Genomic DNA, 72,089 nt, shown 5'->3' on the forward strand with positions numbered 1-72,089 from the left:
TTTACAAACTGGAACATCATATGATCACATCATATGATTGCTCGGTTTTTCTCTGTATGTATTATTGTAAGGTCCACCTTACAATATACAGCACCTTGAGGTAACTGTTGTTGTGATTAGGTGCTGTATAAACAAAATTGAATTGAACTGAATTGAATGGTCCTCTTGTCCAAGGAACCCGTCACTTAAATGGCTGTCAATGTGGTGCAACCAAGTCCAACACAAACGGCAGTTACTCCTGTGCAGGACTTAAAATCAACTTTTCATCACAGCTGTAGTAGCAGCAAAATGAAGACCTGCAATATCTGTGGTACAAAGATAGCCATGCGGACACAAAGTACACACATAAGGTGCAGACAGAAGAAAAACAGAATTCAGTTATTTCCAAATGTTATAAGCTCATATTTTCTTCACAATACAACATAGAAAATATTTTAAAACAAAAAAAAAAGATCATTTTGATTTCTTTTGGGAGAGAAATGTTGAAACATTCTTGTATGAAGACAGAAAAGGATCCAGGAGAACCGGACCATCTGCAACTCCTAAGGGTGCACATAACCACACATCTTGGTGACATCTGCCCAGAGGGTAGAGTCCCAGAGGACCAGTGGTGACAAGCAGCCAACCTCGCTAGAGGCCAGCCATGGAATGTCCTTGACTGAATTTAATGTAGGGCTTTGTATGGAGGGCTTGTTTTTTTCTGCTGTGCTGCCACATGTCATGTTGGCTGATATATATTTTTATGGACAATGCTGGGCATCCTCTGCACACGGCCATAAACAACCAGAGGAGTCTGTTCAGTGACAGGTTGCTTCTCCCAAAGACAAGAACCAACAGACTTAAAAACTCCTTTGTCCCACACGCCATCAAACTGTTTAACTCCTCTCTGGAGGAGAGAGGGAGGGGAAACAGGAGGACAAAGGAGGGGGGAACAACTGAGCTGTAGGTGCTTTTCTACACTGTGCAATACTTTTTGTTAATAACCAACGGTGCAATAGACTTCAATACTTGAAATGTGCAATTCCCTTGTATTCTTATTCCTATTTATTCTACTTATCCCTTTTGTATACTCTTTATTTATATATGTCTCTGTATTTTTATATGTGTATATATGGTATTCTGCTCACATTCTGTAACTTCTATTGGTGCTGTGCTATTTGGAAACCGAATTTCCCAGAGGAACCCACCCGAGGGATTAATAAAGTTCTATCTTATCTTATCTTCTTATCTCTTTTTTTAAAATGCACATATTAATGTGATGATGTTAGTATTTTCGGTGGTACCCAATCATCTTTAGTAACACAAGAACTCTTCAGGATATGGAATAAAGAGTGTTCAAAGCCAACCAGCCCAGAGTAATTCATAATTACTAATTGCTAATATTACCATATATATAGCTGCTTTGGGAGGAAAATACATGGGTAAAACCAGAGTTTTTGGGGTTGGTTTTTTTTTTTTTTTTGGTAGGTTGATGTTTGTTCATGTCTGCCTGTTCAAGGGCCAGTGTCCTTGGAATCTGTGTGGCTTTTCTATCCTGTTGCTCTATGCACTATGCAGTCTTAATGCATGCTTCACTTCTGTACATGCTCTGTGACTCTTCTCCCTCTGACTGCCCTCACCTCCCATCTTTTATGTGTGAGTGTGTGAGCAATTGTGGAGAGTTGCTTTGATCAAGGTGTGGGAAGGAAGTAAAAAAAAACAATAACTTCAAAATAAAAGCATGCAAACTATATACAAAGATCCATAAAACCAAACCAATGAAAGACAGCATAAAGCATTAAAACAAGTTATACCCCGTAACACATAAAGTAGCGCATTGTTTGTAGATCAACTGAATAACTTTACCCTCCCATTTAGCATTTTTGTGATTGCTGCCTCATGCAAATGTATCTAACTTACTACCACTTGGTAAATCTGGCTGTGAGAGCCGTACCTGCAGCTTGAATTCTCCGTGGTTCTGAATGTGTTTGCTGGTCAATGTGACAGATCATAACACGCCAAAACGATCCGCAAGCCACCGGGAAATTTCGGCGTACCCCCCATGCCCAGTTTTTCTCTGCAGACATCATTTCTGCTTATCCAGCTCGGATAATCATCATGAAAAATCGTTGTAACTCTTTAAATTTGATTTTACGCTATTGATAATGATATTGGGCGTTTTGAAGCCTCGTTCTTCATTGTGTCTTCACAGGTTGCATAGCTAGATAGATAGATAGACTGCGTTTCTTGCACTTTTTATGTCTACTTCCACTCGTTTGCAATTTGCTATAGAGGTTTTTGAGGCTCTTTAACTAAGCACCCACGAAATAAGATATTGTAGTTTGATTTCTAAATGGTGTTAACGATGACGATATCTTCACCAGAAAACCACTTCAAAGTCCCATAAGTACTAGAAAATTTGCTTCACTAAAATTTTTAACAAACTAATTTTCAATTGTGCCCTGAGGACGAGCAAAACGAGAAAAGCACAAATCTGTCGACAAAGATATTAACTGAAACTGGACAACGTGGAATGGAGATTCTGTTTCTTTTAACGATGTGTTTATGCTGTTCGTTTGTTTTTAAGCTATTTAATATATTCTCTTAGGAGAGGCAGAGCGGTCGGAGGACTGCAGGTGGGAACAAGCTCTTGTCGGCAAAATATGGACCATATTTGTATGGCATGTTAACTATAAGAGATCTCCTTCACAAACACTTTCCAAAAAATGTCAAGCTAACTCCCACGGGTGTCTTAAGGGCAACATCAAGAATAATATATAAATAAATAACATATATGGGGGGTGGCTGTAGCTCAGGTGGCAGAGCAGGTCAGCCACTAATCAGAGTCGGTGGTTCGATCCTCCTGGCTGCATGCCAAATATCCTTGGGCAAGATACTAACCCCATGTTTGCCTACTGGTGGTGGTCAGAGGGCCCGGTGGCGCCAGTGTCCGGCAGCCTCGCCTCTGTCAGTGGGCCCCGGGGCAGCTGTGGCTACAATGTAGCTTGCCATCACCAATGTGTGTGTGAATGGGTGGATGACTGAATGTAGTGTAAAGCGCTTTGGGGTCCTTAGGGACTGAGTAAAGCGCTATACAAATGCAGGCCATTTACCATTTACCATAATATATAAAGTTCATCATCATATGTGAACGCCATGAAAACAGAACCCAACAATAAGAAAGGATAATCAAGCTTGCGCTTGAAAAACATCGTCAACTATTTCAGGTAAGGGAAAAGTCAGTGCTGGAACCAGTTTTGAAATCTGGTGATCCAGTTTTAAATTCTTTTTAAGTTTCACCTGAGCAAAAATATTAAAGTCACGGTGGCGTGTCTATCGTACACCTCTTGCTGACGAAGCGCTTGTTGGGTGTAAACGTGTTGGGCAAGCACGCTGATTGTGTCTTTATACATGTCATATTTTTAGACTATATCACGTGGGGGTGTGGCTTTAAAACAGCTTAAATTCTTCAGTTTTTTCCCTGCTTGAATTTCATTCTCATATTCAGGCACTCAGATTCTACTAAAAGGCTTCCAAATGTTTCCTCTTTGGGGTCTAGGATTTGGTAGGTTGAAATCGTTTACAAAATGACTTTAGGATTATTTGAGATAAATTCTATTCATTTGATTCTCTACTTACATATATATACTTTTAATAATGCTTATATGTCCATTTCAGCCTGGCTGATTTTTGGCTTAACCACTAATTCTGGTGAGTTTTTCTTTCTTTTTTTCTTGTTTTTCATGTGTGTGTGTGTGTGTGTGTGTGTGTGTGTGTGTGTGTGTGTGTGTGAGAGAGAGAGAGAGAGTTTGATTGAAGGGTCACTTGATCCCTATTTCCACACAGCTGATATAGATTTTTTTTTTTTTTTTAATTTCCGGGACTGCTTTGTTGTACGTCTGTGCATATATATGTTTGTGTTTAAAAGGCAGAAGGTAGATGGAGTTATGTAAATACTGTATATGAGTTATAGGTTCTAAGGCTGTATGTATTTATACATAATGCGCCATGTCAATTTGGCATCATTGTTTTTAAGAGCAGATAAGTGGTTTTAAGTCTCATGTGTTGACTGTTCTTCCCACTCTATGTAAGGCCACGTGGGTTGGCTGGTAGACTATTTACTTAGCCTGATAGGGCGAAGGACACTGTCTCAGCTGAACTATGGACACACACACACATACACTTAGACTGATAAGCACTCACACATCCCCCCTCCCCTTCCAATGCCCTCGATGCTTGTTGCCTCCTGGGAACACGAGGCGGGTCTGGACCCGCGCAGGACAGTCGGCGCAGTGGCAGGATGGCTGCTGTGTTGCCTGGGATTACTCCTTATCCCCTACCCAACCCTGTTGCTGGTCACGTGCTCTATAATGTTGTACTGTGGACATTTATGTGCTTTCTGTGCAGAGGAGTTTTTTTGTTTCCTGTTCTCATGCTGTCCTTCTATAGCCCAGCATGAGTAGAGGTCTCTTTTTTTCCTCTTGTACTTTCCCATTGTAATGTACATTTTAGTGGTTTTTCTGTAATGCAACCATTCTCTGACTTGTATCCCCATGTGATGTCTGTGTTGTGTGTACTTTTATCTACTAATTTATTGAAGAACAACTCCAAGTTCGTGGAAACTGTGCCTTTGGTATTCTTTTCTCCTCTTGCCTGAAACCCTCCTCCTAATGTCTCTGGTGTGCATTTTGCCCTGACGTAGAATTTTACAGTGATGATGCTTTGGGAAAGAAAAAGGGCAATCCGTTTGTTAGGGTGACATGTGGGTGGAGGCGCTTGGCTGATACTCGCATTTGAAGAAACCCCAGCTCACTCTTGTGCTGTTCATTAAAGCACAGTGAATCATCTGTAACCAATGTAATTATTGAATGATTGATAGCTTTAGAAGCAACTGAACTATACAATATTTAAGCAATCCCAGTGTTACTTTCATATGGAGATTAACAAAATTACTATCAATCTAGATGATTGTTGAAATATGAAATATGATTGTTGAAATATGAACAGAGTTTACTCTAATTATATTTACCAGTGACTCACACTTTTGATCTTGTGCTTGCTGACAGAGCCTGCAGTGGGAGCTAATGCAACCTCCAGAAAGGACTGTAATCGGTAGGTCACTCCCTCTTCACTCACTGTGTGTATGTGCACAGGTGTTCTCCTTTTATAATGGGGAAAAATGCCTGAGCCCTGAAGAAAAAAGGAACTTCCCATTGAAAGTGTTTTGGGATTTCCTGCCTTTTTGGAGCTAAAAGAAGCCACCCAGACACACGGGATATCAATGGAAAGCCCAGGATGTCCTCTATTTAGTACAACAGGACTTAGTAGGGTAGCTCAAATAAGTCAAAAGACATTGACTAAAAACAAATGTCCATTACATAGAAATGTATAGGCTGGTTCTCAGTAAGATATTTTTTTCTTTTTTGGAATGCTCAATTCAGTTTCACTAGCCACACACAACCTGTTTAATGTCAGACTTGTTGAATCAAGAAATCACTTAAATAGATCCTGTCTGACAACGTGAAGCAGTCTAAAAGATCTTGGAAAATAACACACTTTGTGCCACAACTTAAAGAAACTCAAGAACAGAGGCAAAATAAAGCAACTGAGTAATCTATCAGTCTGGAGAGGTTTAAAAAGCAATTTCTCAGGTTTTGGGACTCTGCCAAACTATGGTGAGAGCCATTATGCGCAAAAGGACAAAACAGTGGTGTACCTTCCCAGGAGTGGCTGGCCTACCAAAATGATTCCTAGAGCATATCTGGTGGTCACAACAAATAAAAGACAACATTTAAAGACCCACAGGATTCACTTGACTCACTTAAGTTTGGTGCTCATGATCCAACAATAAGAAAGAAATTGGGCGAAAAAGTGGCATCATGGTGGAGCTCCAAAGACAAAACCGCTGCTCCAAATAAACCTGTAGTGGCAAATTTTTCTCCCAAGATTTGAAAAAATAATTCTTCCACTTGTTAATGTGATCTGTCCAGGTTTATTTCTGACTTGTACATACAACAAAGCTATCATATCGCAATATCACGTGATTGCAAACTGTTTGCTGCTACAGTGCACATTTCCTATGATACAATTAGGTCCATATATATTTGGACATTGAAACAAGTTTTTTTTTTTTTTTGCAAATATTTTTATTGACAAAAGAAAACAACACAGTACTTGCAGTTGCTGAAATACAATTAACCTTTCCTTGGCTGTGCAACCTCTCAACGTATATTTAATTTTTTCAAGTTTAAAAAAAAACATGACATCTTTAAGCCACCGGGAAATAGTAGGATACTTAACAGACTTCCAATGCAACAATATTAGACATCTCGCTAATAGGGATGTGAAGGCTATAGTATCCTTTTGTGTAGAATCAAGTGTAAGTGAGCAATCATGAATCCCGAATACAGCAATCAGAGGACAAGGATGAAGAGTTACCCCAAGAACAGTTGACATAATAGCAAAATACCCTGTCCAGAAACCTTCTAGCTCAGGACACAGAAAGAACATGTGGCTAAGGTGACAAGGAGAGCCGTGGCATTTATCACATTTATTTTCCACTTCTGGATACAATTCAGAAAGTCTAGACTTAGAGAAATGTGCCCTGTGTATGACCTTAAATTGAATAAATCCAAGACGAGCACAGGAGGTGGAAGATCGTACCCTCGCAATAGCCTGTTCCCAAGACTCCTCATGTATTTGAATTCCTAGTTCTCCTTCCCATGTACACTTAAGCTTAACATTAGAGTGGTTACTAAAAGACTGGATAATATCATAGAGATTCGAAATGGTTCCTTTGTGATGAGGAACAAATGATAACGTAGTTTCCCACTGCTGTTCTGGAGGTAAAGAGGGGAAATTTGGGAAACACTTGGCAACAAAATTTCGAATTTTAAAATAGTGAAACAAATGGGTAATGGGGAAATCATAATGAGAAGACAAATTGGGAAAACTATCAAAAACACCATCCACATATAAATGTTTGAACTGTTTTATACCCTTGTCACACCACACTGAGAATGTTGAGTCAAAAAGTGAAGGGGGAAACAAATGGTTGTCGCTTAGAGGACCCGAGGAAGATGGCATTACAAAATTAAAGTGACATCTAAACTGAAACCAGATTTTGAGCGTGTTAAGAACCACCTGATTATCAGTATACAGAGAGGGTTTTACGGGTAAAGAGGAATAGAGCAAAGCTGGTAAAGAAGAGCCCTTACATGATGATGATAGCTCCAATTTACACCACGAGGAACCAGAAGATTTTAGCCAGTAGCAAAGTTTATGGATGTGAGCGGCCCAGTAGTAGGCTAGAAAATTAGGTAATGCAAGTCCTCCACTGCATTGCTGGAGCAAAGTTTTAGAAACCCTAGGTGGCTTCCCTCCCCAAATGAAAGAACAAATAATGTTTGTAACAAAAAATGTAACAAAAACTGTTTTGGCAAAAATAAGGGAATTGACTGAAATAAAAAGAAACATTTTGGTAAGACGTTCATTTTAACAACATCAATCTTACCGATTAAAGAAATGGGGCGATTACCCCATCTTTGAATATCAGATATAATCCTTGATATAACAGGAGACAAATTTGCTGATTTAAGGCCAGATAGAGAGCGAGTCACGTTAATCCCTAAGTACTTAAACCCAGATGGACTGAGACGAAAGGGTAGATCCGACTGTTGAAGTTGACGTGCTGCCGTATTAACAGGAAAACACTCACTTTTCCCTAAATTAAATTTATAACCTGAAAACGAACTGAAGTTCTCCAGAATACTTAAAACAGCAGGGATGGAGCGTGCAGGGTCAGTCATATATAATAACAAGTCATCCGCATGCAATGATACTTTATGTGCAATTCCATTTCGGTTGATTCCCCTGAATGCAGAAGAAGATCTCAATGTAATAGACAGAGGCTCGATGGCAATGGCAAAGAGTAAAAGTGACAGAGGGCAACCTTGACGACAACCACGACCCAGCACAAAATAATCAGAGTAAACATCGTTAGTATGAACACTTGCTTTAGGGGACGAATAAAGAAGCCGAATCCAGGAAATAAATTTATCGCCAAAACCAAATTTCTCTAAAACTGCAAACAAGTACTCCCACTCCACCCTATTGAAAGTCTTTTCAGCATCTAAAGAAATCACAAGTTCAGGAAATTCAGATAGATGCTTTGAGTAAATAACATTAAAGAGTGTACGGGTATTAAAAAACAATTGCCGTCCCTTTATAAAGCCATTCTGCTCTTCAGATATAATTTGAGGAAGCACATCCTCTAGGCGAGATGCAATTACTTTAGCCAATACCTTTGCATCAGCATTAAGCAGAGATAATGGCCTGTAGGAACCACAGGAGGTTGGGTCCTTGTCATTTTTGAGAAGGAGTGCTATGGTGGCTTGTGTGAAAGTAGGTGGTAATGAACCCATTTCCAAGGATTCATTAAACACAGACAAAAGCAATGGTGCCAATTTACCAATAAATGTTTTATAAAATTCAATTGGAAACCCATCCAGGCCTGGGGCTTTATTAGACTGCATAACTGTAATAGCTTTTAATACTTCTTCAACTGATAGTGGGGAGTCCAATTGCCCGGCAATATTAGTACCAATAACAGGGGTTGAAAGATTATGGAGAAATTCATTCATTTTAGCTTCATCCGTGGGAAATTTGGACTTGTACAACGAAGAGTAAAATGTTTTAAAGGTAGAATTAATTTCCAAGGGATCTGTAGTGATATTGTCATAAGAGTTTTTAATACTGGGTATCACACGCGAGGAGGCCTGACGTTGTAACTGATGTGCCAACAAGCGACTAGCCTTGTCACCGTATTCATAATATGAGCCACGACTGCATAGTAATAAGTGCTCATCCTCTTTGGTTGACATAAGATCAAATTCTGCTTGCAAATCAAGGCGCTGCTTCAGTAATTCTGGAGAAGGGTTCAGTGTATAACTTTGATCAAGGTTACTAATTGCAGCTATAAGTTCTTTAAGCCTGGCATTAATCTTTTTATTAGCATGAACAGAGTAAGAAATAATTTGACCTCTCAGGTAGCATTTAAGAGTCTCTCATAGCAGAGAATATGAAACAGAATCATCTGATTGAAGGATAAGAACTCCTCAATAGAGCTTGAAATAAATTCACAACATTCTTTATCCGCCAGAAGGAGAGAGTTAAATCACCAAAGTGGAGGACTACGTTTATAGGTAGAAAGTTGAACATCCAATAGCAGAGGTGAATGATCAGATATTACAATACCAGAATAGTCGGAAGAATTAACACACAAATTAAGAGTTCTGTCGATGAAAAAATAATCAATCCTGGAATAAGAATGGTGGACCTGGGAGAAAAATGAAAATTTTTTGATTGAAGGGTTGCGAAATCTCCATGGATCAACAAGATCATTCTGTTTCATAAAATCTGAGAATGTTTTAGACATAGATGATGGAGTCAAATTACGAGGACTAGATCGATCCAAGATTGGATCAAAAACACAATTCAGATCTCCACCAAGGATAAGCAAATGAGTATTCATATGCATTTACCAACAAAACCTTTTTCTGCATTAGGGTACCAGCAACAATGATGCATCTACCATTCCTATCAGCGATAACATTGGTCGAAGAGCATTGAACTTTCTTATTAATGAGAATGACCACTCCTCTAGCTTTCGAATTAAAATTTGAGTGAAAGACCTGACCCACCCAAGGGCAATATAACCTATAATGATCCTTAATGGGAAGATGAGTCTCCTGTAAAAATGCTATGTCAGAATTTAGACGTTTCAAGTGAGTAAAAACCTTAGATCTCTTAACAGGGTTACCCATACCTCTGATATTCCAACTAATGAATCTAAGAGGCATGCCTGACCCAGCAATGCTGGGGTCTATATTGCCATTAACCATTCATAAAAAGGAAGAAGAAAAAAAACAAACCAAAATGCCAGTGGCCATGAGTCATTCACTTCTCCCAAGAGTTAATGGCTCCAGTGCATGATTAAACACTGCAAAAGTGGCCGAAATGGGACATTATATGATTCAGTTTCGTTATATAACAATGAAAATAAAAGGAACCAGCACACCAACAGTACAATAACTAGCACAACGGCCTAAGAAAACAATGCACAGGTGGCGTTAGACCTAACGAGAGCGTGAACCCTTAGTAGCATTACAGCATCAAACTGACCCAGAGATCAAAGTTTTGACATAATCACTGGCCTCCTCTGCTGAAACAAAGTCCTTCTCGACACCCTTATATGTGATGCAGAGTCGCGCTGGATGAAGCAGGCCATAACGAACACCTTCAATGCCACGGAGTTGCTGCCTGACCGTGTTAAATGCAGCACGAGCCCGTACCACCCTGGCGGTGTAGTCGGGGAAGACTGAGATGGTCCGCTCTCCAATTTTAATCTGTCGACGTTCTCTAGCACGTCGTAAAATGTCAACACAGTCAGTGTGGTAATGAAACCTGCATACAATGGCTCGTGGACGGTCGCCAGGCTTAGGTGCGGGTTGGAGGGTCCTGTGCGAACGATCCAAAAGCGACTCCTTCCCCAGATCAAATGCTTCTTTTAGCAAGGAGGCTACGGCAGCAGTGTTGCACGTGTCAGGGCCCTCCAGTACTCCCACTATCCTAACATTGTTGCGCCGCGACCTGGACTCCAAGTCTTCACACTTATTTTCCAGCTTCGCTACATGAGCTGTGAGGCCCTTGATAGTGTTTTTCATCTGAGCTATATCATCAGAGCAGACAGTAAGTGCGTGCTCCATCTCCTTGACCATACCTTTTAGCTCGGACATGGTAGAGTCATTGGCAGCTTTATCGATCGCCAGCTGCGTCTTCACCGCCTGCAGGTCGAACTTAATGGTAGACAAAGCATCACCCAGAGTGTCCTGAAGTTCCTTTTTAAAGATGTCGGCGATATCTTTCCTCAGCGAAGCAAGCAACTCGACCTTGAGAGCCTCAATATCAGGATTAGCTTGGCACGAGGGGGGCTTTGCAGGAGACGACGGCTCACTCGAGGGTGTGGTCGCGGTTTGCAAACTAGGCCTCAGTTGTGTTTGAATAGTACTGCGGGTTTTAACATTTTTTGCTGCCATTTTACGCAGGTCTGAGTAAAAATTCTCAACAAAACAATCCACAAACCAAAACAGGACTGGAAATATGGCCGAAAAGCGCGAATGAATAACAATTTAATCAAAATTGGCGGGAGCTCCCAGACTCACGTCCTACTCCATCAAAGCTCAACCGGAAGTCCCCAGTGTAGCCGTCGCATTGAAATGTAATTATTATGTGATTGCAATGTTCAAAATTTGGTGTTTAATCTGGATTCATGTTGTGTTGTCGCCACCTACTGGTGGGCCTGAGTGTGGCGCTCTGTGGTGCGCATGCTTTGGGGTGATGCTCAATTAAGCGCACATGTCACCAGAGACTGAAGGCTCGAGCCAGAAAGAGAATGCTGGCTTGTGTAAAAGGTGGAAATATAGAAGATATGGACTACAATTGCTCATGAATGTTCAGTAGAAAGGCGCACACGGTATGTTGGTGCATTTACTTTGTGTGTATGTTTTATTTGAGTTGTAATTTTTCTTCTGCTGATGTAATATCCGTATTTTCATTGATCATTTCACCATAGTTTTTCACGGTGTTTGCTGGTGAAAAGAAGATTAAAATACTGGCTGAACATCAGCTGGAGCATGGCCCTTTATTCTACTTCGAACATGAAAAACCTTCAGGAGCAGTTACAGTGAAAAACGTGGCCTGTTATGGAGCGAGCAGCCAGAGCCCTGCACGCCATTCTTCCAAGACGGCAGCCCACGTGGAAGAGTAGACTGTGAGTTCTTACATCAGCGAAACGTTTGAACTGCATAAAGAGATCTAAGAAAAAGCCAAAAAGAAAATTGTATGGTGTAGATATTGTACATTTGTTCATTTATTGAAAGTTTATTACTGTGCTGTTTGATATTTAAGGTAGTGTACTCTGGGTAAGTTTCCTTTTATTGTTCTAAGTTGTTGGTTCAAAACATTGTAATGGAGCAGAGTACACAAGAAACTCATATCCTTGAGCAAATACTTATAGCCTTAGAAGATGAAAAGGCACAGTTAGAAAAGAAATTAGAAACTGAACTTAAAGATGCAGAAAGAGAAGAAGTTGAAGCACGCATAGGAGAAATTCATGGAGACCTTGAAATACACAAAATAGGGCTGCCTCAGCCATCATCTAAACCTGATGCAGAGGTGAGACGGACAGACCGTCAAAGGCAACTAACAGAAAAAATGCGTGAGTTTAAACAGACAGAGATAACAAGCAAAGAAAGAAAGTTTATGTCAACATATTTAAACTTTAAGGCAGAAATTCAGCTCACTAGGTCCAAACTTAAAGAAGAATGTTCTAAAGCAGAATTAGCTGAAATGATCAAGTCAGTAGAAAAATGTGAGTTAGGCCTACAGCAAGATTATGTGGCTTTACGTGCACTGACTACACCATCTCAAGATATGAGAAGAAAGATGGATAGCTGTACTTCAGTTTCTGCTGAGATGATGATACTTCTGAAAAGACGTTACGCAGATGTTGACAAAGAGTTTGATGCAGGAGCTGTAAAAGAATCACTCCTTCAGTTACTCCAAAGAGAAGGTGCAGAATCAATTTATGGCTCAACTGTGTCTAGAGCTGGAAGAAATAGCCAGCACAGCCATAGTCAGCAAGGAAGTCATGTATCTGCAAGGAAAGCAGAGGCAGCAGCACGACTGGCATCGAAGCAAGCTGAAATAAACAGAGAAATGGAAATATCTGCCCGGAGAAAGGAGATATTAGCTCAACAAGAGCAATTGAAAATGTTGGAAAATCAAAGAGATCTTGAGGTCATTCAGGCAGAATACAATGTATATGCTGAAGAGGAATCAAAAATGAATGCTGAAATAAGAAATTGTGAAGTAAGGAGTACTTTGTCTTTCAGTCAGCTTCCTAAACCACTTAGCAGTCCCCCAGGCACCCAAGTTCCTCAGAGCACTGCACCTCCTCACTCTGAAGGTAAATTCATACGGACCTCACAAAGTGTTCACGCCCCTCACTATGATACTCAAGTGGTGCCAAAAGAAAGTGAGCTCTCTCTGGTGCAGGCATTAAAAGAGTCCTTAGTAATGTCTAGACTTCCAGTACCAGAGCCATTTACATTTACAGGAGACCCACTGAAATTTGTTGAGTGGAGCACTTGCTTTAAGGCGCTTATCGAGACTAGCTGCGCAGATTCAGCGCATAAGCTGTTCTACTTGAAGAAGTACATTGGTGGAGAAGCTCTCTGTGTTTTAGAAGGGACATTTTATCGAAGTGACGAAGAAGCTTACAAGCAAGCTTGGGATGCTCTGAACAAACGCTATGGACACCCATTTGTAGTTCAAAGAGCCTTTAGGGGAAAACTAAGCAGTTGGCCAAAGATTGGTCCAAAGGAGTCACTTAAATTAAGAGAGTTTAGTGATTTCCTCATTTCTTGTAAGAATGCAATGCCCCACGTCCAAGGCCTCAAGGTTTTAGATGATTGTGAAGAAAATCAAAAAATATTGCTGAAACTTCCTGACTGGGCCACAACCCGCTGGAATCGTTTTGTCACAAAATTACTGGATGAAGAAAGGGCATATCCAGGGTTTGCAGAATTTGCAGACTTTGTGGCTGAAGAGGCGCGTATAGCATGTAATCCAGTTTCTTCTCTGTTTGCTTTAAAAAACACATTTGAAAAACCTGAGAAAGAACAAAAACGTCTGAAGGCCAGTGTCCTGGTGACATCAGCAAATGGGTCTAAAGATGTGAAGAACACAACTACAGTTCAGAGCAACAGAAAATCAAAACCCAACCCTTCCTCAAATCAGAACAAACGGCAACTTCAATGTATCTGCTGCAAGCAAAATCATTTTATCTATAAATGTGCAAAGTTTACAGCAATGCCGCTTGAAGAAAAGAAACAGTTTATTAGGGACAACAATATGTGCTTTGCTTGTCTGCGAGTCGGCCACATTTCCAAAAACTGTCGACAGAGAGCAACATGTAATGTCTGCAGACGAAGCCATCCTTCTCCTCTCCATGAAGATCCTCCACTGGGAGACGAACCTGAACCACCATCAGAAGAGGAGAATGCAGCCACCGTATCGTGCAGTGTGAGAGTAGGCAACAATGATTGCACTTCAATGATCGTTCCAGTGTGGCTTTCTTCATCAGCGAAGAATCAAGAGACATTGGTTTATGCTCTGCTAGACACCCAAAGCAGCAACACATTTATTGACCAAGATATTTGTGAAAAGATACAGGCAAGCAGGGAACCAGTGAAGCTAAAGCTGACAACAATGACTGACAGGTGTTCGATTGTACCTAGTCAAAGAGTGGATGGACTGAGGGTAAGAGGGTACAACTCAGAAAAGTACATTGACTTGCCACCAACTTACACTCAAGAGTACATTCCATTGGAGAAACACAGTATTCCAACTCGAGAGACAGCAAAAAAGTGGCCCCATCTACTCAGCATTGCAAATGAAATGCCAGATCTCTTGGACTGTCCTATAGCTCTTCTCATTGGTTACGACTGTGCAAGAGCTTTAAAACCAAGGGAAGTCATACCAGGAAACGATTATGATCCCTATGCAATAAAAACAGACTTAGGGTGGAGTATCGTGGGAGCCATTAAGCCATGGAAAAGTTCGATGGAAGCTGCAGGGATCTGTCATCGTGTCACAGTAAAGGAGCTGCCATCTGTCACACCTGCTTCTGTGATTAAAGCACTTGAAAATGACTTTCTGGACACAAACCATAAAGAAGGGAGTGTATCTCAAGAGGACATTCAGTTTCTAGAGATGCTGAATGAGAACATTCACTACAATGAGGAAGGCCATTTAGAAATGCCTCTGCCTTTTAGAGAACGCCCACAGCTTCCAAATAACAAGCAGCTTGCAATGTTTCGCTTGAAACGTTTAAAAGGAAAAATGGATAAGAACCCAAAGTACAAGGAAGACTACATCAAGTTCATGATTAATGTCTTTAAAGATGGTGATGCAGAGGAAGCAGATGGCACATCAGGTAGTAACACATGGTACATTCCGCACCATGGCGTGTATCATCCCAGGAAGCCAGAGAAAATTCGAGTTGTTTTCGACTGCTCTGCTAAACACGAAGGCATCTCTTTAAATGACCACCTACTCACAGGCCCAGACTTGATTAATGCTCTGGCAGGGGTTTTGTGCAGATTTCGAGAGCATCAAATAGCAATTATGTGTGATGTGGAAAAAATGTTTCATCGCTTCCATGTCAACCCAGAGGATCGAGACTTCTTAAGGTTTCTGTGGTGGAAGGACGGGAATACAGATACTGAGCCTAAGGAGTATCGCATGCGAGTGCACATTTTTGGAGCGGCATCATCACCGGGATGTGCTAACTATGGCATGAAGTATCTCGCCAGGGAACAAGAAAAGGACTACCCACTGGCAGCCAGATTCATTCACAAAAACTTTTATGTGGATGACGGGCTAATCAGCATTGATTCAGTCAGGGAAGCCAAGCAGCTGGTCTGTGAAGCACAAGAGGTCTGTGCAAAAGGGAAACTGCGCTTGCACAAATTTGCATGCAACAACAAGGAGGTCATGAGCATTATCCCAGAAACAGAACGAGCCAGCAATACCAAAGATGTAAACCTGAACTACTCTGTAATTCAAATGCAAAGTGTGCTGGGAGTAAAGTGGAACATAGAGGCTGACGTGTTCTCATTCAGTGTAGCCCTCAAAGAAAGGCCAGCCACACGCCGAGGAATTCTAGCAACAGTTGCTAGTGTGTATGATCCGTTAGGATTTCTCTCACCCTACATTTTGACAGGAAAACAAGTACTCCAGGAAATGTGCAAACGCGGAGTGGGATGGGATGAACCTATTCCCCCGGCACTAGAGACCAAATGGAAAGCATGGCTCAGTGACTTGGAGAATCTAAAAAGGATTGAAATACCAAGATGCCTTGTTCCTGAGAACTTCGGCAAGGTCAAGAAAATTGAGCTGCATCATTTTTCGGATGCCAGCAGCAGTGGCTATGGACAATGTTCATACATCAGGATTGTTGCTGATAAGAACGTACATTGTGCACTGGTCATGGGTAAAGCCAGAGTGGCACCCACAAGAATAATCACTATCCCACGCCTTGAGCTCACTGCAGCTGCAGTTTCTGCAGCTGTAAGTAACTTCCTCAGGTCAGAGCTCGAGCAGAAAATTGACGAGGAGTTTTTCTGGACAGATTCTAAAGTGACGCTTGGATACATAAAAAATGATGCTCGTCGCTTTCATGTCTTTGTGGCAAATAGAGTTCAGAAAATAAGAGACTCTACTGATCCGAAGCAATGGTTTTACATTGAATCTGATTAAAATCCAGCTGATCATGCGTCTAGGGGCCTCAAGGTGGCAGATCTGCTAAGCTCGAATTGGCTCACTGGACCTAAATTCCTATGGGAAAGGGAAATTGTCACAAACCAACATTCCCCTGATCTTCTTGTTGGGGACCCAGAAGTAAAGGTCCTGAAGACAAATGCCCTTGAAGAAAACAGGTTTCTTGAGAGGTTCTCAAGATTTTCCAATTGGGATACAGCTCTTAACGTTGTGGCAAGAATTAAAAGACTTGCAAGGAGAGATAACTCAGGACCCATTAGTGTAGAAGAAAGACAAATGGCTGCTTTTGTACTCTTCCAGGCAGCACAGAGGGAAGCCTTTAAAGAAGAGCTCAAATGGTTCAGTCAAAACTCAGCTGGACTTCCAAAAACTCATAAAATGTATCAGCTTGATCCTATTTTGGTAGACAACTTGCTTAGGGTTGGAGGAAGGTTGAGAAAGTCCTCAGCATCATTTGCATTGAATCATCCAGTAATCCTTCCAAAGGAAGGCATTGTCACACAACTCATTCTTGACCACTGTCACAAGAAAACGCAACACCAAGGCCGAGGCCAAACTCTAAACAAACTCAGGGAAAGTGGCTATTGGATCATAGGTGGCAGTAGGGTAGTGGCCAAATACATTAAAGGGTGTGTCAATTGTAGAAAAGTGCGTGGGCCAGCTGAAGAACAACGCATGGCTGACTTGCCATTTGACAGAGTGGATCCTTCGCCCCCATTCACCTACACTGGAGTTGATGTTTTCGGCCCCTTCTATACGAAACAAGGTCGAAAGGAATGGAAGAGGTATGGCCTATTGTTTACGTGTTTAAGCTCGAGAGCCGCGCACATTGAGATGTTGGAGGATCTCTCCACTGACGCATTTATAAACGCTTTAAGATGCTTCATAGCAATCAGAGGCACAGTCAGACAGATTCGTTCTGACCAAGGGACAAATTTTGTCGGAGCTAAGAACGAGTTCAAGAAGGGTCTATTGGAATTAGACAAGGAGATGATTTCTACTTACCTAGCTAAAAACCAGTGTGACTTTCAAATGAATGTTCCTGAAGCTAGTCACAGAGGAGGCATTTGGGAACGACAGATCCGCACTGTTAGGAATGTCATGAGTTCTGTCCTAGCCCAAGCCACAGGGAGGTTAGATGACACCTCATTGAGAACTTTCTTCTACGAGGCCATGTCAATTTTGAACCATCGTCCACTCACTACTGATACAATCAACGACCCCAACAGTGCTGAGCCTTTGACGCCTAATCATTTGCTTACAATGAAAGAGTCTGTGCCACTTCCGCCTCCTGGTAGATTTGTAAGAGAAGATTTGTACGCCAGGAAGAGGTGGCGGAGGGTGCAATATTTAACAGAGTTGTTCTGGAGCAGGTGGCGCAAGGAATACCTAACCAGCATTAGTTTAAGACAACGATGGCATACTCCTAAACAAAATGTACAGGTTGGAGATGTAGTGATTTTAAAGGAGGACAATATTCCAAGAAATGAGTGGAAATTGGCAAGGGTGGTTGAAGCCAATGAAGATGATGATGGTTTAGTGCGGAAGGTTAAGATCCAAATAGGGCAAAAGGATCTGGGAAAGAAAGGTGAACGTTTGAAACAAGTCTCTTTTCTTGAGAGACCAGTTCAGAAACTAGTGGTACTAGTTAAAGGGTCTAAACTACAGTGAAGTAGTACAAGGATTAAGAACACAAACATAATATGTGATCTATAAGTTTATTTAAGAAGTGGTTTTTTTTGTAACATAAGTTGATGTTTGATTGTCAATTTATTAAAAATTACAGGATTTAATTTTGTTTAACACATGTAAATAGAAATCCTTTGTAATTTTGGTGGCAGTGTAGCCGTCGCATTGAAATGTAATTATTATGTGATTGCAATGTTCAAAATTTGGTGTTTAATCTGGATTCATGTTGTGTTGTCGCCACCTACTGGTGGGCCTGAGTGTGGCGCTCTGTGGTGCGCATGCTTTGGGGTGATGCTCAATTAAGCGCACATGTCACCAGAGACTGAAGGCTCGAGCCAGAAAGAGAATGCTGGCTTGTGTAAAAGGTGGAAATATAGAAGATATGGACTACAATTGCTCATGAATGTTCAGTAGAAAGGCGCACACGGTATGTTGGTGCATTTACTTTGTGTGTATGTTTTATTTGAGTTGTAATTTTTCTTCTGCTGATGTAATATCCGTATTTTCATTGATCATTTCACCATAGTTTTTCACGGTGTTTGCTGGTGAAAAGAAGATTAAAATACTGGCTGAACATCAGTTGGAGCATGGCCCTTTATTCTACTTCGAACATGAAAAACCTTCAGGAGCAGTTACACCCAGGAAACAAGTTTTTTTTAACCTGTTTACTGAAACATAGTCCAATTATAGTTATATAATGAACATAATGTGTAGACTCTCAGCTTTCATATGAGGGTATCCATATTCAGCATGAATGAAGGGTTTTACAAGTTTCAGCTCCCTAACATGTGCCACCCTCTCCTTAAAGTGGCCAAAAGTATTTGGACGGTTGACTCTAAGGCTATTTCATATGCAGGTAAGGGTAATTCCTTTGTTATGTCCTCACAAATTAAGCAGATAAAAGGCCTGGAGTTAATTTGAGGTGGGGTGCTTGCATTTGGAAGATTTTACTGTGAAGAAACCACATTCAGTCACAGGAGCTCTCCATGCAGGTGAAACAAGCCATCCTTAAGTTCAGAAAACAGAAAAAACTCATCACAGAAATTGCTACAATATTAGGAGTGGCAAAATCTACAGTTGGTACATCCTGAGAAAGAACGAAAGCACTGGTGAACTCAGCAACGCAAAAAGACCTGGATGTCCACAGAAAACAACAGTGGTGGATGTTCGCAGAATCATTTCAGTGGTGATGAGAAACCGCTTCACAACAGCCAACCAAGTGAACAAACTCTCCAGGAGAAAGGCATATCATTATCCAGGTCACAAAGAAAAGTCTGCATGAGAGTAAATACAGAGGGTTCATTGCAAGGTGCAAGCCACTCATAAGCCTTAAGAATAGAAAGGGTAGGACTTTGCAAAAAACACGTCTAAAAAAGACAGCACAGTTCTAGAAAAAGATTCTTTGGAAAGATGAAACTAAGATCAACCAAGTTCAGAAACTCTGTTTTTTAAGTAGAAGGGATTTTAAAATGCGATCGAGTAAGTCATATTTTTAAGTAAGCACATGCTCAACATGGGTGTAGATGTGTGTATGCAGTAGCATGTACTCACAGATTATGGCTACTCATTTTAACATTCTGGGTGTTAAGTGTTTTCATATCAGTCCATCAGAGGTCAGTATTGCATGGGACTATGAAGGAACGCATAGGTCTAGCTGTAAAATGTTTTTTATATTTATACGTAATTTATGTACTTTTATATCAGATGAATACAAATGAGTGTCAGGGATAATGTCCTGGATTTTGTCTTCTATGCTTTTCAGAAGAGACTGCAATGGAATACAGTATGACATCCAAGAGGCTGTTTGCTGTGAAAATAAGCTTCACCCTGGTGTAAGTCTATTTTGCTGTGGAAAGGAGCCTTACAATCCTGGAACAGCCACTTGTTGTAAAATACAACATGGACACAGCACCACAGGTAATCAACTTGTAAAACAACTAACAAAAGAATAATTAAAATTCAAAGTGGAAATTTGACTTTGTGACCTTGCAAGAAATTGGGCACCTTAACAAGGTGAAAATGAGAATTTAATAATGTAAGTATTAGTTAATGGTGTGATGAGCATAAAAAGGTTTAAAGCAGCAGCTTCACTTATGGGGCGATGTGGCTCAAGAGTTGGGAGTTCGCCTTGTAATCGGAAGGTTGCCGGTTGGAGCCCCGGCTTGGACAGTCTCTGCCTTGGTCGTTCTGTCCTTGAGCAAGACACTTCACCCGTTGCCTACTGGTGGTGGTCAGAGGGCCCGGTGGCGCCAGTGTTCGGCAGCCTCGCCTCTGTCAGTGCACCCCCGGGCAGCTGTGGCTACAATGTAGCTTGCCATCACCAGTGTGTGAATGGGTGGATGACTGGGGTCCTTAGGGACTAGTAAAGCGTTATACAAATACAGGCCATTTACCATTTATGGAACAAGATATTACTCCAATGTTGGAACTGCAGTTTGTGGAACATTTGAACTGTATTGGACTAGAAAACTTAATACTTAACGGAATAAACTGGAAACTTAAAAATTATTGCAGCTACTGTCCTGCTAACATAAATAAACCATGTGCAATGATCATGCTTTGAATTTCCTTGGGGTTACAAAGTGCCTCATGGAGATTAGAAACAGCCAAATACAAAAGATTAAAACAAAACTTTAAAAAAGAGCTTTTAAAAAGACCATGCTAATAAATATGATTCGTCCATGGATTCATCTGTTAGCACTTAAACTAAGTTAGGTATTTTCATTTATTCAAAGCTGCTGCAACAGTCCTTTTTTACTGCTCTGTGTGCGTCACTCACACTGACATTCTGCGCAGTAAGCAGATGAAGAGCTTTTAAAAAATGTCAGTGAGGAAATTTTCTCTGAGACATTCACTTCTCCCAAGAGTTAATGGCTCCAGTGCATGATTAAACACTGCGAAAAACACTGGTGCCAAACCACCACAGTCTTCATCAAAAACATGTTTTAAACCCTCAAGAGTTGTGGTTGTGTTTGTTGTGGTTGGTTTATGTAAAAGTGAAACACCCCTAGCTATTTTTAGATTGAGCTTTGGGACTCGTGGAACTTGTGAACCTTCTAGTACTGAGTTAATGCACTTACCATGACACACTTTCAGCTGTTACACAGGGTCTAAGTGAAAAGGTGTCCAAGTGCTGTGACCTGAAGGCGTACAACCCAGTCAATGAAATATGCTGTCAATCAACCATTGTAGCAAAACCTGGACCAATGGCTGAATGCTGTGGTAAAGGTGAGCAGAACTGGACACACTGATGAAAAACATCACATTATAACCATATCAAGGAAAGTTAACTGTCCAGTTAAAAGAAACCTATGAAAATATACAAATTGTTTTGGAGAAGTTTAAATATAATGAGAAAATGTGATTTTATCACAGAATTTTCTGGAAAACAGCAGAAAATTTTTCTTTTAATGTAGTGCAATTGCTTATTCAGTAGAATAATTCAGTAGTACAACATTTGTAGGAGGTAGAAATATAATGAATCACCATGGTCTTTTCCACAGAGGCTTATGATAAGGACAAGCAGTTGTGCTGTGGTCCGAATGAGAGCAAGATGATTCTGATGAGGAATTCCAGTCACCACCAGTGCTGTGGTCACAACCAGTATGACACAGAGACTCAGTGCTGCTGTTCAAATGAGGAAAGCGTGGAGATACAATCAAAGGATTCATCCTGTTGTTTCAAGGACTTTGGTGTATCTGCAGGTCAGTTCAGGACTTAACTGCATGTAACACTGTGTGGGACCAATGAATGAAAGTTGATGCAGTTTGAGTCACTGTACAAATCAGTCTTCGGGGGGGCAGTCTTGGGGGGGGGGGGATGATTGACTAGAAAGTATGCAAGCAAAGACAAATTAGTAAACCTGCCCCAACCATGTGCATTTTCCTAACTTGCAATTCAAAAACAAACAAACAAACAAAACCGTTTCCTGAGCAAATGTGTTATTTTCTGTTTTCCCTCATGCAATCTCTTTGTCTAAAAGTTATTATACAGTAGTTATGTTAAACCAAAAGCTCTATAGGTCATTAACACTGGAACTCCAGTGTTAATTTTGACAGCAAATCTTGACTTTGCTTTAGTCAGTCTGTTGTCTTGTCATTTACGTTTAGTTATAAGTTAGACTAAAAGTAAAAAAATTTGGAAGCCTATTTTTAGTCAACTAAACATCACGAGATTGTAGTAAACTATATCTGAAGTTGATTCAGTTGACTAAAATACAAAGTGTAAAAGTTCGCTGTGATTTTAACAGTGTTTCACACGGTTTAAAAAGTGTCCTTTGTTCTTTGTCATTAAATGCCAAATATGCATGTACTTACTCATCTCTCCCTCCAAAGCATTGACATTTCTTTCATGAGAAACAGGGAGCATGGGAGCAAATTATGATATTTATTCCCTCAAATAAGTTGTACAGTTTCTTGGAGACAGATCAAATGTGCACATTCCTCACATTCCGCAGAAGAAATTTATTTAAGTTTGGGAACTGAAATAGAATTTGTACAAGGAAATGGCTAATGACATCAGACTTAAGAGGCAGATAACAGCACAACAAAAGAATTCAGGTCACCTGATCCAGCCCTAATTATATGCTTCATTTAAAAGAAAAGTTTTTAGCCAAATCTTTAGAGGGTCTGTGTTTTATTCTATTCGGACTCATTCGATTTAATTTTCAATTAGGTTTTATTCATTTAGCGCTAAATCACAACTTTGCTTTAACAGGAAGAAACGTCCATCAGAGCCAGGTTCAGGGAAGGGTGGCCATCTGGCGTGACCATATGGGGTGAGGAGAGGAAGCCAGGACAAAACACATGATGTGGAAAAGAGCCAAAGATTAATAATAACGAAAGCAGAGTAGAATATAAATACATTAGTGGAAAATGTGACTGAAGAAGAACTACTCAAGGCAAGATTCAAGGTCAACTGATCCAGCCCTAACTATATGCTTTATCAAAAAGGAAGTTTTCAACCTAATCTTTGAAAGCAGGGAGGGTGTCTGTCTCCCGAATCTGTCCCCCACATATGAGGGTGCTGAAAGCTGAAGGTTCTGCCTCCTATTGTTCTTTTTCTAAAGGAATTTTATGTTGGTTACTATGAATGATGCGTGTATTTTGACCTGGTCTTTGCCTCTACAGCTCCTTTATGTGGAAATACAACCTTCAACATACATACGCATTTATGTTGTCAGTCAACTGTTGTTGCCAAATCTTCACCACAGCACAGATGTTGTGATAAAGGTAAGCAGAGCTAATCAAAATACAAGTATTTCACTATAAAAAAAAAAAGTATTTAAATGATCTGTTGTATGTGGAACATATAAAACCTGTTTCTTTAAAAAAGTTTAACATTAACTTAATTATGCATAAAGTACACTATATGCATTTCATTTTCTAGTATCTGGTTCTTTTTCCACAGGGACATATGATGTGGAAAAGGAGCTGTGTTGTGGTCCAATTAATGATAAGAAGATCCTTGAAAGGAACTCTACAGATCACCAGTGCTGTTATCATGACCAGTTCAACACAAAGACCGAGTGCTGCTGTTGGAAAAAGGAAAGTGCTGAAGTACAATTGAAGAATTCATCTTGCTGTTCAGAGGAGTCAGCTGTGTTTGAAGGTCAGAACTTGTCTAATACAATTTCATGCACATCTTAGAAATTACATTTGATATTCAACTGAATTTCAGTTGGCATTTTGTATCTTTGCAAAATTCTAGTTGGTGGAAAAAGGCTACATTTACTCCATGATATGGAGCTGTTGTTGTGATTTTGGGATGGCAGCATGGACTGCTAAATCCAATAATCAGAATCACAATACTTTATGACGGCTCGAGGAAATGATGTGGTCCAAGTCATTAACTAGTAACCAGAACAGTAAAAAAAATCCTGAGCATTGTTAGATGTTAACAGACTTCAGCCACCTCTGTCTCTTCCTGAAGAGTGCAGTGGTGTTTAGCCCAGCCCAGTTTATTGTCAATGTGTACTCTAAGGTATTTATACATACTATGTCCACATGGAGTCCCTGGATTGAAACAGGGGTCACAGGTTTCATGATCTTCCTAAAGTCCACAATCAGTTCATTGGTCTTTGTAAGGTTGAGCTGCAGATAATTCTGCTTGCACCACATGACAAAGGAGTCCATGTGTGGTCGAGTACCTGGTACTCTACGTCAATGTATCACCTTCACTGATGCATTCAACCACCGGAGACTCATCAGAAAACTTCTGAAGGTCTCTGTGCAGTGTCTCCCATCAGTGATGTAGAGGGTGAATAGCCCCAGTGTTGTTGATCATCCACCATGTCCACTCGCAGTTTGCCTGTCCAATCGGTTGGGGTTATCAGGTTGCTATATTGCAAAGTAAAGAACCTATAATATTAGAAAGAAACCCCAACAATTGTACATTATCCTATAAGCAAGCACTTGGCAACAGTGGTACTTTTACCAGGAAGCGCTCTCTAGCAGAGCCAGACTCATGAGAGGCACCCAGCCGCCACAACTGGTTGGGGTGAGGGGATAGAGAAGAGAGAACCAACAAAAGAAACAATATGGGAGAGAAAGCCAGAGTTTAATAATTAATAATGATTAAATGGTAGTAGTGTATTAAGGATTAAAATAGAAAATGAGAGATAAAGATGAATGGAGGACAGTTAGTGAACCAGGGAATGCAGACTGGTTAGGAGGAAGTGAAGATAGCTATGAAGAGGATGAAGAAGGGGAGCACAGGTAAAACAAAGGATGACAAGCAGATAGTCTGAAAAGGAACAGAAGGAAGCACACCCTAAATATACACACAAGGTAATGAGGGAAATGCACAACAGTTAGGAGACACAGCTGAACCTAATTAGACGTGGTGAGACAGGGAGACTTAAGGAGCTAGAAACACAGAAACTGAGAGACTAGCAATGATAAATCATGAGGAAATCAAAGATTAACAAGAATAATACAAAACACAGAACACTGGGCCACCGTCCCAGAACCATAACTCCTTTAGATGTATGGAGGTGTCTAGGGTAGAGGGCAGTGGGTTTTTTAAACAGACTGACAGTATGATCCTAGAGAGTGATTGGAGGCCTGAGGAAAGGATAAGAAGTGGATAGGCACTAATTTTCAAGAACAAAGGTAAACCACAACCATTAAATAGCAACTACAGAAGGATAAAGTTGATGAGCTATATCATCAAGCTGTGGAAAAGTGGTTAAGAGGAGAGGTGATGATCAGTGAGCTGCAGTTATTGCTTTGTGCCAAAAAAAGCATTACAGATTCAGTGTTTGCTTTGAGACTGTTGATGGAGAAGTATAGAGAAAGTCAGAGGAAGCTTCAGTATGCATCTGTAGATCTACAAATCAGGGATCCGCTCTTAGCTCCTTCTTGCTGGCCATGGTTATAGACAGGACAACAGGTCAGCCTGAGTTCAGGCAGTGCTGTGAACTATGTGCTCTGTAGTGAGAGAGTGAGGAAAAGAGGCTGGAGACTTGGAGTTATGTCCTGGAAAACAGATGTTAGGCAGGATGGAGTGGGTGTCATGTCAATGAAAGACATTCCTCACTTCATTTAAAACAAAAGTTGCATTCAGGAGAAAACAAAAAAATGTTACAAACCAGATGAGAAGGCATTTTACAATGTTAAATCTTTGAAATCTGTTTTAGACCTAAAGCTAAATGGGTCTTGCATTTTAAAAACGTAAAAATTAGTTCTGTCAGTGTTTATCTCATTAACATGGGGCTGCACAGCGCTAACGTGTTAACGAGCTAACTGCGCTAATGTGTTGACACCATGCAGCCCCACGCACAGGAGGATCTGCGCTAACTCACTAACGGAGATTTGTAGTTATTGCGTTAACGTCATTTTAACAAGATTAACGCTGACAGCACTAGTAAAAATGGAAGATTTGAAACAAATTCAGATGACATTTTTGTCTTGGATATAAAAAAAATTGTGCTTACTCAACTTTTTAGTAGCAAATGTAATGTTTGAAAAAACTGGTTTTTTTTATACATTCCTACCACCAGAGTGAATGAGGCTGAAGTCACTTAATGGTCCAAATACATTATCTCAGAAAATCTTATAGATCAATAGTCAAGATGGGAGTTAGAGTTGAAAAATTCAGCTTTATTTGTTTTCTTCTTGATAGCACAGGTGTTTTTTATATAGAGATAAGTTAATGAATTTACTGTGTAGTGCACCTCTTTCTTTTTCTGTTTATGAGAGTCAATATCGCTCATCCAAGAGTCTTTCTCTTTCCTTGTCATCTATGTGACAGTAACAAATAACAGCATTTATGTGATTTATTTGATTGTTTTATAGTCTTTATTACTATAGGCTTTACAGGGCCTCACAAACCACAGCAAAAACAATAATATGGCATATACTGTTTTCTTAATTTATAAATGTGCATGTAGCCACTTAAATAGAAGCAGTAGCATTCCAACATTAACTTACAAGGCCCAGTCAAAATTTCTGGTACCCATCCAAAGGGTGTATAGTGTAAACTAGGGATGGGAAGTCACAGTGTTTTCTTGCTGGGTTTGGTTTCAGATTTATTTATACTGAATTCCTACATGCAGTGCACAAGAATGGCAAAGATGGATGTGTTTATTATGTTATTTTGGCAAAAACAAATTTAAAAAACAGGACAAAAGACCACAAATCCTCTGAGTCATATTTTCCATAGATAATTCATCCCCAAATGTTTCCATCTACCCTTTCCACCCTCACACCCCTCCTTAGGTCAAAGCAAGTCCAAGGTGGGAAACCAAGTCTGCTGTGATGGCCGTGCATCTGTGCAGAAGCCTTGGATCAATCAAGTAATGCACTCAATACATTGTTTGCTTTTCCCAGGCCTGCCCAGCTGGCTGACTTTTTTCTATTAATGCAAGTCAAAATGCTTAATCTCAAGAAAAATCTAATTGTTTCCAGTGAAGGCTATAAGCTATAAGCACTGTTTTCAGCTTTCAGCTCTTTTTCTTTTGCTCACAGAAAAAGGAAGAATATAATAAGTCCATTCTGGCAAGATTTTTAATGAGATAATTGATTAGAAAGAATTCTGGATAGCACAGGTCCAGAATTAAAGGTAAATTTGAGCAGGATTCAATTGCTGCAAAGAACAATACAATGTAGAGTTAACGGCAGTCGAACCCAGTGATCCCAGTGCAAAAAAGAGCTGTTTTTGTACCACTTTGATGAGAAAGCTCGGAGCTCCACCCCGCTCCTTTTACATGGTTACTCAGGGTGTTTTCTATCTGATATATAGGATGTTTCTGCATTGCTGCACACATTACTGTTTTATTTCTGATTCTTCAAGTGCTGTGGGGACACACCGTTTGGCTCAGCACAACGTGGAGTTCTCTGTTGTAATAAGACCTTGTATGAGAACAGAAATGATGGAGAGGAATGTTCAGAGACGGGTATTCCTTATGACCCGACTAAAGGGACCATATGTTGCTCTCAGTTTCATGGCAGCCCGGGACAACACTGCTGTGGGACAGAAATTTACCAGCCTGATGCTGAGATCTGCTGTAACGGACACAGGTGATTGTGTGTGTGTGTGTGTGTGTGTGTGTGTGTGTGTGTGTGTGTGTGTGTGTGTGTGTGTGTGTGTGTGTGTGTACTAAAGAGGACATGCAAAGATTTGGTGCAAAAAAAAAAGAGGATGGTAAGGAATATCCAGTGTGGGAACTTCTAAAGGGATCAGCTGAAAGAAGAAATCTGTTTCGGGTTGTATTGTATTGCTGATGAAATCTGGTGAAACAAACTATCGCTGGATTACATTTTGTCTCTCAGGACAGCTGTGCTAAAGGGAACCACTTAATTTAATGTTTTCTGAGAGAGGGTGGAGGAAAACTCAGAAAGGAGTGGCATGGGAAAATTACTTTTCATGGAATGTCTCAGTCTGTGTAGTCTCTGACTGGGTTTGGTCCTGTTTTAGTTAAAGTTTATTGTTAAGGGCTATGTTCATGTGTGCATGTCTTTTCATAATTATGTTCTTTGGCTTTCTTTTTAGAGGTTATTATTATTAAATTATCGCCCTACTCAGCAGCAAATAGCATTAAGATTTCAGTTTTTTTCTTTTCATAGTCTGCTCTTTACAAGATGAACTGGTTGAATCTTGGCTGCTCTAATCAAGCTTATTTCCAGCTGGAGTAGCTGTCAAAGTGACAACACCTTTATGTTATTTTCTGGTTTTATGTTTTATTCTATTATCCATTAGATTGTTACATTGTTATGTCTGTTTTTTGTGTTTTATTATAAATTGATTTTCATCTGTAAAATTGCTCAATAAGTACATTTTACTTTTACTTACTAACAGCGGCAGCATTACACATAGCCATAGCCAGCAGCCACTACCTTAATTATAACTAAGCAAGCAGCTAATGTGGCTGCAGGGTAACTGCTAAGAGTTAAATGGCTGACATTAATATGACAACTCCATAGCATGTTACTGTTGATGAAACAGAAGCATTACTGATGTCACAAAATAAATTAATGTTCCATGATGTGAACATTATCAACAGTTTATGTTCAGCTGCTAATGAGGGGAGCATCTATGTATGCCTATCTTTAGCAGTGCTGTCTGAAGTTGCAGAGGAGGCACAGACAGCACTTTTGGTATCGATATTGTTGGAGATAAAATTATAATTCATTATTAATTTTCAGTATTTTCATCTGAGTTAAGTATAGATGAAAATCTTTTTTTTCCTGCCAACACTCTGTTGAAGAAGTTAAGAAGGTATCTTCCAGGGTGAGATCCAGTTAATACATAAGACAAGAGTCATCTAATTCAGAATCTTTTCGGCATACATCTTTATCACTGTCCTTATTGAATCATAACGGTTACCTCTGTTTTCCACCCAGACATTCCAGATTGGAAAATATTCACTGCTGTGGGATTAAAGCCTACAACATTAAAGACCCACAGATGAAATGCTGTGCAGGAACACTGTACAATCTGACACTGTTAGATGAGCATGGACAGGATGCACAGTGTTGCGGATCCCTTCTGCAAAAGCAACAGGTAGAGTTAATATTACTGATGCTATCTCAAGATCTACTCTTTGTTTATGTAATCATGTCTTACACCTTATTAGGTCATAAGATCTTAGAGTAGAAGAGAATGGAATAGAATAGAATTCAACTTTATTGTCTCTCCTACAACATGCAATGATCCAAGCACACTCTGTGGGAGGAGGTATGCAAAATATGGAGAGGGGCTTCCAACCAGTGCAGATGTGCTCCCATGCAGTCCTCAACCCATCTATCTTCTTAGCTAAAAATGTAACGATTAACATCCTTGAAGGCGCGTGCCAATGCACAGCTGAGTCTTGTTCTGATGTACTGCCTTTCCTATGTTGTGACATGTGGACAATGGTCCAAGGACACTTTGGGGGAGGAAATGTGCAAAATACTTTCACAGGAGGCTTGGCTGCTGTGAGGAAGGAGAGGGAGAGATGAAAGGGTGGCTGCTGTTGCAGGTTTAAGCCTTGATTATAATATGTTACAAAGATGGACATGGATACCTGGAGACCTAACAGTGGTCATTCCTCTTACACTTCTTTGAAGTCCGCTTGATGTCTCCCACCTGGGTATATGATGAGTCAGTACATTGTCTGCAGATGTTCCTAGTACACATGGACCATAATAAACCAAAGCTTTCAAACAAGAAGTTTCGTGGTGTCAGTGAGCTGGACCCATAAGCCCCTTTACCATTAGTACCTACTTGGATTGACTTGGCATGGTTTGTCACAGTTTCCAGGATTTTCCATTAGGTCCAGGTGCTTTTTTAGTAGCTGCTCGGCCCGGATTCCAAGCAATCCAAACAGGTACTAAAATATGACGTCGTCAGACTGGTTGCCACGAATTGGGTGGTAGGTAGCAACACTTGATGAGTCATGAGAGTATCTCGTTTGCGAAAATCCATAGTCTGCTTCGAAGTCCACCTAAGTCCACCTGTTGGAGCATTCGTGTCGCATATCAATTGCAATGTGCAATGCACATATATGTTGCTATGACAACAAGCACACAAATAAGGTACTAGTGGGTTGTAATGAAAAACCAGTCAATCCGAGTCAAGTTGTTTCGATTCGTAGAGAGTTGATCCGAGTAGGTACTAATGGAAAAGGGGTTATCGAGTCACACGTAAAAAAAAATTTACTTTGCTCACTGGCCCACTCCAAACTGCTGTCAACTCCACTGCCTTTGGTTGGCTTTAAACCAGTGATAGTCTTTATGCCAACCAGACTTCCTTCCCTCACAAGAATTTCCTCCACAGTTTAGGGATAAAACATCCAAACAAAAGCTATAAAATGTACTGTGTGCTGTGCATTACAGTGCTCAGATTGTTACATAGGAGAAACCTAAAAATCCCCCAGATGCATGGTACAACACAGGAGAGCCAAGTCATCAGGATAAGACTCAGCTGTACATTTATAACTAAAGGAGAACAGACACTCATTTGAAAATCCCACCAGAAAAACAGTTGGTTTAAGAGAGGAGCAAAGCAGTCCAATGACGATCACTGAATAGAGGTGGTGGTCTATGACACCAACTATCAGACAGTCTTGAAATCCCTTCCCTGGTGTTTCAAACCACACTTGAAGCACACCTTGAACCATGTGATCTTAATAACTCACATGATTGCATGGTGGGGTAGTGTCTCATAAGAGATTCACACTTTGGCTTTAATTACCATAATGACACTGCTAGATTTGCACACATTTGCTGTTATTGAAGTCACTTAAGACTAACATGGACTGAATTACTGTGAATCTACACAGACATACAAAGCTGATTTTAGCTGATGTAGCAACATTACTGGGTGAACTTGACATTAACTAACACATTCCTCAAAAACTCCAAACAATTATGTTTATGTATAATTGTATAATTATGTATATAAAGAACACTATGTCTTTTTAAAACCAGGACATTTGCTGCTCAAGTGAGGACAGAGAAGTGCCATACTCTGCTAAGACGGGATTCAGATGCTGTGGTCACCTCTACTTCAACACCACCCTGTGGTCATGCTGTGCTGAGCGGCTGAGATCAATCCATGAACCAGGACAGGATTGGAGAAAGATGAATAATGGTCTGTCATTTCTACTTAAAAGTCCTCTCACAAAGTAGAACTAAATTTTGTGTCATTTGAACTTAATAGCAAAGCTTAGATCATGTATTTCACCTGTTCTGTGTCTATAATGTTCTTTTACAGAATCCAGACTTCAATCAGTGAATAATATGAACAAAACTGATCTTTGCAAAAAAAGTAGGACATCAGTCTATATGTAAATTTAAAAAACAAAACAAAACATTGGAGCAAATGCTGTTTAGGAATTTATGGGGGTTTGTAATGCAATGTATTTGTGTGCATCTCTGTTTAGTGCGCATCGGGACGGTGGAAAGTGTCTCTCTGCATAGCATTGTGTTCAAGAGCGTGCTGAAGATCCGTGGAAAGAAGGCCAAAGTGAAAGCGTTGCCTTTCCCTTATATCTTGAAAACAGATGATCACTGCAGCTCACCCAAACTGATTCCTGGGAAGACCTACTTCTTTAACAAAGTTAATGTTTTCACCGATTCCAACCATGACACTGTTCTTCAGTCACTCCACTTCATTTTTTCTAAGTGTTCACCTTAGATCACCAGTTGCTGATGGATACATATTACTTCTTACTCACACACTGATTTACATTTTTTCACAACAGCTATTACAGAGATGCGTTGTCACATAACGGTCTGTTACCTCTAAAACAATCAACCGTAAAGGTACTCATCATCATAAAAAAATTAAACCTGACGTTTTACCAGCAATACCAGCAGCAAAGTTGGTGAAAACCAACCCAAAGAGATCTTTTCAGTTCATCATTGCTTTTCTTACTCATTCAGGCTCAAAATATGACCTGTTTGCTTGGATTAGCATGCACTCACCTTGAACATTGCTCTGGATCCCACGGATCTTCATGAGCTTTACTGATCTTTATTTTACCTTTTCAGATTTTTGAATAGGTTTGAGTTTGCATTTGCAGCAGTGTTGCACTGCCAAAAATTTTAGGCCAGTCACTTTTTTTTCTACAAGGTGAGATCAGTTATTGTTGCACAAATAACAGTTGGGGTTTTTTTTTGTTTGTTTCTTTTAAAATTTTCTATTACACAGATTATGTAACTTGAGTAAAAAGAAAAACAAAGCTAGTTTGCCAGTAGCAGGCAACCATTCACCTTATTTAGAGACTATGATGCACAATATTACTGCAATACAGACAAATGTGATGTAAGTATACAATGCATTACTTTTTATATCACACCCACACTGCGTACTTATTTCATTAAGAAAATTACATTGTGTTTCCAAAACAGCAGTATCAGTTATTAGTGATATTACTTATACATTGTTATCAATATATTATACATTGTTTTTCAAATATTGCTTCACTTTTTACTTTACTCTGCCTGTATTCAGCCAAACCATGTTCCTCTTTGGTGTAAGATGACCCAAAAATATGGGGTTATTTTTGTGCCACTATTCTGAGTGCACGTAAAAAAATTGCAAACATTAGAGTATTAGAGTACATTGAGTAAGAACAATGTACTTCAAAGTGTAATATTTACTGAACTTCATATTGTAGTCAGTCACACAACTTAAAGTAATAACTGAGTGTAACACAGCCAATTGGTACACAGTGTTGTTCAAATCTAAATCTGTAATATATGCAATAATGGAATATGATCACCAACTGCCAAAGTCTGAAACAAAAAGAAAAAGCTAAAGAAGCAAACAGTATATCAAAGTTTGTGCGAGTCTGTGATCAGCAGTAGCTGACACCTTAGCAGTCATTATAGCAGGTAGCACACAAGAATAGCATACAGCTCTGTACTCAAAGCTGCTATTAGCTAATATAGTTTATCTTTTTAAAAATTGGGGATTATTATTTTTATGCTTTTATTTTCTGATTCGTGCACTAAACTAAATTATAAATGGCGACTGTTTGCACATCATTAACCCATATAACTGAATGTATACATGTTCTATTAATGGCATTCTTTTATTTTTATTGATTAAGCTACTAGATGTACTCAACTTGCCATTTATCATGAAATATGCTTCAAGGACCCAAAAGACCACCCAGAGGTCACATTTAAATGTCTTGGGTTTGTTTACTTGTAACTACTAATTTTTGTTCTCCTTGGTTTAAGCTACATTTCTTTTATTTGGAATATGTTTGGCATGTATTTCACTGTATGTTTCTTCACAATATATAAGACACACCTTTAACCCAGAGAAACCCTGGAAACGTTGAAGGCACACAATTTTATATTTTGCATGTTTGAGTGAAATTGTAGGAGGTACTGTTCTTTTAAGGATAAAGCTTTGAATAAATAAATATAACAGCATGTTGTGTTTTATCTTATTGAATTGATGGTCTTAAGGTTGGTCTTGCGATTATTCATGGATCAAAAGATAGTTCCAGCTGGAGATGAAATGAATACAGAAATATGCTACTTTTTCAAAGTTGTGACTCTTGTGCCAAAAATCCCCTGAAATATAGATTTCAAAATATGTGGGCTTAAAAATCTAACACTGGATTTGTCGCCTCTCTGAATGACAGAGATTTACTCACCCGCTATAACTGTGTTAATGCTCTTGTAAATCTTTGGCCTCTTGTCCCCATGTAACAGCTGTCTGACAGAACATGCTGTATTCCCCTTGTTTCAGCTACTTGAGTGGACTCAGTAGATTGTTTAAGTTAGAGTCATTATAATACTGACAAGTCAAAGTTTATTGTATTTTTTAGTTCATGGGGAGGACGTGTTTCATCAAAACTTTGTTCCTAAATCTCTCATTTAAGGTGTTGCATGTTGTCCATGTTGTTTACGTTGACTGCTTAACAACAAATGACATTAATGGAGGATTAATCCTTCATTAATGTTTCAGAGAGCAAAGAAGGTGATTTTTTTTAGGTTTTACTACACTTGTTTGTGAAGAAATACATCTATTATCAAATAAGACCATCTCCCATTTCACCTAAGACATGAAAACTGTCACAGGCAATGTTTGGAGTGTGTAGTTGAAGGGAATTGAGAAAAAAACTAACAAAAACTTAAATTGGGGACAGCTAAACATAAGCATATGAGATAAACAGAAAGCACATTATAGAAACCTGAAACCCGGAGAAACCTGGGGACTTGGAAACACGAGAAGTACAGCAGTGGATGATGAACAAGAGAGGATAAGCACGTGATGAAGAGCAGAGGTACGCAGATGAAGCATTGGGGATGACAAATGGACAATCTGACAAGGCGCAGAGGAAAGCACACATTATATATACACACACACAAGGTAAGGAAATGCACAACAGGAGGGAGACACAGATGAACATAATAGACATGACGAGACAGGGAGGAAGCAAAACAAAATGGATTAACGTAGGACACAGGTTGGCAAAGATAAACAGGATAACAGGATAAACAGGAACACATAACACCGGAACAGAAACCGAGAGACTAGAAATAATAAATGAACTCAAAGATATAATAATTCAAAATATTAAACACTGGGTCACCGACCCAGGACCTTGACAAAAACAAACAGCCATCCACCCATGTTCTTCCGCTTATTCAATAATTATTCACTAATTATTCACTAATATATCATTAAAAAAAAATCCTCATCACTAACCTTTACTGTTATCAATATTAATTATCAATAATAATTAAGACTCGAGGTACAAAATGTGCATCACCAATTACCTAACATGCACATGTTTTAACTGTCGGAGGAAGCCAACAGTCCTCAGTAGATGTACAAAATGTGCAGTAGCTACAACAGCATAACGGTTTAAATATTTTAATTTTTGTGCATTCAGGGTCACTTATGGAAAGGTTTTTAAATTAGAATTCAAAATATAAAGATAGATGTTGCTGGGTTTAAAAAAAAGCATGCCTTGCAAGAACAAACAGACATGAAGTAATTACAAAAATTATTTTTTTTCTTTTAAAAAAGAATAAGATGAAAATTGCTCTCTCTTGTTGTATTCTGTTTGTTTGGGGGTGTTTTTCTGGTTATTGTTATTGGTGCAAGTAAGTGACTGTGTAGAAGAGAATTCAGGAAGGCTCCAAGCCAATGGTATGTCTCTAACCCGGTGCCTTTTTGTTTAATTTTGGCACTCATGCTCATTTTGTTACATTCCAGTTAGTCCCAGATTTTCCAATGGAAAATGTTACAGTATTTACATGAGATGGATTTCATACAAGAGGGAAAATACCAAACATATTACAGAAAAAATTGGCAGCTTTAAGGGACACAACTAAATTCTTAACATTCCACTGAAGACTAGGCAAAGAGACCTGCTTCCTTCTTATTTCCTCCACATTACTCATGAGAAAGAGTAAAAGCCCTCAAGATGGATTTGAACCCAGATCTCTGCATTAGCCTTAGGCCCAGTGAGTTAAATCAGCACCAATATGTTCAAAATCCATTTCACATCTTACATTAAAAAAAATTGTACCAACTGTATAATTGATTGATGCTGTAGAGCTGTTAGTCAGTGGGACAAAAGGTTAAAAAGACACCAACATCAAAATGTATTCTTTCCCTATGGGAGTACAGACATTCTAATGCAGTCTCATCATTAAGTCATTAAAGGCAAACAAAAGGAAGGACAGAGGAAGGCCTGCCTATGCTGTGGCATTTCTTAATCAAGGTCAAGTTATAATTCAAGGATGCATGAGTACAATGAGTGATAATACAATGGGTGCTTAATAATATTTACCACAAATGCACAGATTTTGTACAAATCTATATATAATTTGTTGGGGAAATGAGTAAAGTTTGGCTAGCACACCACCAATTAATGTATAGCGGGCGAGGTCTTGGTCTTATAAAGTTAAACTCCTGATAAATAATAACTAAAAAATAACTGGAGATTTTAAAACCACAGAAAAGTAAATCAAACAGTCTTCCACTACCATAATGTATTTTAAATTGTGGACTTGTAGCCTTGATTTTTAGAGTGTTGCATTGACTATTCAGGAGTCACAGTCATTTGTGTATGAAACATAATTTAAATAATAACAGATAAATAAACTAATAACAAACTCTTTTAAAATAACAGAATTCTTTTAAATACTTGGAGGTGTCAGCTGAGATGCATTGATGTATTTTTAATGGCTCTAACCCACTTACATAAAAGCCTTTTATTACTTGTTCAAACCTTATATTATAAGGTAGACCCTTAAAACTCCATTTTAACAGGAAGAAACCTCCAGCAGAGCCAGGCTCAGGGAGGGGCAGTCATCTGCCATGACCACATGCTGTGGAAGAGAGACAGAGATTAATAACAAGTAAGAATCAATGCAGAGAGGTCTATTAACACATAGTGAGTGAGAAATGTGACTGAAAAAGAAAGACACCCTGATAATAATGAATTACAGTAGTCCAGCCTAGAAGGACATATCCTGGTAAGAAAAAATGACTCCAAGCGTCCTCGTTTTCTGGCATCATGGATAGATAAAGTTGGTTGTCATCTGCATAGCAGTTACAATGTATGCTATGCCTTCTGGTAATGCTGCCTAAGGGAAGCATTTATAATGTAAATAGGTGTAATTTTACCTATTTTAACTCCATAATTAACCTAAGCATTTGAAGAGGACTCTCCATTTACATGAACAAATTAGACAAATCACACAAACCACTGCAGCGCAGTACCTGTAATACCTACAGCATGTGCTCATCGCGCTAATATTACGGTCAACAGTAGGCTATTGAATGCTGTACTGAGATCTGGCAGGACAAGCACAGTGATGAGTCCACTGTCAGAGGCCATAAGAAGATAATTTGTAACCTTCACTAAAGCTGTTTCTGTGCCGTGATGAGCTCTAAAACCTGACAGAAACTCCTTATATAAGCCATTCCTCTGCAGATGATCTGTTAGCTGTTTTACAACTACTCTTTCAAAAACTTTTGAGATGAAAGGAAGGTTGGCCTATAATTAGCTAAGACCGCTAGGTCAAGAGTTTACCTACTGCCAGCTTGAAGGTCTGTGGTACATAGCCAATTATTAGAGACAGGTTGATCATATTTAAGACTGAAGCAGTAATTAATGGTAGGACTTCCTCGAGGAGTCTTGTGGGAATGGGGTCTAAAATAATATATAATAACTTATAATTATATATTATATACAATTATATAATAAATAATTACTGAAGTCAGCTGGAGAAAAAGACTCAAAATAAATATCAATGGCACTGAAAGTAGCTGTAGATAATGTTACTATGTTGTTATCTGTGAGATGATTATGTGAAAAAAAGAAAGTACACTCTTTGTTAATAGCAGTGTTGGGCAAGTTACTTTGAAAAAGTAATTAATTATAGTTACTAGTTACTTCTTCAAAAAAAGTAACTGAGTTACAAGATTCTAAAAGTAACTGATTACTTGAAAAGTAACTATTGAGTTACCTTGAAAAAAATGTTTAGCCCTCTAGGGTAGAAAAAGTTATATTTATATAAGTTTACATATTTATAAACTTATATAAATGATTTACTGAAGCATTCTTTATACTTATATATATTTATATAAGTTTTTTACTGTAACAACCACAAACATGTTTATTAAATCGTATTTCATAACTTTAAATGCAAATATTAATTGTCAATTTTAAAATCATATGCACAAGTTTTGCAAACAAAGTTTTTTGCAGCCATTTACCTTTTACCCTTTTTTTTTAAATCACCATTTCAAACTATTTACATAACAATCAGGTGTTCTGCATTCAATAAGATGCCACACAAATTATTTGTACCTGATACCTGCAGGTTTGACAGCAGGGGGTGTATCACTCCTCCTGTTTTCTACCTGAAGACAGCAGTCGTCTCATTGTTCTGACAAACAACACAAAACTATCCACAACACTACATACTAACTACACAAGACAACACATTAACTACACACTCCAAACATGCTAAAGTCACAAATCTCTCACATCTCAAAACTGGCTTTCTCTTTCTTTCTGCTGTCTTTCTCTCTCTCTCTCTCTCTCTTGGTGTCACTCCTAAAACTTCCCCCTCTTCCCAAACAACCAAAAATCATGCTGCCATATAATTTTTTGATTGGTCGGTACATTTTTCCACCAACACAAACGGGCTGTTTTTTGTTTTGTTTTTTTATTTTTTGGTCATAAGCAGAGAGTGCTTGCTAGCGCTGTCCTTAGACAGTAAACATGATGAAGCTATTGAGGAAAAAACACGTATATATTGTTTATCATGACTCTGGTTTTACGTGGCCTATCAACACAATTTAAAAACTGGTATATATCACCTTGTTGCTTTGTCCTCTTAAAGTCATGTGATTGCCTTACCACGACTACTTATTTCTTCCTCATTCAAGCAGCAGCACTCATACCAACTCATACGGTTGTTTTGTCCCCCTAGCTCCAGGTGTTGTGCCAAAAAGTGATCATCTGCCCGAAAGTGATTGCCATCCGTGGGAGCACGCAGCTGCTTAAAGCTGTAGCGCCCAGATTACTTACAGCTATACTTCCGTGCAACTGATACAAGATGCGGTAAGCTGAACACAGCTCCAACTGTCTGTTTGTTGAAAAATAGTAACGCGACCGCATTGCATTTTCTTGTTAGTAACGGTAACGGCGTTGAAACAATAGAAATAGTAATTAGTTAGATTACTCGTTACTGAAAAAAGTAACGCCGTTAACAACGCCGTTACTTGTAACACCATTATTCCCATCACTGGTTAATAGTGTTGAAGATTTTTATCTACGTGCAAGCAGAAATGTTTAGAAAAATATTCTAAAATCACAGGTATAGCTACTCCGAGCAAAATGAACACTGCCACTGTTTCACTATTGCATATTACATATTTTAATATCAACTCATGTTACTTACACATAGTAATGAGAAGGAACTGACAGGCTCTTAACTGATCAAGGCAGCTAAATGATCTGATGCAAATGTGATTCAACATTTTAAGAGTGGGTAATATGTCCCATTCTGTAAATGTTGTTAATCTTTACTTTATTTAAGGGAGCTCGTTGTCACATTGGCAAGGCACAGAGCCCCATAGCTAATACTATTTTGAAGTGACTTGAGCAAGGTCAAGTGGCTCATAAGTAACACATAACTACATGCATTGGGTGTATATAGTACCCCCATAAAGCGAATTGTGGGCTCAGGGGTCTAGTTCAGATGCTAACCCTAGCATGAGTTTACAACTATTCACAGATGAAAGACAAAAATGTGGTCCTACATGGCATTTGTATTAGACAATGCTTAAGTGTCCAATCAGTAAAAATCAATATTTAACTTTCCACCATAAAATCCTAACCTGACTATGGCCCAAGACATATTTCATTTACTAAGTCATGTGTCATAAGTAAACTGTATGACAAATGATATATAACAGTCGGGTCTAAATTGACTTTATACTATGCAAAACCACAATTTACATTTTCAAGTGTGAATCTATTTACCCTTTACATGCTTTAAATTCAGAGGATGAACACTGATTGCTGAAATTGCAAATGCCAAAACAAAGTGTACCCTAAAAGAAACTGTATTTTGTTTGTTTGTTTTTTAACAGTCATCATTCTACCGTAATTTGGAAAAACAGCATGCTACTGCTAGAATTCTGCCATCAATTTACAGAAATTTCTAGGAGTGTATATGATTGGAGCAGAATTAGTTGACAACATAGGCATCTAAAGACTATAAAAAACTTGAGATTTTAAGATATATTCTTGCAGTTTGTGATTTTGCAACAATTTATGGCACCGCTTTGACGTTGTAGGGTGTCAAAATGAAAAGTGTTTTATATAATACTTCATATGGTTTCTTGACATTTTTTTTCGAGGTCAACTTTGACCTTGGGTCAATGAAGGTCAATGTCATATGTTTAGGCAACATACTTACTCATGTCCACGAAAAGCCTGTAATATTATTTTGTATTTTAAGGACGATACATAAAAATTGTTGTGTTTTTACAGATCATCGTGGGTTATATAAAATGTTAACGATTTTAAGATTTGGTGTTACCTTGACCTTCATCCAATTTTTTTACCTAAATTAAATCAGCTTGAGTTGCTATATACTGATAACAATCACCAAGGGCGTAGATTTGGTTTTGGCATTGGTGGGGACGGATGATTCAACCACTGAACCCTGCCCTGTTTCTTCTTTTTTTCTTTTTGTCTTTGCTTCTTAATAAAATGAGGAGAAATACACTTGCCTACATATCCTATTCTGCATGCTTTTAAACCATTTAAAATTACAATTCCTAATTTTATATGTGAATTACATAATGTTAAATTACTATTAAACAAATGACTAAGTATTTTAGACTTTAGTTTACTTCAGCCATATTCCATATAAATCAGGTATCATACAAAAATAAAACTAGCTTCAAATACAGTCATGACAATAAAAGAATATGACTTTAAGGACTTAACAACATTAGTTCAGTTACTTATACAAAACTACTCATCTAAGATCACCACAAAGTAAAAGATCTCTCAGCAAAATTATGCAACATTTTAGGCACACTATTGCCCCTATCAAGTCAGTGAGCTGGGACTTTTTATTCTAAACATGAACTACTGTTACAGCAACAGACATGGACTACTGGTGCCCCACACAACAACTCAATGTCCACTATGTGAAGGATCCAAACACATGCCTTCTCCTCTCGTTAGCTGAGATGAACTGCTGGCATATTTGTTTTACATCTATACTGTCCAGTCTCTCCTGGTGGATATGGCATCACGTTACATGGTTACATACAATGGTGGACATGGTTACATAGAATTTTAGACTGATGTGGGCCAAGCCTAGCACATACTTGCCAACATTGAGACCTCAAAATTCAAAAGGGCTGTTGGGGGTTGGGGGGTGGGAGTGGTATACATATACATATATATATACAAAAATTTGAATCTTACAATGTTTATTTATCGGATAAAATAAGTAAAATGTCACCGTTATTATTGTCCGGCCGGAAACAGGCCGGGGGTGTCCAAATTCGGAAGCTGCGTCCACCTGAGGACCCGGCCTTCGCAGTCTAAGTGGGCCGGGTCCTCCGAAAACCGGGTAGGCCGGAAGTGAGCGACTGTGATGATCCAGCCTTCAGAATTACGTCACGAGCTCTCTCAGTGGAGTGACCCTCTGCCGTCTGCTCCTTGCTATCTAAAATATAACAGGACACTGGCGTAAATTCTCGACCATCTCACACTTCTGTTTAATCAGTTTTCTGTTTGACGTTTATTCAGCTGTGTGAAAACCGCCGGACAAACCCTCCCGAGGGATTAATAAAGTTTTATTTAATCTAATCTTATAACTTTAATCTCAGCCAAACCCATTTACTCACGATCAAATAAAACACTGAAAAAGGCCAAACAATAACATGTTTAAGTTATTTAAGTAACTTTAGCGAAAGACCGCGGGGGTTTGAAAACAATGTGCCAGGAGTTTGCTGTTCTCGTCGGCTCAGATATTTGAAGTTTACACAGCTACATTCTCGCTTGAAAATACGTTAAAAGTTTATTTTGCGACCCAGAAAGAGTAATAAGAGTAATATTAAAACTAAGTAGCTGTAGTAATAGTAGCCATTGTTGGAAACTGGAAATGGCTGGGCCAGTCTGGGATATGGTTTTTCAATTTTGTTGACCAGGTGGGAAATCGGGGGAAATTGGGGAGAATGGTGGCTCTGGGAGATTTTCGGGAGGGGCACTGAAATTGGGGATTCTCCCGGAAAAATCAGGAGTGTTGGCATGTATGGCCTAGCATAGCCTGTAACATTATTATGACGGACACATTTTATGAGTGAACTTGACTTTAAGTGACTTACAGGTTTCTTTGAAAACTACTTTCTTATATCCAGGTTCTTCCTTTTTGCTGCCGTCCTCCTCTCCTCCTTGCAGGTCCTCGCAGCGCAGGCTTGCCGCTGCTAAAACTAAACAGAGCTCCCTGAAAGGCACAGCCAATCACATTGGCCATATTTGTCACATGAGGTAGAACTCCAGTAGAGCAGCGGTCCCCAACCTTTTTTGCACCATGGACCGGTTTATGCCCGACAATATTTTCTCGGACCGGCCTTTAAGGTGTCGCGGATAAATACAACAAAATAAAACTAGTACCGGTACCGAAAAAAAGAAAATTTATTCATAACACACGTGAAAAGACCCAGGAAAACCGAGTTAACGATAAAAACGATAACAAAATAACGCTGAAAACCGATAAAAACCCTGAAAACTATACATTTCACACCTGAGCCTCAACTCTCGTGGCCCGGTACCAAACGACTCACGGACCGGTACCGGTCCGAGGCCCGGGGGTTGGGGACCGCTGCAGTAGAGGACATAATTTAACTCTTTCTGCACCGCTGGGTGAATGAGACACAGATCGTTTTTCTTTTTTCTTTCTATCGGGTTTGTCTTTCTTTACTTGAAGAGATCAAATTATTGGTGGGGACAATTCAATAATCGCTGGATATTGGTGGGGACATGTCCCTTCCGTCCATGCCAAATTTCCAATGTCAAGAAACAAAATTTGAAAATGAGATCTTGAAAACTGTGGACACTAGACGGGTAACAAACAGACCAACAAACAAACAGAACCAATTACATACTCCCTCCCTTCATTAGGAGAACAACAAAGTTTACATGTGTGAATATGGTAATTTGAATTCAATTGTTATTGTCAATAGGGCTGAAACAACAATAGCCACATTGGTGATAAAATATGGTGGCTGTAGCTCAGGTGGTAGAGCAGGTCAGCCACTCATGAATGGGTGAATGACTGAATGTAGTGTAAAGCGCGTTGGGGTCCTTAGGGACTAATTAAAGCGCTATACAAATGCAGGCCATTTACCATTATATAATTGATACACTGTTCTATATTTAGGCAATAAAACACTACAGATTAGTGAAACTGGCTGTTTTTGAACTTCTGTTTGTTATTTATGACCTGTATGTCTCATTGATCAGAGCTTATACACCTTGAAGTCAAGTTCTAATTCAAATTAATTTCTGGATTAATTTGACAATAAGAAATAATGAGGTGATCCATAGTATACTGTTTATCAGATACTACTTTGAGTGAAAGTTACTAAGAACGTTTGTTTTGAAACCACTTAAAATGTTTATACAGTGAAATGAAGTAACACCTCTTGTGTCACTTTTGACCAGGAATATTTTACTTTTACTTTTAGGAATGTTTTACTTTTTTTAAGTTGGTTTCTCTCCTCCTCGCCAACAGTAACATCAAGGGTGTACGAATGTTGAATAAAACACACACGCAATTGTGTTAAAATTAATACAATTTATTTTGTGTGTTGAAATCCTCTTTGTAGACAAAATCATGGAATCTTGGGTCAGTCTACTCAAATGTGCAACATTTTTCAGACATAAAACTTTTACATTGGTCAAATTTGATGGGAGGGTGTTACAGCTTTACATCTTAACAGGTGTTACAGGTTCTTTAAATGTACAGTCAACCTTCTCAGTATGTGCTCATGAACTACACAACAGATATAACAGCATGGTTGCAAGTGTAAAAGGTTGCCTGTCTCTGTGTCTTGTCGCTGTGATATACTGATGACCTGAACCTAGTATCCTGCACCATTTTAACTGAATAAACAGTTAAGAAAATAAATGGCTATTTTAACAGCAACAACAAAAAAAATTCAAAGAACAGGAAAAGAAAATGCTCAGGAGAATAACAAAGTTAAAAGCTTTATTTAACAAATGCCATAAATGTAACAAATGACAAAAATGGGAAAATAAACTTCCAAGTAACCTCAAACTAAAATTTCAAAGAAAATCAAAGGTCAGGCAAAAAATTAAAATTGTGGCCAGCAGAAGTGACCCTTATTGTGGCCCTTAGAAAACCAAGGGCTTTTCTCCGTTCTCTAATTTGTACCTCCTCTGCGCCCGCATTGGATATACAAATCACGATGGGATGACTCTTCAAAAAACTATTCCTTAGTATTCACGGGTTCTTTCATTTAAGATGGCAATGTCTTAACTTTCTGCCTTTTACTGTTTGTGTGTGTTTATTGGTCTGCGGCAAGAAGGTCCTGGGCTTAGATCCAGGCTGGGGCCTATCTGTGTGAAGTTTTCATGTTCACCCTCTGGTTTACTGTCTCTCATGCATTATTCCTGCGAGGCTTCAAAGAATAAAATTGTCACGGGGTGGTTGTGTGGAAGCAGAAAGATCGTCCCACGTGCAGGCTGACATGACCTCCAACACAGCTTTATTGCTGAAATTCATCAACTTAAGAACAAAATACAAAACTATGAAGGAGAATGGACAGGATCAGGACCTAGGACTAAAAACAAGTCGAGGTACCATGAACACAGAGCACCATAACCTCGGGGAATGAATTATGTTGATGTGACAAAGAACGGAGGAATACCCAGACAATATATACACAGCAGGGAATCAGGAAAGCAAGGACACACCCAGAGAACACAGCTAAACAGAATCTAACTGACAAGACACAGGAAGCAAAACTAAACATAATGCACCTGAGACAAGGGGGTATCACAATAAAACAGGAAACTAACACTGAGACAGAGATTGAGACACACAAACATGACTTACTGGGGAAATAAGACAAACTATCGAGACAGGGCACAGAGGGACCAGACCGACAAGAGAACATGACTGGTGAGACAGAAGGTAAACAAATATGGAGACAAGACTGATTTCCACAGGAGATGGTGGGGGCAAGAACCAGAGATGAAACTAGGGCAGACTGGAGATGAAAGGGAACTAAAATAATCAGACAGGAAACCTGGTGGATTATAGATTAGCTGTGCTGACCATCTGATGCAAACCTTATGTCACTTGGAGCCAAGCATACTTTTTTAAACTGATGGGCATAAAAACCAAAGACGAAGAATGTCTTTACCCCAATGCTGTATTAATAGTATTAGTTAATAATTAATTTTGTGTGCCCTCATAGACGGTATGACCAATAATCACCATCCAATGTTCTCATGAACGTGGCAGAACCAACCTGATTAATGCAATTAACAATACAAAACAGGTTGGAAGAGATAACAAAAAAGAAAAAAGAATCTGTCTTGGAGTACCACATCCTCCACCAGCGGTAGGAAATGAAACCTCACCACTTCCCCTGCATACCTTACCATTTTCCACTGAGTCAGCTTCTCTCTTCTTTGCACACTGAAAATGTATTTCTTTCCCAAGTTTCACATTTCCTGTTCCTGTCTTTCCTTGGATTAGACAACACCAACTGCACAAGAGGCTCAATGTCCATCACAGTGGTGACCTCCTGCTGCTAAGGTGAATTGAACTTGATACTGCTGGTTTTTGATAACTATTGGTGAGGATTAGTGTCTAAGCATGGTGGTGACCTCTGGTCCTGAGATTTAATAACCTCCAACAATTCTAATGTCCAATAAATGCTGCTGTGCCCTAATGACTTCGATCATGTTAATCTCTGATTACCCCTGAGGTGTAATAACATAGCATAGCATAGCATAGCAGTGATCTCTGATTGTTTTTTGTATTTGATGCATCCACTTTGATGAGTTTAGTTTTGCCAACTATAGTTTTCACAAACTAGCACACAATAAAGATGAAATGAATGTGTAAAAATGATTACAATCTCTCTTCTTATAGACTCTACTGCAACATCATCCACAGCATCACTAACAAAATCCACTTTCCCGTTTCTTTAGCATCAATCTGGTTCTGCTTTTGTAATTATCTGCAAGTAAAAATAAAAATAAAGAAATGCCAAGCCAGAGTTTTTAGTCCCAGTTGTACTTATTGTGGTAGTTAGTATTTTTTTCCCCCCTCTGGTTCTGGGGAAAAAAAACCCTGTGGTGGTACAGTCTGCGGCTTGAATCATCCATTTCAGTGACGCTGGGATCTGGAGAGAGTGTGGGTGGTGACAGTTGGAAAGTCACCACCCGCAAACTCAGCCAAACACTAAGGAAAAACAAAACAATTCTCACTACAGCTGTCTGTGTCCTGGGTCCTTACTGTTTACAGCCAGTAAGTCTAAAAGGATATTCCCTTGATCTGGCCTGGTATGTGAAAAGAGAAACTTAAGAAATAGACCACACCAAGTTGCTGCCACCCAAGGAGTCTATGGACTCTAACTGTAGTGCTAGCATGTTAACTTAAAAAGGTTTGAAAAGTTCCTGGCAGCAGAAGATACAAAACCCTTTAGTGGTTTGTCAGGAAAGGCATTTGGTGTTAAAAAGAAAATTCTGATAAATCATATATGTGGTGCTGTCTGCTGTGGTTACTCCTTGTGAATAAGGTAGAAGCTTCCTAATTCTAATGTGCTCCCTTTGCTAAACTTGCTATGTGTGCATTTGCTATACTAAAACAACAAGTAGTGAAAATAATAATTGTAAAGTGAATATGTTTTTGTTTTGTTTTTTATCAAATTCTCTTATTCTGTCAGCTTTTATTTTCTGTGACAAAAATTACTGAAGGGTAAACAAAGCCCCAAACTGAAAACTAAAAACAAGGAACTCAGAACTGGGAGACAAGGAAACAGGAACTAGAAGCCAACTAGGAAACAAGTAGCATGGAGGAAACACACAGCAACATAGGACGACATGACAACGAGCACAGGAAGACAAAGAGCTTAAATACACAGAGGGTTAACGAGGAAAGCAGAAACACAGAACACAGCTGGGAGAGATCAAACATTACGACAAGGGAGGAAGGATGTGAAACTGTCAAAGTAAAACAGGAAGCATAAGACACACACGAAGACATGGACTAACCGAACAAGGGGAGCAGATGGAGCAAGAGAAATGACTGGCAGACAAATGAATAACCAGGGAGAACTTCACGTGTAGCCTGTCTTGTCTCTCGTGCATGTTGAGGCACACAAAGGGAAACAGACTAAATGAAACAAGAAACTCAGAACTAGAAATATAACTGTCTAAACTAGAAAAAACAAGGAAACTGAACCATAAATAATATTAAAGTATAAATTAAACCAGAAAAACACAAACACTAGATCACAGACCTTTGACATGACATTTGGCATGCTTTACGAATATTTGGTTTTTAGGTTTAAGGGGGTTTTAACAGATGTTTTTAAACAAAAACTTGTTAAAAATGGAACCTGTGAGATTTATAGGGCCAGTAAAGGGGTCTAGCAATATTGCACAAATAAAATAATATTTTCTCATTGTATGCTTTTATGTTCTGCTAAATTTAGAGCTGATGCAAGCTACAGATGACGTTACATGCAAGGTGCCCTGGTCCTGTGCAAAACGAGCCCAAACATCACCCTTCTACCACCATGCTTGACAGCTAGTATGAGGTGTTTGTGCTGATATGCTGTGTTTTGTTTTTGCTAAATATAGCGCTGTGCATCTTACCCAAACATCTCAATTTTAGTCTTGTCTAGCTAAAGGACACTGTTTCAGAAGTCACTACAAACCTAAGTCATACTGAGAAGAGGCTTTATCCTGATAACCCTTCCAAACAAGCCATACATGTTCAGTCTTTTTCTAATTATTCTGTCATGCGCTTCAGTGTTTAATAATGAGGCCTGCTGAGTCTGAGATGTAGTGCTTGAATTTGTTGTTCTTTCAATTTCTCTGAGTTTTGTAGGGTCTTCTGGAAAGACACATCTACCTGAATGCTCCAGACAGGGAAACCGTGGAAAAATGAGTGTGTGTTTAGATTTGTATAGGATTCTATGTAGTCCTCGCAGTCATCTGTCTGCCAGAGGCAAAAAGAAAATCAAATACAAATGCTCACAGTGCACAATTACAGTAGGACACTCTTTGCGATGTGTTTGAGATTTGGTACTCATGATTGATGTTTTTTTGTTTGTTTGTTTTTTGGTTTATCTTTGTATTCTTCTATGAATTACCTAGTGTGCTCTTTTTTATCAGCTATGTGAACATCGGTGATATGCAGCGCATGCACAAGAATCGTTATGGATCAGTAAGTATGTGTCAGGGGGCTGGGTCTGTGACCCAGCATTTTGAATTATTTTGTATTTTTTGATTACTTATGAGATAATGTTAAGGTCTGGGGTTATTATTAGTTTGTCTTAGTTGAAGTTTAGTCTAGTTTACGTTATCGTCCATGTCTCCTTGTTTATGAGTCTTTTTCTGTTTGTCATGTTTTATCACCTTGTCTATGTGGGTTCCCCTTGTGTCTCTCCCCTTTCTGTTCCTTTTCCTCTCTCACTCCCTCTCTCTGTCTCTTGTGTCAAGCTTGCTTGTCCCAGTTCATGTTTCCTGCTTTATTTTGAAAGTCTTGTTTCCATGTTCAGTGTGTTCACTTTTGCTTCCCCTGTGGCATCATGTTCATTTGTGTCAGCTGTACCCCCCCCCCCCCCCCCACACACACACACACACACACACACACACACACCACCACCACCACCACCACTTCCCTCATTATCCTCCTGTGTATTTAAGTCCTACATCTCCCTCTGTTCAGTGTTGGGTCATCTGTTTGTATTGCTTCATGTCACATCAGGTTCGTGTTCATGTTTTTTTTTTTGACTCGTCTTGTTTTTTTTCATGGTTCTGCTCAGATTCATGTTCATGTTCTCGTTCTCATGTCATATTTTTCACAGTTAGTCTTAGATATTCCCAGTTTAATTTCTAGTTTAGTTTTGCCCCAGTTCTCCTTGCCTTTGTTTTGTGTTTTTCTTTTTCCTTATCAGCCAAATAAACGTCTCACTTTTTGTTATGCCCTAGTTTTCTCTCTATCGTGTCTGCTTTTGATTTTGCTCCGCAAACACACTGGCCATCCCGGCCGTGACAATATGTCAAAGCAAATGGCAGTTGTGGTTTATGATACTTGACTAACCTGTTACAGGAAAATTAAACTTCATTAGCATGCCAATGCTATTAAATTCTGTGCTACAAAAGCTTAGTTCTTTCATATACTTAAGGCTTTTATTCATACAAACATATATGAGTAGAGACTGAGGTCCTTTTTTTAATGCAATGGCTAAAACAATGTCTGCAGTTGTTTTGCTTATGATGCTGTCATGCGAAATAAAGGGTTATTAGATTTTCTGGTTGATGTAAAAGCATGAAAAAACACAAGCTGAAGATAATGAGTGGCATTCTGAATTTTTTTGTGTGTGTTAAACTGTACTTTGCAAGTTTAGGTGTTTGGTCTTATAGTTAAGCTACTTCATGATTGTTCACAGTCTTTCACAGTTTTAATGCCCAAAAGGAGATTATTTATTTTATTTCAGAGTTCTCACGGCAGCTGTGTGACTCACGGTTCCGCCAGTACTTATGTAATTATTTACAAGAAAACACTAACTAAAACACTGATGTTGTTTTGCAGTACCTTGCCACTTTACTGACTGCATTTTGAGAATCTTCAAATGCTTCTAAACAATTATTCACTCGATTGTGTGATTACAAAATAGGGCTGTGCGATATGACCAAAATCTCATATCCCAATATAAGACATTTCTCATTCTTATAATCATATATATCACAAAATAGTGCATTTTCTGTAAATTCTGTGAATCTCAGGCAACTCAACTTGTGTTGAGTGTCTTCAGCTGAGTGTCGTGTACCTGAAGTCAAGTGTTTTGACTGATGCATGACACTATATATTTTTAGATATGAGTTGTAATGGCCGTCATTTTCTTTGTGAGTATTTATTACATGGCTTGCTGTGGGGAAAAGCCTGTTCTAACGTTTGAGTCTAAAGTTTATTTTGAGCACCTGACGGCTCTTTTTTGATTCTCATCCATAATCTCTCTATACTTTTTCATGTGATTCTTGCGTAGGTGGTTGAAGAGGTTTGTTGTGTTTGACTCTGTGGTGGGGACCGGTTTGCGGCATAATTTGCATAGTACAGTTTTCTTGTCTGTGTCAGACGTTTCATAACCAAACCATGTCCATTCTACAGAGGCAGTTCCTCGTTTAGGAATAAGGTCCTCGATTTTTTTTTCACTGGTCCTTCTGTTTGGAGCTACCTGGTTCTGCCTCATCAGCAGCAGCAGATGGCTTTTTAAGTAACGGTTTAACTGCTGCAAGTGTGAAGGCCAGTGGTACATAGCCAATTATTAGAGATAGGTTGATGGTAGGACTTCTTTGAGCAGTCTTGTAGGAATGGACAATAAAAGACACTTTGTTTTGAAGTAATTACTGAAGTTAACTCAGAAGATCCATTGGAGGAAAAGACTGAAATGAATATCAATGATACTGAAAGTAGCTGTAGATAATGTTACTTCTGTGAGATGATTATGAGTAATTTTCTTATTTTTCACAGAAACTACAGTATCCAGTGTCATACATAGGTAGGAGGCAAAAGTATTAACAAGATGATCGACCTCTGTTGGAGTAGCATTCAGGTAGCTGCTCTGCTCTGTGTTGGTACATGGCTTTGAAGATGCTAACATTGGGTGGATTATATTCTTAAACTTAGTTACAGCACTTTCAGAAAGACATACTGTGATGAAATCTACTCCCCACTGCTGTGTAATCAATTATCGTAAATTTAAATGTGATCAGGAAATGATTAGACAAGAGAGGGTTTTCAAGAAACACTGTTAAATGTTCAGTCTCTATGCCAAATGTTAAAACAAGATCTAGAGCAGGGGTAGGCAACTCCAGGCCTCGAGTGCCGGTGTCCTGGAGGTTTTAGATGTGTCCATGATCCATCACAGCTGATTTAAAGGGCTAAATGACTCCTCAGCATTTCTTGAAGTTCTCCAGAGGCCTGGTAATGAACTAATCATGTGATTCAGGTGTGTTGACCCAGGGTGAGATCTAAAACCTGCAGGGACACCGGCCCTCGTGGACTGGGATTGGGGACCCCTGATTTAGATAGCTTTCTACATGGAGAGCCAATTGGTTTTTTTTTTTATTTCTCTTTGTTCTGAAGCTCATTTTTGTGTTTGTTTCTGGTGTAATTTAATGTTAAATTGCTGCAATTTAGTAAAATTATTATTGCTATTTTATTCACTAAAATGAAAGTGTGATTATACAGTGATAGCTGTTTTAGAGACAAAGAGTGCTTGCTATACTCCTGGCTAATCACATTCAGGCAGTGCTTGTCTTATCTGACTGGTCAGTTTTATTTCGTTTTATTCTTTTAACCACGGGGTGTCAACTTTGGAGGACCACAAGATCCACGCGCATCGAAATAAAGAATTCTGTGCTTAAATAATAAATTGTAAAATCAATTCTGCATTTGTAAATTCATTTTTGAATTCCACATTAGAAAAGTGATTTTCAAAATGTTTTTTAAAAACCTCATTACAAAAACCTTTTTCGAATTCCAATTTAATAAACTGATTATCAAAATGTATTTAAAATGGCGATTCCACTCCTCATTTCAAAATCCATTTCCCCTTCCTGTTCGCTCACGGATTAGCTCAGGGAGTAACATTTGGATTAGCAACTTCATTTAAAATTCCTGCCTGCAATGCAAATTAGCCACACCGTGGGATGTAAGGAGCTCTCTGATTGGTTGGACAGAAACAGGGTGCCTGCCTGTAATCTTGTAATGCATACAAGATTAGCGTGTTCACAAATTAAAGCAAAAAGTAACAAAACACAGGAAGGCAAATGTGAAATGCACTACACACAGGTACACACACACACAGGTCTGTATCATCAGATTCCACATTTATTTAAAGTTTCCACTGGGTTATGACAGAACACCGTCTGACAGCTGTCGGTCCCAGCTGATTTCCCTCCTTTCTCCGCTCCTCTCCGTCTCACTATAAAAAGGGAAGGAAACCACCATCAGTCCAAATCGCCATCAGCTGTTCTCACCGGCATCTCCAGCACCGCCCCGTTGAGCTCACTGCACCACTCCTCCCCTGCAGCCGCGCCCGGGACCACACCTCCGCCACAGCAAACTTGTCATGGAGAACACAGACAGGCAGGAAAACATCTAAAGGAAAACTACAAAAACAAAGTACAACCTGAAAATATGGAAAATCAATAATGGAAAATTTGTGTTTCAACTAATCAAACCTCAGTGTACTGTTGATATGTAACTGTAACTTGAAGAAAGAATAAGTGTGAAGACTTGAAAACAACTAATGGTAAACTGTGTTCAAGGTCATGACCCACTCTGTGTCTTCATTATCATGCCTATATGACTGTGGGAATTTAGCTCGCTACAGCTGAATAGACAAAGATTCCACACAATGGGTATAAGGGAGCTGTTACTATTTTGCCTATTTGACAGTGCTGGTACCGAGCCTGTTTGTGCTGTATTGATCACTTTGCAAAAGTTAATTTTGATGTACTCCGAGCAAATTATTCAGGATACAAGTGCAGGACAACTAAGAGCAGACAGTCACAGATAAAATTTTAAATGATAAAGAATCCAGAGTGGAAAACGACTGAGGCCAACTGGAATTTCTGATTGTATAGTAGATTTCCAAGGACAACTTATTTAATTTAAAGAATCTGAAATTGTTCTGTCTTTAGTAAGAGGGTCCATCGTTCTGAGAAAAGTTCTGTAAACAGTAAGTTTGGGCTTCTTGCCACAGGAAGATGCAGTTTTGGCATTGTAGGTTACATAAGTGATGAGTCACTGGGGCTGAATTTACAACAGACATTGGTTGTCACTGAGAATCTAGAGATCGGGTCTCTGAAATTAAAAGTGAATATTGCCAGGACCTAATATGGGGAGCTCAAAGTCCAAAACAGAAAGCTGGCTCAAATTAAGTATAACCAAAAATAGTTCAAAAGTCGAATTTATGAAAAACAAATGGAGCACTTACGTGGGTTTATATACAGTACCAATGGATAATAACCAACGTGAAGAGTAATTTGGGCTAGTATCAGAAGAATAAGGACAAACTCTTGGAGCTCTGGTACATGAATAACAGAGAAACCAGACAAAACACAGCTGTGTGGCTTAAAAGTACTTTAGTGAATTTAAGCCTTTTCAAGAGAATTTTGTAAACAACACAGAATCGCAACATGTTTAACAAAGATTTGAAGTATATAAAATTGCCCCCAAAGTAGCAAAAAAATAGAAAAAATTAAATTGTGCACAAGTAAAGAATTAGTCTTTTAAGTCCAAATGGTACTGGTGGGGCCCATGACAAACGGGTGTATCGCAACAGAGTCCGTCCAATGAGAAGTGTGTGTGTGCGATTGTCTGTCCCATCGCACTAATTGTACAGTAGAGGATTGCAGTCCATCAGTGTGCAAATGGGTGTGCGTGTATATGTATATCATGTCCTAGGATCTGGGATTGGCTCGCCATCCAGTGAACACTGGAACACTCTGGGATCTGGAATCACTGAACTGGTCCTTGGATTCGTCCCATGTAAAAACCTGATCTATAAACAATGGTCAAATATATGTCACGACCATTTTAAGAATAACTCCCAGTAACTTGTCTCGTCTCGTTAATTACTCCCACCTGTGTGTAATCTCCCTGTGTTTCTCTGTGTGTATTTAAGTCGCGTCTTCTGTCATTGTAGTTGCTGGTCCGTCTGTGTATCCACCGTACTCCTTCTGTGTGTTATCCCTGCTGTCAACCGTCGTCTGCCTCTGCTCGCCCTCTTTCATGTTCGTGTTCTTGTTCCTGCTCTGTAGTTTAGTTGTTTCCAGTATAGTTTAGTTTGTCTTCGTTTGCCATGTTTTTTTCCTGTGCTGTGTATTCAATAAACCACCTCCTCCTTTATCATCTCCACACGGGTCATCTCACTCGCCGTGACAGTAAGATTACTGATTTTCCACAAGGCTTCAAATATTCAGGAACTGTAGTCACCATATAATTCACTTTTATGTTTTATTAAATATATTGATTTTGTTTCACTGTCATTAAAGAAGGACAGTAAGAACAGAAACAATGAACATGAAATGTTTGACTTTTTTTTCTTTTCTTTTTTTTCTTAAAGATGATTTTAGGAACTGGTTTACACCCTCCCCTCTTGAATTTATGCAAGTCCCTTTGCATTGTCTACTTCGAACTGCATCATCTAAGAACAATAATTCAGCGTTAGCATTTAAAAGGTCAATGAAAGCTGTTGTTAAACCCTGAAGTAATGATCTGACCACTGTGAAAAGGCGATTTCCCAATTCAGGGTAGTCTAGCCTTTTTGGTGGCTGACGACTTCTTTCAGATCTTCGGACATGAATGTCTTTGTTTGTTTGTTCATCTCTCCTTTGTTTACTGTTTCTCTTTCAAATATCAAGTCCTCTCCTTCCTCATCACTCCCTAACATGTCTGAGGGAAGTTGATTTGTTCACCCTTCATGCCAAGGTGATCAGTAGAAGGTAAGTCTCTTCCCTTTTCGGGTTTGTCATTTCCAGGTAAGTCTCTTTCTGTTTCAGGTAAGTCTTCCTCACACGAGGCTTCCTGTAAATTGCGGTCTGATTGTCATGAGATTGGTTATGGTCAGCATGACTGGCTGGAACAACATTGTTGTGTCTGCACATGCCGGAGTATCATCAGCCAACTTTTCATGATCTGTAGTCACATCGTCTTGACCAAGGCTTGATGTATGACTCATCAGTCATCAGTCATCTGGCACTGATCTATCCTCAAGCCAGTGGACCGAGACAATGTCATCATCATCTGAGGAGCGATCTGCTCTTTCATCGTCTTTAATTCAATTCAATTCAATTCAATTTTATTTATATAGCGCCAAATCACAACAAAAGTCGCCTCAAGGCGCTTCATAGATACAGAGAAAAACCCAACAATCATATGAGCCCCTATGAGCAAGCACTTTGGCGACAGTGGGAAGGAAAAACTCCCTTTTAACAGGAAGAAACCTCCGGCAGAACCAGGCTCAGGGAGGGGCGGCCATCTGCTGCGACCGGTTGGGGTGAGAGAAGGAAGACAGGATAAAAGACATGCTGTGGAAGAGAGACAGAGGTTAATAACAGATATGATTCAATGCAGAGAGGTCTATTAATACATAGTGAGTGAGAAAGGTGACTGGAAAGGAAAAACTCAATGCATCATGGGAATCCCCCGGCAGCCTACGTCTATTGCAGCATAACTAAGGGAGGATTCAGGGTCACCTGGTCCAGCCCTAACTATATGCTTTAGCAAAAAGGAAAGTTTTAAGCCTAATCTTAAAAGTAGAGATAGTTTCTGTCTCCCGAATCCAAACTGGAAGCTGGTTCCACAGAAGAGGGGCCTGAAAACTGAAGGCTCTGCCTCCCATTCTACTTTTAAATACTCTAGGAACAACAAGTAGGCCTGCAGAGCGAGAGCGAAGTGCTCTAATAGGGTGATATGGTACTACAAGGTCATTAAGATAAGATGGGGCCTGATTATTTAAGACCTCGTATGTGAGGAGCAGGATTTTGAATTCAATTCTGGATTTAACAGGAAGCCAATGAAGGGAAGCCAAAACAGGAGAAATATGCTCTCTCCTTCTAGTCCCTGTCAGTACTCTTGCTGCAGCATTTTGGATTAGCTGAAGGCTTTTCAGTGAGTTTTTTGGACATCCTGATAATAATGAATTACAGTAGTCCAGCCTGGAAGTAATAAATGCATGAACTAGTTTTTCAGCGTCATTCTGAGACAGGATATTTCTAATTTTAGAGATGTTGCGCAAATGGAAGAAAGCAGTCTTACATATTTGTTTAATATGTGCGTTGAAGGACATGTCCTGGTCAAAAATGACTCCAAGGTTCCTCACAGCGTTACTGGAGGCCAAGGTAATGCCATCCAGAGTATGAATCTGGTTAGATACCATATTTCTAAGATTTTCAGGGCCGAGTACAATAACCTCAGTTTTATCTGAATTAAGAAGCAGAAAGTTAGCGGCCATCCAGGTCTTTATGTCTTTAAGACATTCCTGCAGTTTAACTAATTGGTGTGTGTTATCTGGCTTCATGGACAGATAGAGCTGGGTGTCATCTGCATAGCAGTGAAAATGTATGCTATGTCTTCTAATGATGCTGCCTAAGGGAAGCATGTATAATGTAAACAGAATTGGTCCTAGCACTGAACCCTGTGGAACTCCATAATTAACCTCAGTGTGTGAAGAGGACTCTCCATTTACATGCACAAATTGGAGTCTATTAGATAGATATGATACAAACCACTGCAGCGCAGTACCTGTAATACCTACAGCATGTTCTAATCGCTCTAATAGGATATTATGGTCGACAGTATCGAACGCTGCACTGAGGTCTAGCAGGACAAGCACAGAGATGAGTCCACTGTCAGAGGCCATAAGAAGATCATTTGTAACCTTCACTAAAGCTGTTTCTGTGCTGTGATGAGCTCTGAAACCTGACTGAAACTCTTCAAATAAACCATTCCTCTGCAGATGATCTGTTAGCTGTTTGACAACTACTCTTTCAAGGATTTTTGATATGAAAGGAAGGTTGGAGATTGGCCTATAATTAGCTAAGACTGCTGGGTCTAGAGATGGCTTTTTGAGTAAAGGTTTAACCACAGCCAGCTTGAAGGCCTGTGGTACATAGCCGATTATTAGAGATAGGTTGATCATATTTAAGATCGAAGAATTAATCAATGGCAGGACTTCTTTGAGCAGTTTTGTAGGAATGGGGTCTAAAAGACACGTTGATGGTTTGGAGGAAGTAATTATTGAAGTTAACTCAGAAAGATCAATTGGAGAAAAAGAGTCTAACTTAACATCAATGGTACTAAGAGTAGCTGTAGATAATATTACATCTGTGGGATGATTACTGGTAATTTTTTCTCTAATGATAAAAATTTTACTTGTGAAGAAGTTCATGAAGTCATTACTAGTTAACGTTAAAGGGATGGTTGGCTCAACAGAGCTCTGACTCTTTGTCAGCCTGGCTACAGTGCTGAAGAGAAACCTGGGGTTGTTCTTATTGAACAACTCTTATGAGTGTTCCTTCCGGCTTCTTTTGCAGCACTCCATGTAGCTATTTTATAGCTCTCCTCAAGATGGGATTTGTGGTCCTTAACATATTGGGAGTGTGACTTGTTTTATTGGTCTCTCAAAGGTAAACCGAATGCTAAATGACATTACATGTCACAAACATAGCAAAATATTGGAGTAATAAAATGCATGGAAAAATGTATTTGCATTTCCAAAAGAATCAGCATAATTTTATACTATATATGATATAAGATAAAATAATGCAAAACAAGAGGAAAAAAGAAAAAAAGTGAAGATGACGATGAGGAGAAAGCAAATTAAGTAAAAGAAAAGATGTGTCATTTCAATAAGGAGAGATAATTTGAAAGAATGAATATGATTTATTGATGAACAGAATATAGATTGGCGGAACGGAACCTCAGCTTTGAGAGGGATTAGAACAGGACACAACGGAGCCTAGATGCCAGTTGTACAGATGAAGGTGGCTTGAATGGAGCTTGAGTGATGAGAGGTGGGGATGGGGAGGAGGTAGGTCAGTCAACTGTGAATGAGAATGATAGATCCACAGCTTTAAGTATGAGGCATGAATGCCTATTGGCACAGAAAAGGCCGGAAGAAGGTGACTAGACTAGACCAGTGATGAAACAAACAGCTTAACATCATGGAAAAGCATGAGTGATAAAGCTTAGATTTAGCCGGCAGCACCTGGAAGCAGACAGATGTGAGACCATAATTCTTCATTATTGAACTTACACATAAAGTAACCCCAAATTGCTCTCCGATGCATCCATCGGAGTATGAATGTGTGTGAATGTCAGTTAGAAAGCACCTAGGAAAACGTGCTTGTGCGAATGGATGTGAATGGGTGGATGCTCCAGTTGTATAGAGCGCTTTGAGTGCTCAGAAGAGTAGAAAAGCGCTATATAAGAACCAGTCCATTTACCATTTACCATTTACCAAATGTCTCAGTGTGTCAGAAACAGGTAAGCCTGCACCTGGATGAACCTCCTCCACGAGCACAGAGAGGAGCGCAGAGCCATCAAAATGATCAAGCCTACATCCGAGGACAGATTAGGATAAATATTACACATCTTCACCCATACCCTACTGTGACCTTGAAAAAAACACCCAACCTCCCCCAGCCGACACTTCCAGAGCAACTGCATCGACATTAATATGAAAGCATGAAAGCACTGGGACCTGATTATAAACATATGCACACAAACACTGTGTGCAATTGGACTTGGAAAGATTGTCTGAGTTTGAGATTTTCCACCCATTGAGTTTAAATTGTAAAGTGAGAAAACAAAAAACTGAATCAAAACTGCTCACATCACAGCTGAGAATTTACAAAAACGAACTACTACAGGATGTGGGAAACGAAGAGCAGCATATAAGAAGAGGGAGAAGAGAGCATCAAAGGAGAATAAATGAAGGCTGCTTTTTGTGTGGGATCAAAGAATGTTGTGATGCAAATGTTTAAATATGATATGACGCAGATCTGGTGCTGTATGCGTATGAATGGAGACAGAGTGCTCCGTTTCCATTTTGTGATGAATTGGTCAAGAATCTTATTACATGGAAACTAATTCACTACATGTAACAGCAAATGTCTGAGGGAGCTGATGAGCAGTTTGGAAAAAAATGGTAGAGAGAGATAAAGGAGACAGGGGGTAATTCCCAGAAGTGGACACCTCTGGGGAAGGATCTGGCTGTTTCTGGTGGTCCTCTGCTTGGGCTATCAGAGAATTACTCCCTAACAGAGTAATTCTCCCTGACAATGAAAACAGTTTTTTTACAGAATATATGACAGCATTCCACATTCACTACAACCTGACACACCACCTGATTCTGGGAGCAAATTAGCCCTGGTTTAGGAGGTTAATGGGACAATATATAGGAGTGCGTTCACAACTGGTAGGGACATGTGATGTCTGTGCTGCACTCAGTGCTGACGTGAGGTCGTCTGACACTGACTCTGGGGAAGAGAAAATGGCCAGGCCTTCATGGGAGACTACGCCAATTCTACTAGAGGAGTCGGCATTTTGTGATATCTAAGGACAGATCATCAGGAAAAGATTTTCCCAGGCCGCTCATTACATCCTGATAGGTCACATGGACTATGAAAAAACTCTGGAACAAATAATGGCCCAATTCTATTAGCCAGGCATCTGCGCAAATGTCCACCCGTGATCCACATCCTGCCCGGATGTGGCATTCTGAGAGTGCCTTTGTGCCCTTTACAAAATGGTGTTAAGGACACCCTTTTGAGTGCACTGGCACTGGACCTCATTAGGCCATTTCAAAAGAGTACATGTGGATGTCACTTTGTATTTTTTTTCTGGTGGGTTATACAGTATGATACCCTGAAGTAGTGCAACATTTCTGCAAAGAGTGCGTCGCTGGTGCTCTTTGAGGTCATCTCCCGAATCAGCATCCCAAAAGAGTTAATGACTAAACAGGGCACATCTTTTTTGTCTTGCATACTAAAAAAAACTATGCATTACTAAGTATTAAATATGTTCTGCCTAATGCCTACCATTCTGAGACTGGTGGGGTGGTGGAGGGGCTGAATAAGACTTTAATTAAAGCCCATGATTTCTAAGTTAATTCGTGAGGATGAACACAATTCATCCTCTAGACCATCTGTTGTTTGCAGTGTGGGAGGTGCCCCAGGCCTCCACTGGATTTTTTTCCCCTTTGAGTTGTTGTTTGGCAGGAAGCCGCAGGGGGTGTTAGACTTAATTTTAAAAAAAAAAAACTGGGAGGAAGGTCCAAGCCCATAACTAAAAATGAAATTCAAAAGACCTGAGAGCAAAGCTACAAATATTGGGGAGGTTATGATGGGAGAATTTGCTCCAGGCCCAGAAACGTTAGCAGTACCTGTAAAACAGTGCTTGGCTTGGGTGTTGGCTCCCTTCACTATTACCTCCTCTGCCGATTTTGAACCCTCTGTTTGGATCACACCCTGCTACAATGACTCCATCGTATGAAGAATGCCAGTGCAGGGTGAGACGTGCTGAAAAGGCGGAGCACAAAACAGATGTGAAAGACTTCTGTGTCAAGTGCAATGGCAAAATAATTATTATCCAAACTGGAAGAGCTTAACAAGCTGGCACTCCAAAATTCATTCTTTGCTTGGCAGTTCTTTATACATATTTTAAGGTTTCAGTTTTGTTTTCAGTTGAGAATGTTTCATTACCACAATTGATAAAAAGCAATAATATAAAAGTAATTGTAATCATTACAGTGTAGCTCAGTTTTTCAGTGTTGTCAGGGTCCTTATATTTCAACTGTATTTGTTTGCAGTGCCCATCCTGAGTGCTGATGCCTGGGCCAACATGATTGTTACTATCCCCTAAAACAGGGGTCGCCAACCTTTAACACCCAAAGAGCCATTTGGACCCGGTTTCCATGAAAAAACCCCAAAAAACCCACTGGGAGTAGCAAACACTTTTTGACATCTAAAATGAAGATAACACTATATATTGTTTGTTTATTACCTTTACACTTTGTATAAACAACTATAGTGTGTTGCTTATGAAATCCATGAAGTGCTACAGAGAAAATTGAATTTTATTTATGAAATAAACACATTTTGAACATTTTGTACTTTTAATAAATAATAACAAAAAAGAAAAACAATTAAATTAAATAATTAAAACAATTAATATTTGCAAAATATCTGCATAAATATATATTCTACCTGGTTAATGTTACGTCTGCTCCTGAACCTCTGCACACAGCGTCTGCAAATCAGGGCTGCACTTTCATCTTTCCGCAGGACTGTAAGCTGTCATCTGTGAGGCGTGAGCGATGTTTGTTTTTAACAAAGTTCATGGTGGAGAATAGCTGCTCACATACATACTTGGATCAGAAGATCGACATGACTCCAAATGCATATTTCTTCCTGTTTATGTGTCGGGGATGGCATTCCATGTTTCATATACAAGTTTGTCCGGTCTTGGGTTCTCAATATCCCTCCAATTGTGATTCTGAACGACAGTGGCCTTCTGATGTAAAGTGTGACACTTATTTTGAGCGACAAAAAATAATAAAATATAATTTTATTTTAATATTTCTAGATCACAGTAATCTCCCAATTTAAAACTACAATTTTCATAAAAGAACAAACACAAATCAATACACTTCAATTAAACACTTGTAATATATTTTCCCAAGCCACCCGGAGCCTTTGTATAAGGTTGAAAGAGCCGCACGCAGGTTGCCAACGCCTGCTCAAAAAGGTTCAGGGGATGAGGGGAAAGTAACAAAAGATGTCCAGGTTGAAAAAGAAGATAGGGAGGCAAAATGGTTTAATTAAAGGGTTTTATTAATGTTTCTATTACTAACTCAACGAAAAGAGACAGACAAACCACTGCCACCTTTTAAAGAAGGAAAACAACAAACCCAGGCATTAGTCAATAAACTGAAAAGTAAGTCAAAAAGGGTTAGTCACTAAAACACTCCTCTCCACAGAGCTCCATACACACACACACAACTCACTACATGCAAAGCTCTCTGGCACTAGCAGAGATGGCAATAAAGTTTACTTTGAGTTTGACCTTTCTCTGGCCTTAAGTACCCTTAAAAAGGAGAGTTGTTATGATCACAGCAATAAGCAACAAGAAAGACATAAAGAAGCAAAGTAGCACGTCAAAGCACTGCGTCTAGCTATACTGCAATTTGGTTAAAAAAATACTGAAGGTCAGTGTGCGGCACACTGAAATATGCATTCTTCTTCTGATTCACAGTTGTCAATGATCCTGTCATCTGCCAGTAGACAGTACTCCTTGTGCAACTTCTTAAAGCAGGGATAGGCAACCTTTCTGATGATGAGTGCCATTTAACATTTCCTCAGAAGTCAGTGTGCCATATGATTGCATTAGCAATAAATTTAATAACGCTCTATATTAACAGTTACACACTATATAGAACCACTTTATAGAATTATATTTGTTTGCAGATGTTGGCAGCTATCAGTGAATAGTTATCAGCTATTTTGAAACAAAACAAAGACACTCTGGTCTCCCACTCAGAGACACAGGTCTCCGAGTGTCCAGCATTCAGACGGCTACCTGAGGACACGCTTCACTTGAGAGAAAATCTGCTCACACAGATATGTAGAGCCAAATACTGTCAATAAGGCCTCTGCAATGTTCTGAAGACAGTTAAACTTGTCAGGTAGTGATGTACAGCAGGTGAAAATGCAAGCTCACGCACAGCTGTGGATTCCAGCTGCTTCGATGTTGCATTAACTGGCATTAACTCAGCCAGTTAATGCGAGACAAATCTAGCTGCTCATTAAAGATTTCTGGTTTGATCAGAAAATAAAACATTGGTCCATACACCTGAAAGTCCCAAAAACGCATTGTGCATTCTATCTCGAGCCTACGGATGTATCCGTGTATTTCCATGGTGCTGATGCTGCGCTGAGCAGACAGCTCCTGAAGCACTTGAAATGTTGGAATGTGTAAATTTCAACATTGCTTGAAAAATTGCTAGAAACATCCCTCTCACCAGTAGGATAAGTTATTTTTAGCCAATTACAAGTTGAATCTGGTAGTTGGGGTTGTTAGCTAAGATACCATCATTAAGACGAGGCACAACTAATGTGTCTATGCGAGCTGATTTGCGATGTGCACCGCTGACCATTTATTTTTTGATGCACCTTCTCAGATTAATTCACTGCGTGTCGTGCCCAGGGCTGGACTGGGACAAAAAATCAGCCCGGGCATTTTGACTAAAGACCGGCCCACCAGGTATTACAGCCATAAAGCCTTTGAATGAAAATGCTGTTGTGACAGTGATGTACGGTATCTTGTTGGTATATGTATGATTTCTATACATTTTACGTCAGATAAAAACTTTGGTTGTAAGCTTCAGATAATTATTTAATAACAGCCAGACATTTTAAATGAGAATAAGACAGAGAAGTATTTCTTTGTGCCCCCTAATGTCCTTCATGGCCCCCTGGCAAAACTTTGCTAGACCCGCCCCTGCACAGTTCCCAGCTGTCAGCTGGTAACTGGTGTTAACTGGATCCTGGTGTTATTTGTCTCTCAGAAACAGTTCATAACTTCCCTTCAACTCATTCATGTCACCTAAGGTACAGGTAAACCTGTTTCTCCATCACCTGTTCAGCTCTGACATCTCCTGGTTTAATCTTCATGTTTCCCTCTCACCAGATAACCAAACAGACATCATGACCAGCAGCTTTTACAGCTGTGGCTCCAGCAAACATCAGCTGACACTAAAAAGTAATATTAAATACATGCTAACAACAGCTGATCAAGCTTAAACGTGCTGCTGTTGTTTAGCGCGGACGGTTGGCAACTCTACTAACTGACCTTATGAATAAAATAAAGTTCACTATCAGTAACATCATAGCACCCACCTAGCTGTATAGAAACTCCATCATGCTAGCTAGCTAGTTATTGTAACTGACTGTAAAAAGTCAGCACAACGAAAATAAACTACACCTAAACTTGGTTTATATCTGACCCAGATAGACTGCAGGTCATAACTTCTTACCTGAAGTTCAGTTCACCTGACACTCGGACCGGCGACTGCCTTGGGTCTCTCCTCCTCCTGCCTCCCCTCTCCCTCATCCACCTGCTGGCCCCCACCACTTGCTAATGTCACTGAATCTGTGGAAGCTACGCCATAGCCACCACCAAACAACTAAGTTATTTTTACACACTGACCAGCATCAGGCCAATCCACCACCTTTCATTGTTTATACCGTTGCAAAAAAAAAAAAAAAATCATCGGGCCACCGAGCAAATGCCGGGTATGCCCGATGGCCAGTCCAGCTATAGTCGTGCCATCAGTTAACCCTTCACGTGCCAACTGTGACACGCGTACCTAGGGTTGCCAACCCCTGGCTTGAAGGTTATTTAAAAGGTATTACAAGTCACAGGTTTGCTATCATTGCAGCTTAGTTTTGTTCATATCCTGATTTTATGTAATCTGCAAAGAAAATTAAAAGTATACAATAAAAGTGTATATACAGTGTCAAAAGTATATGCAGATTTCCACTAATATTTGGTTAAATGTCTTTTAGCAAACTGTACTTTGACCAGATGGTTTTGTTAGTCAGCAGCAAGTTTCTGGGAACTGGAATTTATTCACATTAGCTGGTTTCCTGACACAGTTCAAGCTTAAGCTTAGTCTACAAATAATACAAATACAAATTTGTATTATGGCTGAGGTTGGTGTTTTGGCAAGGGCATTCCTGAAGCTTTGTATGTTCCAGAAATAGTTTTGAAAAAACTAAAAAAAAAAAAAAGAAAGAAAAAAGTTATTAAAAAAGTAGTTGTGTAGTCCTATGAAAGTGTAAAATTGAAGTTATTCAGAAAGTCACTATGCTATCCTGTACAATTTTCTTAAGATAAGATAACCTTTATTATTCCCACACGTGGGAAATTTGTTGTGTCACAGCAGAAAATGGACAGTGCAAAGTTATAGTAGCAAAAATTAATACAAATACTGGCATAGAATAAGAGAATAAGTGTCATGAATCGCTGTGCGGCAGGCAGGAGTTGGACCCAAAATGCAGGACTCACAGACACGGAAGTGAAACTTAAAGCGCAGCTTTATTGCTGGGAAAAACCTCGTATAAACTAAACTCACCAAAAGAAAAACAAAAGTCTGAACAGAGGAACCAAGGACTGAAACACTGGAAAAGAAATACTAAACTGGAGCAGAAGACTAAACACTAGGAACATAGAAGCAGAACACACAGCTAGTTGAGGGTACGACATGACACAGACTCAGAGAAACACAGGGTTTAAATACACTGGGAAGTAACGAGGGGAATGAGACACAGAAGGAGGGCACAGCTGGGAGAAATCAGGACTGACGAGACAAGCAAAGCAGGACGCATTCACATAAGACACGGACCTTCAAAGTAAAACAGGAAGTATGACACAGAGACGCGAACTAGACTAGGGGAGACAGAGCAACTAAGAAACACAGACAACACCAACAACAAAGAGACACAGAGGGCAGCTACTAAATACTCAGAGAACTAAACAGAATACAAGAAAACCAAACTAAGACACTACATTAAAGAATAAGCTGGGACAACAAAGAGAACTAAGAACATAATACAAAAAACTCAGAGGCACAAGAAACTCAAAACACTGGGTCACTGACCCAGGACTGTGACAATAAGAATAAGATGCTATATGCAATAGAATAAAATACTACATTATCAGGAAAAAGAGAATTTCACTTAGTGTTATTGCACATTTGTGGATGTGTGTGTTTGGTCATCTGTAAAGTCTAAAGAAGGAAAGACCTGCGGAATCTCTCCGTCAGTCTTGCAGTCTTCGTTCAGTATATGCACAAGGACTTGGTGATCCATGCTTGTCTGGTATGTATAAAATTACTATGGAAGCTTATGTTTACTCCTTTACACAAAAGCTAAGGTAGACACTGAACTCAGCAGACATTCAGTTGATGTCAACACATAAAATTATAACTTGCCTGCACATTTCTAGGACAAAAAAAATACTGCTTTCATTTTCATGCAGTGACTCTTTGTAGTGATCACAACACCATCACAACCCAAATTACTGACGCTCATGCCTAGTCAATTACCTTGTAGTCATGTTCTGGTGTGTATGTAAGGCCAAGGACAATAGAAACAAACAAAATGGTGGGATTTTTTTCACTGCTGGGTTCCCACTCTTTGTGGTCATTTTTTCTTTATCTTCCCTGAAAAAAAAAGATATTTGTGATGTGAGGGAATGCACGAAGAAATTAAAAAAGTTTTTTTCAATTATTGTGCACATCCCCTCTCATCCTTTCTAATTTGAAAGCTGAAGACTGAAAAGACAAACAAAGTATGAACAAATGACTTAATCTGTAACATAATAAAATATAAAGAAACGTAACTGAGTATTTGCCTTAATTTGCAGAATGTTTGATTTGCCGGCAACAGAACACTTACACAAACAAACCCGGGATAGTGAGTGAAGCAATGTTACTTGACAAATAGCAAATCATAGCAAATAAATAGAAACAGAATAATGTGTATAATGTGCAAAAAAAGGTCAACACATATGGGACAAATGGAGAGCATTGCAACTGCTCATCCACTTTGTCACACCACTTGCTTCGCCATGTAGGTCACTTTCAGTCACATTGTCTGTGTCATCTGAGCTGAAAAGAGTCTTCCTGGGCCTGCCTCATTGCGGCATGAAGCCCTGCCTCTGCCTTGGAGACTTCATGTTTTGGAGTCGTTTGTACAGATTGGTGTAATAATTATCTCACTCAACTTTAGATATTGTAGTGGGAAAAGAATGAATAATGTATGGCATTTGTTTGTTTAGGATAAAAAATTTGGTGTTTCAGTTTTTACCAACTAGTACTACAAAAACAACCAGCACTGTGGAAATATTGCTGGTGGATCTTTACCTGAAGCACAGTAACCTCAGGTTGTTGACAGCCTGGTCACAGTAAGTGTTAAACTACCTAAATAAAATGTAGTGTGATTTCTAATGACCAATTTAGCCATGTCTAACGCCTCGTATTTGGTCCTGTACAGAGATGGGCACCAGTCCATTCACCATCTCTGTAGATGGCTCAATGACTCCCATGTCAAGCATGTCTTCCACCTCTTGTTTTAATGCTGGCATCAGCTTTGCAGGAACCCGTGTGGTCGTGTCCCTAATAGGTTTTTGATTGGGACAGTGGAGTCGTATTTCATGTTGGATGAGATTGGTGCAACCTGGTTTGGTGCTAAAAAGATCAGCAGGCATAATTGCTTTCAACTCTTTCTGTTGTTTGGAAGTAAGATGACTCACATCAGGAACTGGCTGTTGACCTGCTGTAGAAGGAAAGAACAGCTCCCGTGGTTCCTCCTCTTCGACCGTGGCACGAGCCCAAAACTCTAGCGAAGATGCTGGCTGATCAAACCATTCTTTCAACAAATTTACATGAAATATTTTATACTGCTTGCGACGCTCAGGCATGTACAGTTCATAGGTAACTGGACCCACTTTCCTACTGATCGCATATGGTCCCTGCCACTTGGCAAGGAGACTGTTCTGGGATGATGGAAGAAGCAGCGAAACCTTTTGTCCCACACAACGACCGGGACTGTCCAAGCCGGGGCTCGAACCGGCAATGTTCCGATTACAAGGCAAACTCCCAACTCTTGAGCCACAATCGAGATGACATGCGAGGGAAGGTTTTGGCTTGACCCAGGTGTCCTGCCCAAGGGACTGAGTGAGCTAACTGCAGTACTGTGGATCTTAAACTCTTAGGCACAACCAACTTGTCTCCCACCCTACTGCGGCGATATAATAGCTCACCCTTTAGGAAAAATAGCTCTCTGCCTCTCTCAGTGACCTCTGTTGCGTTTGTGACACTTTTTGAAAACAGGGGAGCTAAAGATGAATCCTCTCTTTGAAGCTGAGCTATTTCACCAGGTACGACTGGTAATTCGACACATTGTGGCACTGGAACTGGTTCAGTGAACTTTGTCCCCCTCACCTTAGCCTGTCGTCTCTGGGCTCTGCTCTTTCTTATGAGACCCTGACTTGATCCTTCAAAATCAGGAACATCACTGTTAGCGAATGGAAATTCACTCCAACCTAAACCTTCTTCAGCGTGATGCTTATGTTTTGACCTGGTGACTGCTACCATGGACTCAGCTGTAACACTTGGGTTGATTTCCTCTCCCCTGGCTATCAGATCTCGCAAAATGGGAAGATCACAGCCCAACACAACCTGATATGGCAGTTTACTGATAACTCCCACTGAAAGTAAATACAGCTTGCCAGCAATCTGAATATTAATGTTGGCAATTGGGTAATCCACATCATTACCGTGAACACACCAAACTTTTACCTTGCCGCAAAACGTAGCATCCCTGGGAAGACATTCCTGCCTAACCAAGGTACGGCTGCTTCCTGAATCCAGAAGAGCCACACATGGCTTTTCCTCAATAAAAACGCATGTGGTGCACTCATGCTGAGAAGAGGGTGCTAAAGACTCAACTTCATCTTCCTGACCTTCGACACCCCTTGAAGAAAAGCACATATATGTGTTACTGACAGTCTGACTTGGACAATCTGCCCTAAAGTGACCCGTTTGAGCACGAGAGTGACACACTAAAGGCCCATGTTGCTTGATTTCCCTAGCCCGACTACTAGTGGAATTATGGGGGGCCTGCCTGAAATTCCTAGTTTTTTGACTGTTCCCACTCTCCGTCCTACCCGCTATTACTGGGGCTAATTGTTTGAGACTTGCATAGTTCTTTAGTGGCTGACGGGCTGCAAGAAAAGCGTCAGCCAACTCTGCTGCTTGCTTAGACGTGGTTGGGTTATGCTCTTTTATCCACGTGCGCAGTTCAGGATTGAGAACTCTCAGGAACTGCTCTAAAACAATAACATCACCAATTTCATCTTTGGACTTTTCTTTGGGAACTATCCACTTATCATGCAGTTGTTTCAAGCGTGTTCTCAACTCTTCTCACCATCGCCCAACGTAGTGGAGCGAAATCTGAGTCTGTAAGTCTCTGCACATATTTCAAACTTTTCAAGAACAGCTTTCTTCACCTTTACATAGTCCATAATTTCATCAATGTCCATGACTACAAAAGCAGCTCGTGCCTTACCAGTGAGAAGTGGGGCAAGATGTAGTGCCCAATCCTCGTGTGGCCACTGGCACCCGCTTGTGATCCTCTCAAAAGTTGTTAGGTAATGCTCAATGTCTTTGTCCTCGTTATAAGGCTGCATTTTAGGCCCTTTCCAAGCTAGCAGTCTTGTTAAGGAGGCAGACTGAGTTGCTGTAGTGGCCTCCATGACGTTAGATTGTGGCTGAGGCATTGCTGGATGCTCCGCAGTAGACTTCAAACGCGTCTCTGTGTCAGCTGTTGCACCTTCCAACAGCAGCACCAGCTGCTGTTGGAAGGTGCAAGCTAACAGATCATCTGCAGAGGAATGGTTTATTTGAAGAGTTTCAGTCAGGTTTCAGAGCTCATCACAGCACAGAAACAGCTTTAGTGAAGGTTACAAATGATCTTCTTATGGCCTCTGACAGTGGACTCATCTCTGTGCTTGTCCTGCTAGACCTCAGTGCAGCGTTCGATACTGTCGACCATAATATCCTATTAGAGCGATTAGAACATGCTGTAGGTATTACAGGTACTGCACTGCAGTGGTTTGTATCATATCTATCTAATAGACTCCAATTTGTGCATGTAAATGGAGAGTCCTCTTCACACACTGAGGTTAATTATGGAGTTCCACAGGGTTCAGTGCTAGGACCAATTCTGTTTACATTATACATGCTTCCCTTAGGCAGCATCATTAGAAGACATAGCATACATTTTCACTGCTATGCCGATGACACCCAGCTCTATCTGTCCATGAAGCCAGATAACACACACCAATTAGTTAAACTGCAGGAATGTCTTAAAGACATAAAGACCTGGATGGCCGCTAACTTTCTGCTTCTTAATTCAGATAAAACTGAGGTTATTGTACTCGGCCCTGAAAATCTTAGAAATATGGTATCTAACCAGATTCATACTCTGGATGGCATTACCTTGGCCTCCAGTAACGCTGTGAGGAACCTTGGAGTCATTTTTGACCAGGACATGTCCTTCAACGCACATATTAAACAAATATGTAAGACTGCTTTCTTCCATTTGCGCAACATCTCTAAAATTAGAAATATCCTGTCTCAGAGTGACGCTGAAAAACTAGTTCATGCATTTATTACTTCCAGGCTGGACTACTGTAATTCATTATTATCAGGATGTCCAAAAAACTCACTGAAAAGCCTTCAGCTAATCCAAAATGCTGCAGCAAGAGTACTGACAGGGACTAGAAAGAGAGAGCATATTTCTCCTGTTTTGGCTTCCCTTCATTGGCTTCCTGTTAAGTCCAGAATTGAATTCAAAATCCTGCTCCTCACATACAAGGTCTTAAATAATCAGGCCCCATCTTATCTTAATGACCTTGTAGTACCATATCACCCTATTAGAGCACTTCGCTCTCGCTCTGCAGGCCTACTTGTTGTTCCTAGAGTATTTAAAAGTAGAATGGGAGGCAGAGCCTTCAGTTTTCAGGCCCCTCTTCTGTGGAACCAGCTTCCAGTTTGGATTCGGGAGACAGACACTATCTCTACTTTTAAGATTAGGCTTAAAACTTTCCTTTTTGCTAAAGCATATAGTTAGGGCTGGACCAGGTGACCCTGAATCCTCCCTTAGTTATGCTGCAATAGACGTTTTTCCTTCCCACTGTCGCCAAAGTGCTTGCTCATAGGGGGTCATATGATTGTTGGGTTTTTCTCTGTATCTATGAAGCGCCTTGAGGCGACTTTTGTTGTGATTTGGCGCTATATAAATAAAATTGAATTGAATTGAATTGAATTGCTCTCGACGTTCTGATTGCACTTCCTGCTGGAGCTGAGTGAACTGGTGCTGAATTTTCCACCAGCGAGCTTCCTGCCGCTGCTTCTCCAGTTCCAATCGGGCCTCTCTGTCACTGTGTTGCCTCATGAAACCACGCAGGAGGTTAAAAAGTTCAGCAAGGTTATGCGGTTCAGTACCTTGCTCTTGCTCTGCTTCCTCTAGCTGATTGAGCACTGGGGGCTAAAGTAATAGTGTGTGATAAGTTTTAACATTTGCATTATTGTTACAACTAACCCAGACTGTTGCTGTTACAACTGACCCAGACTCCTATAGCCATGAAGTAGCTAACATTACTGCTAACGGCTAAAGCTGGGCATACACTGTGCGATTTTTTTCAGTCGCATTATTCAGCTTCTACTCAAACTGTACAATTGACTCGCAGGGGTTCGAGGTTCGTAGGTCACAATGCAGGGTCTCACACTATACGGCCCGATGCTCTGATGTGACCCGAGTGCTCACACTGTGCTTCCATAAAAATGAAGGTTATAACAGAAAATCTGTCGCTCCCTCTCCCTCTCTGTCTTTCACTCACACAGACACCACCAACATCAACTTTGCTAAATTGCTAATGAAAAACATTGATCAGGCAGCTGTGATTGATCAGGCAATGTAAATCCAACTATTTTCACGGTTGTTGTGGTCATGATAATTTTGTGAGGCCACATCGAAAAGGCTCGGATGAGCTTTCCAAAGTTCTACAAGTGCCTCCATCGCTTGTGTCCAGATCACACGCTGCACTGCTGTGCTACTCCGTCTTTTTCACTGACATTTATGTGTTTGCGTGTGTGCAGTGTGAGCAGCTGCGGTGACACCCTCACGATGGTCGTGAGGATTCCTCCCGACCAAGCGATTGATGATCGGGAGCTGGTTGTGAGGTGTTAATCGCTTCTCGTTACCCCACGTATACTGCACAATATACAACGCACGATGAAGGCCAAAATTGGGCCGATCACCAAAACGGTCGCACAACTGAAAAATCGACTCAAAATGGGACAAAAATCGCACAGTGTATGCCCAGCTTAAAACATTTGCACTAAAGACCTACACAGAATATATCCCCATAGACATACAAATAACAATTTAAGTTTGATGAGTTTAACTGCAAAGCAGATAATGCTATTAAAAATTGAAATAAAGTTTAAAAAAAAACTTACTTTTTGGTATACAAATTACTTTTTTTCTTCTTAAATTGTCTGTGTTTGCCAAAATGTGCTAATTTTTCACATGTGATAGAAGAACTGAATTGGGCATGTACAGGATGAATCACATTTTGAAAAGCCCTGATAGGAGAAATTGGAAGTGTTACAACTGACCCACGTTACAACTATCCCCGGTCTCCCCTACGCTTCACATTTGATAAATATCGTCATTAATTCCCTCTTACCTTTGCTGTTTTGCTTCTCCCACGATAAATTCACACTTCCTGCACAGTTTTTTTTTCCAAATGACCTGCGACAAGAAAGCCTAATGTTGACTGTTCAATACCAAAGAAATTTAAACTTTTTAAAAGTTGCTCTGCTTCACTTCAGCAGCATATAGTAATGTTGCTGATTATAGTTTTTGATCTACTGCAGAATATTTTTAAAGCAGTTATCTGCTATAAAAAGCCAGGCCAGGAAAATTTGACAGATGTGATTTATGCGGCATGAATGCTGATTGGCCTGAAGAAGGCCAAAACAGAGCTACCTAGATCACTTAAATTACTCAATTGAAAGCATGTGTATTTATACACAAACACATGTATTCATATATTGGTATACTGGTATATTGGTATACATATACTGGTGCCTTG

At 39.7% G+C, this 72,089-nt stretch overlaps 1 protein-coding gene across 1 annotated transcript; it reads left to right on the forward strand.

Annotated features, from left to right (window-relative positions):
• The first annotated feature begins 17,058 nt into the window (after positions 1 to 17,058).
• LOC146373740 (uncharacterized) lies at positions 17,059 to 33,427 on the forward strand. The gene is made up of 13 exons (XM_084950138.1): positions 17,059 to 17,168; positions 17,262 to 17,516; positions 19,835 to 19,989; positions 21,169 to 21,300; positions 21,576 to 21,776; positions 23,202 to 23,303; positions 23,482 to 23,682; positions 26,793 to 26,869; positions 27,367 to 27,593; positions 28,917 to 29,076; positions 30,984 to 31,146; positions 31,270 to 31,323; positions 31,439 to 33,427. Exons 1-13 carry the CDS (start codon positions 17,059 to 17,061, stop codon positions 31,690 to 31,692), a joined length of 2,091 nt encoding a protein of 696 aa, XP_084806264.1. The 3' UTR covers positions 31,693 to 33,427.
• The last annotated feature ends 38,662 nt before the right edge of the window (positions 33,428 to 72,089 follow it).

This window comes from Perissodus microlepis, chromosome 14 (genome assembly GCF_051167445.1).
Source record: "Perissodus microlepis isolate ML-2025 ecotype Zambia chromosome 14, ASM5116744v1, whole genome shotgun sequence".
NCBI classification, from domain to species: Eukaryota; Metazoa; Chordata; class Actinopteri; order Cichliformes; family Cichlidae; genus Perissodus; species Perissodus microlepis.

What these genes read in the sequence shown, in the direction of transcription:
- LOC146373740 (XM_084950138.1), top strand. Translation starts at nt 17,059, where the DNA reads ATGGCTGACTTGCCATTTGACAGAGTGGATCCTTCGCCCCCATTCACC. An exon ending in CTAGCCCAAGCCACAGGGAG is followed by an intron (nt 17,517 to 19,834) that starts GTTAGATGACAC and finishes TATGCTTTTCAG; the next exon opens with AAGAGACTGCAATGGAATAC. An exon ending in ATCTGCTGTAACGGACACAG is followed by an intron (nt 27,594 to 28,916) that starts GTGATTGTGTGT and finishes TTTTCCACCCAG; the next exon opens with ACATTCCAGATTGGAAAATA.